Raw genomic sequence first — 72089 nt, forward strand, 5'->3', positions numbered from 1 at the left:
GATGAGCAGAGAACAGACTCAATGACTGCAGTGTAAAACTGGATCAGCAGCTCCTGAGGCAGGTTGTACTTCCTGAGCTGGCGCAGGAAGAACATCCGCTGCTGGGCCTTTTTGGTGACTGATCTAATGTTTGGCTCCCACTTCAGGTTCTGGGAGATTGTGGAACCCAGAAACCTGAAGGATTCCACGACAGACACAGTGCAGTTCAGTATGGTGAGGGGGGGCAGTGATGGGGGGCTCCTCCTGAAGTCCACTATCATCTCAACAGTTTTGAGCAAGTTCAACTCCAGGTTGTAGCGACTGCACCACAGGGCGAGCTGTTCAACTTCCCTCCGGTATGCAGACTCATCTCCATCTCGGATGAGGCCGATTGTAGTGTCGTCTGCAAATTTCAGGAGCTGAACAGACGGGTCTCCTGAGGTGCAGTCTTTGTGTACAGGGAAAAGAGCAGCGGGGAGAGCACACATCCCTGGGGAGCACCAGCGCTGACTGACCTGGTGCTGGATGTTATTTCTCCCAGCCTTACATGCTGCTTCCTGTCTGCCAGGAAGTTCGTTATCCACTGACAGGTGGAGGCGGGCACAGTGAGCTGGGTGAGTTTGGTGAGGAGGGCTTCCGGCATGATGGTGTTGAACGCCGAGCTGAAGTCCACAAACAGCATCCTAGCATACGTCCCTGGGGAGTCGAGTGTAGGATGTAGTGCAGTCCCATGTTTACTGCATCTTCAACTGACCTATTAGCCCGGTAGGCGAACTGGAGAGGGTCCAGCAGGGGGCCTGTGATGACCTTCAGGTGGGACAACACCAGTCTCTCAAAGGACTTCATGACCACAGACGTCAGAGCTATCGGCCTGTAGTCATTCAGGCCAGTGATGGAGGGTTTCTTGGGAACCGGAATGATGGTGGAGCGTTTGAAGCAGGATGGGACTACACTCAGCTCCAGAGATCTGTTGAAGATCCGTGTGAAGATGGGGGCCAGCTGGTCAGCGCAGACTTACAGACAGGAGGGTGACACACCGTCTGGGCCTGGAGCCTTCCTGATCTTCTGTTTCTGAAAGAGCTGACACACATCTTCTTCACTGACCGTCAGTGCCAGGGTGGAGTTAGGAGGGAGGGGGGAGGTGATGGCAGGGGGTGCAGTTAGTTGGATAAAGTCTGATTTAGAGCGGGGTGTGGATGTAGGGTGATCAAACCTGCAATAAAACTCATTCAGATCGTCAGCTAGTTGAGGGTTCTCTGCAGTGTGGGGGGACGGTTTTCTGTAGTTGGTGATGTCCTGCAGGCCTCTCCACACTGACGCAGGATCGTTGGATGAGAACCTGTTTTTAAGCTTTTCAGAGTAGCTCCTCTTTGCTGCCCTGATGTCAGTGTGTTCCTGGCCTGGTTGTATAGGATCCTTTCCCCACTCCTGTAGGCCTCCTCTTTGGCCTTCCGAAGCTGTCTGAGCTTTGCTGTAAACCACGGTTTATTATTGCTGAAGGTGCGGAAAGTTTTGGTGGGTACACACATGTCCTCACAAAAACTGATGTAAGATGTCACAGTGTCAGTAAGTTCGTCCAGGTCTATAGATGTAGCCTCAAAAACACTCCAGTCAGTGCAGTCAAAGCAGGCCTGTAGCTCCAGTTTTGACTCGTTGGTCCATTTTCTCACTGTCTTGACTACAGGCTTTGCAGATTTTAATTTCTGCCTGTAGGTTGGGAGCAGATGGACCAGGCAGTGATCAGAGAGTCCCAAAGCTGCACGGGGAACAGAGTGATATGTGTCCTTTAAAACTGTGTAGCAGTGGTCCAGTGTGTTTTTGTCTCTGGTCGGGCACTTCATCTGCTGCCTATATTTTGGCAGTTCGTTGCTGAGGTTTGCTTTGTTAAAATCCCCATGGATAATGACAAGGGAGTCTGGATATTTTCTCTCCATGGTGATTATCTGGTAAGCCAGGTGCTGTAGCGCCTCGCTAACGCAGGCCTGAGGTGGAATGTAGACACCGACCAGAATGAAGGAGGAAAACTCACGCGGTGAATAAAACGGTCTGCAGTTGATGGAAATAGTCTCTAGGTGTGGAGTGCATATTATCCTTAATACTGTGACATCTGTACACCAACCTTCGTTAATGTAGAAGCAGATTCCGCCTCCCCTAATTTCCCCCGTTAATTGTTTTACACGGTCTGCACGGTGGAGTTGGAAGCCCGGCAGGTGTAGAATGCTGTCAGGGGTGGACTCACCAAGCCAGGTTTCAGTAAAACACAGGGCAGCAGAACGTGAAAAATCCTTATTAATCCTATTTAAGAGCAGCTGTTCATCCATTTTGTTGGGCAGAGAGCGGACATTCGCCAGATGTAACGATGGAAGCGGTGTACGGAACCCCCGCTCTCGCAGTTTAACCAGCGCTCCAGCGCGCTTCCCTCGCCTGCGTCTCATCCAAACTCCACAGGGTGCTGCTGCTCCTCCGACCAGAATCTCTGGAAAGGATTCCGGATGTATAAAGACAGGTGAAAAAGTTCGTGGAATGGACTGTCGGATATTCAATAGGTCTTCCCTGGTGAAAGTGATAGAAGACGGAGTAATGAAAACCGCATTTGTTGTCATCTCCATGGCAACACCCGAAACCGGCACCACTGCAGCCATTGACAGTGCTCCTCCGACCAAAACAATCTTTTAAAACAAAAGTTTGTAAGTGTGTGAACACCGGAAAAATGTTTGTAAAGTGGACTAGCGAGCATACAGTAGTTCTTCCCTGATTAAAGTGTCAGGAACGGGAAAACTGAAGACACAATTTAAACAAAACAGAAAAATTACAAGAGAGCGATACACCGAGGCTGCCATCCGAGGCGCCGTCTACAGGGGCGGCCTTTCCTACAGGCGGGTTAGGTGGCCGCCTAGAGCGCCATCTAGAGGGGGAGCGCCAAATAATGCGCCCGAAAAAAAAAAAAAAACACCATTTTAATTTTTTTCCCGGACGCATAAGTTGGCGCTCCTTCTACAGTGGGGAAAATAAGTATTTGAACCCCTGCCGACTTAGCAAGTTTGGCCACTTGCAAAGAAATGTGTGATCTAGAATTTTAATGGTAGGTGTACTTTAACAGTGAGAAACAGAATATCAACAAAAAATCCAGAAAAATGCATTTTATAAGATTTATGACTTTATTTGCATTTGATGCAAAAAATAAGTATTTGAACCCCCAAGCAAACAGCAAGAATTCTGACTCCCAATGGCCAGTTATGTGCCCAAAAAGCACACAGATTAGTCCTCATTAGGTCTAACAAGGTATACCTGATCTCAACTGGTGACCTGTATAAAAGAAACCTGTCCAAAGAATCATACTTCGCACCTTCAACCTCACCACCATGGGCAAGACCAAAGAGCTGTCCAAGGACGTCAGAGATAAGATTGTACACCTGCACAAGGCTGGAATGGGCTACAAAACCACCGGCAAGCAGCTTGGTGAGAAGCAGATAACTATTGGTGCGATTATTCATAAATGGAAGCAACACCAAACAACTGTCACCCGCTCTAGGTCTGGGGCTCCATGCAAGATATCCCCTCGTGCGGAATCAGTGATCATTCGAAAGGTGCAGAATAACCCCAGAACTACACAGGGGGAGCTTGTAAATGATCTCAAGGCAGCTGGGACCTGAGTCACCAAGAAAACCATTGGCAACACACCACGCCGTCATTTTTTAAGTACTGCAGCACTCGCAAGGTCCCCCTGCTCAAGGAAGCGCATGTACAGGGCCATCTGAAGTTTACCATTGCACACTTGAATGATTCTAGGGAGGATTGGGAGACAGAATGTGGTCAGATGATACCAAAATCAAGCTCTTTGGCATCAACTCGACTTGCCGTGTTTGACAGGGGGGGAATGCTGAATATGACCCCAAGAGTACATCATACCCACCATCAAACATGGAGGTGGAAACATTATGATTTGGGGCTGTTTCTCTGCCGAGGGTACAGGACGACTCCACCGCATCAAGGGGACTATGGATGGGGCCATGTAACGTGGAATATTGGGCTTGAACCTCATTCCCTCCCATTGAAAACACAACCTTAAAGATTTGGAGAGGATCTGGAAAGACTAAAATCCCTCCTGAGATGTTTGTAAACCTGGTGACCAACTACAAGAAACGTCTGACGTCTGTGCTTGCCAATAAGGGTTATTCCACCAAGTACTAAGTCATTTTTGTCAGTCACTTTTGGGGGTTCAAATACTTATTTTTTGCATCAAATGCAAATAAAGTCATAAATGTTATAAAATGCATTTTTCTGGATTTTTTTGTTGATATTCTGTTTCTCACTGTTAATATACACCTACCATTACAATTATAGATCACACATTTATTTGCAAGTGGCCAAACTTGTGAAATCGCAAGGGGTTCAAATACTTATTTTCCCCACTGTATATCTCCAACCAATATTTTGACATAAAAAAAAAAAATCTAACATTAGGGTAAACCGAGCCAAAACTCGAAAACAGAGGGCTATGTTCTTCATTGGTGTTGTTACATCATTCTAGCATAGCGAAACATTTGATGCGAATGTGTGTGTATCTTCTGAAGAGGCTTAACCCCATCCGTGTGCATGACTAGACGGTCCGGATCGCATAACTCATCGATATATCTCTTTACCATCGGGAAGACAGTTGAAAGTAATGATATTACAACCTTGCAAGGTGCAGGGAAGTCCACTTATGATGTACAATACACATTAAGGGTTGCTACAATATGTTATCATGAAAACACTAATGAACACAGTATTTCAGAGATCAAACTGATTTTGGAGAAACAGTGTATAATGAGCAGATAGACAACACGTGGGAAAACATTAATACAACTTCTTCAGGGGGTTATCAAACATTATTGTGAATGACGAACATGTACATGGATTTATGGGAACAGTCGCTCAACAGGTCCTCGTCTGTTGCAACTAATTACAAATCAAACTTCTTCCAACAATATCACATAGGCCTATGCGCAAAGTAACGTAGCCTATTCTTTTAACGACATTGAAGCGAGGAAATACATTTCGCCACAAAGCTAAATTTAACAAATAATGATAATACTGACTGTAACAGGCCGGCATAGTCGCCCCATAATGCCGTGCGGCGGGCGCATATACTTTTCTATGTGTGATAATGCACTAACGATGTACCTGTTCCTTACTGTTCTTATTGCATGTCGTTGTTCTGTGTTGGGACTGAGTTTATACAGGTGTGTGACGGTAACACAGTCTATTTGCTGCGATCGTTGTTGTGTTTATGTGAAATAATTGCAGTCTTACAAGGCAAAATAGCGTTTGAGAGGGGGGGGGGGGCCAGGAGTGAAGCTCGCCTAGAGCGCCAAATGTGCTAGGGCCGCCCCTGGCCGTCTATGACGTATAAGTATGGGTGTGAGAGTGAGAATGAGTGTGGATGTGAGAATGAGTGTCGGTGTGTCTGTGAATGATTGTGGGTGTGAGTGTGAAATGAGTGTGAGTGTGTGAATAAGTCTGAGTGTGAGAATGAGTGTGGGTGTGAGTGTGTGTGTGAATGATTGTGGGTGTGAGCGTGAAATGAGTGTCAGTGTGAGAATGAGTGTGGGTGTGTGTGTAGGAATGAGTGTGGGTGTGAGTGTGAGTGTGAGATTGAGTATGAGTATGAGTAGGTTTAGACTATAGGATAACATTTTCTAAAAAAGGCCACGGATTGTGGTAAGGTAGAAAGTTGCCCATCCTGTGGCATATGTCTCAAACACTCACTCCACACTGGGTGCTCTCTCCCCTGTGCACCCAGAATAATTCTGTTCTCGAGCGCTGTTGTTAATGACATCCAGGGACATCCGGGTGTCTTCTGTGCAGGCAGAGCAAAATAATCACTTCACCTCGGGCAGGCTTAAGCTGATGACGCACCAGGATGTAGGTTTTTGATGTTGGCCAAATGTTAGGTAATTGGCAAAATTATATTTCATGAAATCATGCAATACTCATCATTCAGCTGATTACAAATATATGATTTAAGAATTGCAAATGAATGCTACTGAGTCTTAAAAAAAAGGAATTATTCACCTTTTTTTTTTTGCTTTTTCAGCAAGCCAAATAGTGACTGCTGTGGGTCAGACTGCTGTTCTGCTTGAGTTAACACCAAGGTATGCCGTTTATAACCTCACTTATTATACAGCTCTTCAGAATGTTCTAAAAAGTACCGTTGATTTGAATGGGCCATCCCAACATTCTTCCATACATTAATTCCTGTTAACAGACCGCTGCCAAAAGATAGTGACCGCTGTCCTTGGCAACGGGTTTTGTGCTTCTAATTCATTCTATTGTCTGTCGGTCATTCGCCAAAAATAAATCCCTTCAGGACGAAACAACACCCTCCGCTGCGCGTCAGGGTGTTGTTCGCCCTGTCGGGATTTATTTTTGGCAAATGACCTCTGGACAATACATTATCCCTTACTTATTACACGGCTCTTCTTAATGCTGTAGAATGCTCTATTCACTTGAATGGGGCTTCCCAACGTTCTGCGGTCAGTTATTAACCGATAGCTGACCGTTGCTATGCAATAATGACCGCTGTCAAGGAAAGTGGCCTTTTTGCCTCTGATTCACGTCTTTCGTAGCACTCCGCAAGTAGTCCGGTAACTTGTCAATGGAGGTTCAGCGGACGGTTAACAGCTGTGTTCTAAAGAATGTTTGTTAAATGTTTGAAGTTCAACGTCTTTGACGAACTATTTCTCTGCTTTCTCTGCTTTTTAATACTAATGGTAACAAATACATTGTAAAGAAAACACACTGTGTGAAGTAATTTTTTCGTGTTGGCAAGTAGCCGTATAATAAGCGGGATAATGTATAGAACGCCAGTCATTGTCAAGAAAATAAGCCCCTTCAGGGTGAAGCAACACCCCTCCGCTTCGGGGTGCTGTTCGCCCTGTCAGGGCTTATTTTCCCGACAATGACCTGCATTCTATACATTATCCCTTACTTGTATTAATCTGATGCCCCTGCTTTTTTTCATACATTACACATAGTAAAGTGAGTGCCTCGCAATTGATTTACCTGTCAAATGGGCGAGACATAAACCACAGGATCAGCTCCCAGTAGGCTTTGAATAACAGCTACAGGTAAAAGCTTTCCAAAGTTGCCTTACAAACCGCACAGCAGAAGTGCAGCACAGAATTCCTGAATCAGAAGAAGACAAAGAGAGAGAGAGAGAGAGAGAGAGAGAGAGAGAGAGAGAGAGAAAGAGAGAGAGAGTGAGAAGGACAAAGCGAGGCATTAAGCCAAGGAGAGAACCCTCTGCTGTGCCTGCAACGCTGTTAAAACAATGCCCAGGGATTCTGAGCCAATAACCACAGCAGCAATAGAAACAGTAAAACAAAAAAAATGCAGAGAACTGGACAGGGCAAAGGTGAGCAACAACCAATACCACAGGTGTTAATTAAACTGTCCTTCAAGATAAAATATAAATGCCTATGGCTATCAATCCTTAATGACAGTGAATAAAATATAACAACTTGTCTCACCTCTGAACTGAATATCAATTGGCTTCATCTGATAAAATAAGTAGACTTCATCTGACATTCAGCCATGCAATTTGAGGATCATTCCACGACGAATTCATTTTTAGTGGTGTCATAGGTGTTCCTTGTTAAGCAGCTATGAATTCCCTTGAAGTGTAGTTTCACGAGTTTCTGGGTATTTTAAAAGTCACGCAAGAGCGTCAGGTCTGAATAATGAGGGTAAACATCTTGAGTGTAATTCACAAAGGGTTTTTAACCTAAATTGAAGGGTGGTGTTTTGCCATAGCAGGGTTTTCCTTCTGCAGATTGTCCATCCTCTCACTTACAGGCACTAAGATTGAAATCATTACAAGCTCTTCAGGGACTTAATAAAATGTTAATTTGTTGAGCATGAATCGTGCCGATACCAACACTGCAGAATCCTTCTTCCTGATTACTTTTTAATTATACAAGGTGATATCATTAGTCTTGTATCCTGGCAACTATCAACCTTGGTCACTGTGAAATGCTTGCCTGGCCTTGTAAGCATAAGTGTTTCTGAATTACCTAATCTTATCATGCCATCATGAGTCATGATTAAATTACAGGGATCAAATCCAGGAATGCTGAGAGAGAAACAGTGAATGGGATGCAAGAACGCCACATAAACCCTGAAAATGAAATTAAATGATAGCCAGTGCAATAAAGGTCTGCATGTTATCTGATTCACAGGAATTAAACATATGTTTTAGTTTCTGTTTTTTTGAAGATGTATAACAACAGCACGTTTAAATCAATTCTATGGAGCCATATAGTCATCAAAAGCAATGAAACAATGTCCCATGTGAAATCTGTAGTCTTTCAGTTGTCTGTGTGGTAAGCATTTCACGTTGTGACAAGGGATCCGTCTAAACCTGTCACAGCAGGTTGGCATATTACAAGGTCGATTGTGCTTCGAGCAGAGGATTCTGATTCTTCATGGCCCCTGCCCTTGGAATGGACAGGCACCATTACTTCTCTTCAGTTCTATTATGGTTTTTCCATGTAGTACTATATGTAGGCCTCTCTATTGAAACTGGCCGTGGGGAGTGGTTTTACAGTTTCACAGCTGTGATGTGTGAGAAACTGACTCATTCATTGTGAAAAGTCTGTGGATCTGTAGTTAGTCTTTTTCCCTATGGTTTTACACAATTATACATATCCTTATTTTAGCTCACTGGATTGGCCATGATATCTCAATCAAGAGGTTTCTATGTGTGTTTTGTGTCTTTTATTAATGTATTAAACTACAACAATCTCAAACCATGTTTACTGTGAAAGGTGAAATATGGCAGATTTGGCCTCTCTGGTATGTAGAAGCAGTGGTTGTATGGTGTGTGGTACAGTGTGTGGTACGGTGTGTGGTGTGGTGTGTGGTGTGCTATGTAAAAGCCGTGGTAGTATGGTGTGTGGTATGGTATGTGGATCCAGTGATGGCAGGCCCGGGGTGGGTAATCGGGAGAATCGGGAGCTTTCCCGGTGGGCCGCTTCACTTCTGGGCCGGTCGAGAATTAAATTTTTTGACATTTGTCACGTTCGTTCATCTTCTCTTAAAGTAGGCTAAACACGTTTCACATTCTGACACCGCAGCCTCTGCATGGGTTGTACCATGCGAGGAAGTTCTCCCCTCCCAAATTGGTTGGGTCCACAGCCCGTCTTTTCCAAAAAGTTTTCTCATTAGACTGCTGCTGGGCCGGCCCAAACGCAACGATACGAGGCAGGCAGGGAGGATAGATGGGAAGAAAAGGCCAGGAGGGGCAGAAAAAGCCAGTTTGAAATAAAGAAAGGCATTGGAGGAGGATGCTGCCAAATGTGCCAAGTTTACCGATTTATTTTCAAGAGGTAAAAACACAAGTGGCAAATGGTAAAGAGAGACATAGGCCTAATGATTAGCAACGTAAATATTCGGCTAGCATTGTAGCGTTGGTTAATATCGTTGTAGCGTTGTAAACCTATTCGCAAGCAAAATATTACATTTCATTGAAATATTAGCCTTTTTATATCACCCAATATATGGTAAAATGACTCCTGCTGAAAATGATGAGCACGAAATGTGCAATGAGGAGGCCATGACTACAGGGACAGGTAGAGAGGTTAACCAAATAAACAATATGAATTAAAGTTATTTAATGTAAGAAAGAGCAGTATATGACAGTGCTTGATGAAAGAAAAGAATGCCAGGGGAGATTTTAGATGATGAACCAGTTGTCTCATCTGACGTTGCTTTTGAAGTGAATGTCCATAATGTTATTCTGGACACTGTGGCAGGTAGCATGGATAGGAGGTTTTTAGCCAAAGCAAAACTTGCCTCAGATTTAGCTTGTCTTGACCCTAAAAACATTCCTGAAATAAAGATAGATGGGCTCCCTAACTCAGCACTCCAGGAAATCAGCAAATGTCTGCTTGCGTTTGATTACAGAGCTACTGTTAGCATATTACAAACTGAGCTGTCTAGCCTGGCATACCAGTGGGAGAGACTGAAAAAGTCCTCTCTTGAAGGTTGTACTGTCAGGGCATGTAGGCTAGTGAGATGGCACAGGAAGGTCAGGAGGAAAGTGGCGGACTATATGGAAGAACTAGAGATGGAGCTTGAAAGCAGGACCTTGAAAGCAGTGCCCATTTAATACTCTCACTGTACAACCTCCTCACAGATGCTTATCATGTCATTAGGTGAGCATATAAGTTTGGTTTGACTTTGTCCATCACACAGGTTGCATGTGAGAGAAGCTTTCCAAACCCTAACATTTGTGAAAAATAGGCTTCGAAGCTCATTGAGTCAGGAGAACTTGGAGGATTTCATGTTAATGTGCACAGAAAAGGAAATCCTCATGTCTAGAAGCAGTGACACAGTTATATAAAGTGGCTGAAACCAGTGCAATGCTTAGGCGGTTACTGATGCTGTAGATGCTGTTGGTGCTATTCCCAATGTAACTGTTTACTGTACTGTGAGTTGAACTGTAAACATTAGATCAATATCCTCGTTGTTGAAGAGTGGGATAGGTTTCAAATGCTTTATTTATTTATTTCTGCTTTTGTTAATTATCAACCTATCCTTATGGAATAGCGGAATATTTTTTGTTGACTTCTCAGTTGAAGTGGATTATTATTTAACCTTTACATTATTTGTTGAACCATGGTATTCATTTAAAAAAAATCAGAATAGTAAGAGCTGAACTGTTGCTTCATTTATCCAATTTCCGCTACCATGGAAAAAGTGGGCCAGTCATGGGCCTGAAATTCCCGGGCTGAAAAGTGGCCCCACTCCGGCCCTGAGTGATGGTATGGTGTGTGGTGTGCTATTTAGAAGCAGTGGGGATAGGGTGTGTGGTCGTGTGATGTTTGGTGAATAAAGATTTAGTATCAGTGTCGGTGCTAATGAATGAAAATGGTCTGTTGTCAGACTACTGTCAGTTACAGGAGGAGTGTTCTAAGAACATGCATTTGTCTGTGTGTGTGTGTCTGTATATGTTTATATGTGTGTGTGTGTGTGTGTGTGTGTGTGTGTGTGTGTGTGTGTGTGTGTGTGTGTTTGTGTGTGTGTAAGTGTGTGTATGTTTATATATACATGTGTGTGTATGTGTGTGCATGTTTATATATACTGTATATGTGTGTGTGTGTGTGTGTGTGTGTGTGTGTGTGTGTGTGTGTGTGTGTGTGTGTGTGTGTGTGTGTGTGTGTGTGTGTGTGTGTGTGTGTGTGTATTGGGGGCTAGTGGTGGGGGTCTTGTCAATCAGGCTCTGCTTATACTTGACAGACATACTGTATATATATATATGTTTGTGTATGTGTCTGCATGTTTATATGTGTGTGTGTGTGTGTGTGTGTGTGTGTGTGTGTGTGTGTGTGTGTGTGTGTGTGTGTGTGTGTGTGTGTGTGGACCGAGCCTTGGTTGCTGGGCAGAGGACAAAAAACCAGACTTGACTTACTGAACCAAACAGAACAATGAACATACAGTATATACACCTGGCGGCCAGCACCATTTCCACCCCCAGGGGTAGACACAAAAACCAAACGATACAACAATGACAAAACAGACCCTGACACATAAACATAGCACTTCTGCACTATCAAACAAAGAAACAACCATGTAATAAATAAATACATAATGTCTCACAGGTTTGTAAAATCATCTTCAATCATCAGTCAAATGATATTACCTAGACCATTTGTAGTGTGTCCCCCTGCCAGTCTCAGCAATTAGCGGTGTCCATGAGGTGGATCCAATCAGGGGCGGCCTTTCCTACAGGCGGTATAGGCGGCCGCCTAGAGCGCCATCTAGAGGGGGAGCGCCAAATAATGCGCCTGAAAAAAAGGAAAAAAACACACAATTATAATTCTTTTTATCCCCCGGGCGTATATTTTGGCGCTCCTTCTATATCTCCAACCAATATTTTGACATTAAAAAATAAATCTAACACCTCCTTGGTTTCGTCAGAACATGCTAGTACAGTAAGGCGTTTGGTTAGTGTGTGTGTGTGTTCAAGAAACTTTGAAGAACGAATTAGTGAAGAGGCAAAAGCCATCCGGGGTGCAATTTAGGAAGAAAAGAAAGGAAGAAGAAGAGAAACGTGCTAAGGAGAAAGGTAAATCCTGTTCTTAGCCTAGAATGAATTCCAGCTAAGAAAATGTTCATGAATGCGTGAATTGCCGCGGGCACTTTAGTGGAGTAAAGAAGAAAAGATGTACAGTATGCCTATCGTATCATTGAAAGTTTTCCTACTCCCTGTCACATAGTTCATTAGGCTAATGATTTTAAAGAGGCGGGTATTTAAAAAATTATATGTCCATTTATTCTACATTATACAAAAAATACATGATTAAAATAGGGGCGCACATATAAAGCCAATAGGCAGTGCAACAACGCTACAAAAATCTTACTCGTTGCACCCATTAAGGAAGACAAACACGGCAAGTTGTCAACAAGTGAGGTATACTGGTGAAAATCCAAGTGTTAGTATTGTCATTTAAGCGAATGAATTGAATGTAATCTTGCTAGTAAGCAAACGCTAGCTAGCCAGTGACTTGTTACGTTCCTTACTATAGCCATTCAGTCGAAACATCAGTTCAAGTTCAGCTGTAGACCTACCACAATTTGCGTAATTTTCGATGTGTCATGAAATAATGATTTGATTAGCCATGACAACGTTAGTTTGGTGGAGCGAGCTAGCCAGTTTAATAAGACATGATTTTACTAATCAAGAGATATGCATCTTAGAATGAAAAAAGAATGTCAGGCTTTGTTTGTTGAAAGTTTGTTTTGATTCTATAGTGTATAGGCTTTAAATGAGTGAATAATATGTGCCACAAGTGACCCAGACCTTCTCAGATTAATAATTGCCAGCCATCAACAGAACAGAAGACTAAGAAAACATTATTTGCAGGCGATTGGGAAGATGACGTGTGTGTGTCCATAAACGTTGATACAGGGTTGAAGAGTATGAACAGGGGGGCGTGGACGGAGCGTAGTTCAGCACAGGCGAGACATTTTCTCAGTGATTTAGTTTTTGAATACATTTGTGTTCATTGTTGCGATCGTTGTTGTGTTTATGTGAAAGAAATGCAGTCTCACAGGGCAAAATTGCGTTTGAAAGTTGCAATCCGTTTTCGTGGGGGGAAAACAAATATTGGGGGGGGGGGGGGGGGGGGGGGGGCAGGAGTGAGGCTCGCCTAGAGCGCCAAATGTGCTAGGGCCGCCCCTGGATCCACTTGTAATCAGTGGTATGAGTGTTTGTGTGTGTGTGTGTGTGTGCAAACCCTGTCTGTTGGGTGCTCTTGTGGTTGCAAAGATAGGGCAGGAGTGTGCGGTTCATGTGCGGTCGCACCACGACTGTCACAGTGTGTGTGTGTGTGTGTGTGTGTGTGTGTGTGTGTGTGTGTGTGTGTGTGTGTGTGTGTGTGTGTGTGTGTGTGTGTGTGTGTGTGTGTGTATGTGTGTGTGTGTGTATGTGTGTGTGGGTGTGTAGGTGTGTATGTTTGTGTGTGTGTGTGTTTATGTGTGTGTGTATGTGTGTGTGTGTTCTCATTTCCTCCATGTCAGGTGAGAGGGATTGTACACTGTGGTTCAGACAGGTGCAGAGGAATTTGGCTGATGGATGCTGTTTGAGCTGGAGAGAGGGACCTTCTTTTTATTCCACTAAGCACTTTCTATCAGGGCTCTCCTCTCAAGCAGTGATAGACTGGAAAGCTCTGGCTCGGTACAATGGCATCAACTGTCAGGTCTCCGGGTGTGAAACTTCAAAGGAAAGCTTCTAGCAGTTTAACATCACAGACATATAGAGTTCTTCTTCAGCGGAGCTTCATGCATTCCAGCAACACCCACCTCTCTCTGTCTGCTCCCCCTTTCTACCCTGCCTGTAATCAATTCCTTGCAAATGCCAGCTTTTGTGGTGCGCACGAGAACGAGAACACCATTCAAAAATGTATGAGAGAATAGGTGATGTACAGTGTCGTATCTGTAGGCTGAAAACCAGGCGAAGTTGCACATCTTTTGATTGGAGCCTTCTCTGCTCTGTGCGTGCTTGAGGATATGAGACAATGCGTCCTGTTTTGATGGCTAAAATGGCTGCCGGAAACTGCCTATTTTGCCCAGGCGGGTTGCTTTAGACAACGGCGATAAATTAAACTTTCCGCTGAGGCATGGATTTTGGGTACAGGGTGTAGCGACATTTTCTTCTTCTGACAGGGGACATTTGCATGCACCAATCACAAACCATCACTGCCCAAGCCTGATTTATCTATCTGACAAAAAAATAGCATGTTCCCTTTATTGGAAGAGTGGCACATTATGCCTGCATATTTCTGTAGAAGCCAGGAAGCAGGAGCCAACCTGTGTAATGGCAGGCATGCAAACTTGTCGCTTTTCGGCGAAATTCGCCGTTTTCCCACCGAAATATGCCATTTACGTGAATCGTGTAGATCCGAGGAGGTTTTTTTTAGGGGGGGGGGGGGGGGGGGTTTCCGGCGTGCAGCGTTTGGCTGCGGGAAAAAAGTCTAATATAATTTTTTTTTATATTAAAAACTCGTTATCATCACCATTACTTTCGAGTTTATGAGTTCGTCTGCCAATTATATGAAAAGCACAACTCTCAGGCTGTCAAAAGAACATAATTAGCCAATCAGAAGTAGATTAGGGCGGGTCTTGGGAAAATGTGCTTTCACCACCGACTTTTCTGTATCGCTCTGCCTACGTAGATGCCAAAGTAGAGATACTGTCACACCGAAGCAGAGTAAGTTTAAGAATCCTTGGGAAAATGCCCCCCTAGTTGATGAAGGATTGAAAAAGAAATGGCGCTGGGCATGGATAGAAGAGAAGGACGGTAAGCCTTTTGGTAGCCGGTGTAAGAAGTTAACAGAAGCAGGTGCTCTCTTGTTGTGCTTAAGAAAGCTATGTATGCAACTAGCGGGAAAACTTCCACTTATGAGTTAGACCCCGCTCGTAGAGCAGCTGTTCGTGCTATCGAACACACAATGCTTTTACCGGGGGCAACAACCACATCTGATGTACCGGCATCAATAACTGACCGTTTATGTGCCCTGAAAATATGCGTGTGTACGTTCATCGCAGAACACAATCCAGGCAAGCTCGCCCAACCCCTGGTGAATTTATGCCAAAAAATTGCTGAAGACAAAATTGCTTTGACTAAACTGTCAATATCCAATCAGCATGCCAGCTATTTTAACACACACGGCATGACACCAGAGTTTAAAAGCAAAAACGCAACACTTGCCAGGCAGGAACATGAATATAGCCAATGCCTCAGCAATTAGGCTACTGTATGCTAGAATAAAAGATGTATATTTTATTATACGATTATTTCTTCTGAACAAAGTAATTATGGAAATGTTGCAATATAAAACTACATTCTACAACTCTTTAACGGTTTAAAGTGAATCACTGTCCTTTTTCATATATCCTCAATAAAATGGTTGCAAACCAAACTTCTTTCACTGACTGAATTTCACATACCCTTATAACATGTCACCTTGTGATTGTGAAAACTTGATATCAAAAGAAATCGTAAATGCGACATGTGTTAGTACCATATTGTAGTGAGGTGGAGTATTGCTGACCCTCTTGGGATTGCAGTTTCAAAAGTCCCACCATAATCTGCCATCATTCATTTCTAAATGTTTTTTTGTTTGATTGTTTTTTTGACCCTGTAAATGTGTCCTCGCCACAGGACGACCCCCCCCCCCCCCCCCCCCCCCCCCCCCCCCCCCCACCTCGCACTCACCCACATAGAAAAAAAAGTTCAGGCTCAGGATTTTTTTTTGCTTTAACCCCAGCGTGAAGAAGCGGCAATTTTTCCTCTCACGCAACCTTCTCACCTTTTTCACCCCTGACCAGTTTGCATGCCTGGTAATGGGTTGATGCAACGTATCTATCTCAGATGTCCTTAGAAGTTAACATATATCTTGGCAGGCTTTTAAAAGAGAATAAAATGTTTCTTAAAAGGTTATACCCCTTGAAAGACTTGAGCGTCTAAGAAGAGGTTTTGTCATTTGTTTGGATTAAATGCTCGGACAACAGTAAATGAATGTCATCCAAGGTGTAAATACATAATAAATGGCATTTCTTGTTATTTCTATATACATATTGTAGTCTAATAAGCCTAAGGCACAAAATATCTCTTTCCTTGGCCGCAACATACAGAAAGAGCATTCAGGCTGGTCAAGGTGTTCAAATTCATAAATGTAAACATAGCTCATTATTGTTACGCATTATTCCCAATTCATATCCCATAGCAACAGTATATCTACATACACAGTTACCAGTAGCCTTGGTTTATGCAAATTAATACCTTTATATGTCCACTCTCTCCCGTTTGTGTCAATGCTCAGCTAAATAGGTTTTCACTCACTTCATTGGTTCTGCTGGGTTCTTGACTGCACCAAATGACCAAAAGTTTGTTCCTCAGAATAATTCTAAGTAAAGAAAAAGCTATGTAAAGGATTACATTTCAGCGTAATTAATGTTGAATACGTCAGTTTCCTGAGATGTACCTAATATGACATAGCAGTAAAAAGCTTAAAATCCTGATGCACTCAGAAGTACACAAGACAATCTCAGAAATCCATGAACACTTTACATCTTTTCCAAACCTCATGATAGAACCAGTAAAATTCATCTAGAGCTTTTGTGATTTCCCAAGATGGAGCCCTCCACCATGTTGTAGGGTAATGAAGCTCCCTGACATGTGATTGCCTGACAATGCAGCATAAGATTATTCGGTTATGTCGTCACACTGATGAGCATAAATCAGGATATGCTGATATACACTGTGCTCCAATTACAGTGCACTACTGCAGCAAATACGACCTGAAACCTTTGTGTGAATGTGCTGGAGTGATCAAAATGGGTCCCGGAAAGGAGGGCCTGCACTGAAATTCACAACTGGTGAATACAAAACGTTTTAGCGGGTTGTCTTCTGGAACCCAGGAGGATGAACATGATGTAATCAGGACTTTTCAGTACCTAGGCGATATGAACCTTCTAATTTTAATGTAATGTATTTATGTGGCTTTAATGTGTGCAGTGGAAATTACGAACAGCAGGGATTTCCACATTTCTGTACAAATAGCTTTTCTATATGAGGGTTAATGAATTCAATTTAATATTATGTTACCGCGCAGAAGTGACAAAGACACCTGGTCCACTGGGAAACTCATATCACAACAACACACACACAAACAACAACACACACACAAAACAAAACAAAACAAAGCAATTAAAGTCTGATTGCATGCAGAAGATTTGATGTGCGTTTACCCCTTGTACAACAAAAAGAAAACACATTAAATCCCTCAATCCATCTTCACAATCATATGCTTAATTACTTTGGACCCATCATGCATGTCTGCACATTTCAAATTAGTTTGATTCTTTTTTTCAAACTCACTTTTAACTCTTTAAATACATGGAAAACTTAAGAAACTTAGAAAATTGCATATCTTTTCATGTGTGTAACAAATATGAATGTGCTATTACGCATTAATAAGCAGTGTGTTATATTGTACTTAAGGATGTAAGTAAGCAACCAAGCACTACAGCATGTTATCATGGAAAATGATCATATTATTTGAAGACCCTCCCTAATCTCTACTAATGTGGTAGGTTCTCACCATTATGAAGTTGCTCTGTGCCTTGTGTCAACATTCGCTCTCTTTAAACTCTCCAAGTCCTTCTGCATCTCCTTACATAAAAGAAAGAGATGTGCATACAGTGTGTTCACATTACAAATTATTTTTGAATTTATAATGAAATAGTAACAGACACATTGCCAAATTCAGATGTGAACTTGGGGTAAAAAATGTCAGAACACAGATTTTAAGTTTGACTATGTAGGCTAATGAACAATGTACAACAAGTGCTACGGTCAGGGATGGATTAACGAACAGGCCAAGGGGCCCATGAGCTCAGGGGCCCATGAGCCAGAGCCTCTGCGTGAAGTTCTTGTGATGTATCTCTATTTGGGGTTGAAAAAGGTGTATTTTGTTTATTTGCTAATGGCTTTAATTGAGTGTACCTGTGCTGTGTTAGAAAATATGCATGTGCGCCAGGGGCTTAACTATAGACAATGCAGCCAGCGCGGACGGTTAGTAGGCAACGCAAACCCTGCTTTCTAAAGTTTTTCAAACATATGGATGCCATTGTGTTGCAAGTTTAATGCGACAGTGATGAAAGATGATTCTTATTGGACTCTCTAAGATCCCTTATGCTATATATTCCCTCAAAATGGCAAACCTGTCTTTGTCATGGTTTTCATAATTTTTAGGGGGAAATCGCCAGTAGCAATCTATAACACAATTATATGCTTATCGTACATTCACTATAGAAACTATTAAAAAGCCGATTCAATTAAATGAATAATTTCTTATTCAATTTGTTATTTTTGTCATATACAGATATGCAATGATGATTGCTGGGTAATATGTATATCTTGTTTGCCAATGTCAAGTCTTTATTTGATCATGTGACGAGACGATACGATATAGCTAGTTTAGGTGCAGACCTACAAGCACAGTACACTCGCCGAACAACGCCTTTTAAACATTAAAAGTGGTGATGCATGATTTGCTCTTTCAATGGACAGGATAGCCAGCCCCTTCAGCCTCTCCTGCCCCATGCTACTCAGGTAGGTCTTAATCAGTTTCAATTTGGAAAAGAATCACTTGGCTGTTGCCCTGTCACATGTAATGTCAGAAACAATAGCAGGGCAGTGCACCGAAGGTGGATGTTATGTAGTAAACTTTGATCTGTTTACTTTCCCAATACAATAGCCAAAGTATCTCATTTGAGCGTTAAATCCAACACTTTGTTGGTAAAATATGTACACTTAATGGTGTTTGTGTGTGCGTGTTTTGCGAGTGCGCAATTATTATTTTTTTCCGTGAGGGGGGGCCTTTAACAAATCCAGAGCCAGGGGCCCTTGGTTTCTTAATCCGTCCATGGCTACGGTGGCAGGTTGACCCAGAATAATTTCAGAAAGCCCAATCCCACACCACAGGAAGCAAAGATACAAACTAACTGTAAACAGATTCAAGCATGTGGATTATTCCGTTTTCATGTTTTAACATTTTAACACCGTAACGCCTTTTGTCCACGAAAAAACACGAATGTATTATGTCCACAAAATATATTCTAAACATATTGTTTCGTGTACAGAAAACAAAATGGATTATTCATGTTGTGCACTGAATTGACTGTTGTACATATTATTTTGTGGACAAAAGGCTGAATACACTTCACATTTTGTATACAGAATAAACTACAAAAGTATTTCTGTTGACATAATACATTTCCTACACCAACCTTTATACTTCATACCACGTATGCTCCAGTCCTTTGTCATTGTTCCTCTCTATGTTCCCTGGTGTCAATTATTTGTGTCAGCAACCATTTTTGCAGATGTAAAGGTAAGGTATGTCACAGGGTGGCGGCACATGTATAAATATAGCAACACTTTTGACCGTTTACCTTTCGATTTTTCTCTGTTAAAAGGTTGATGGCTAGTTCTGTTTGTGCTTGCAACCTAGCAACAAAATACAAAATAATTCATACAGATCATACTTACACCACTACCGGTTGTATGGAACCGGTGCCATATTGGTACCGTTTCTCGGTACCCAACCCTACAAGGAAGTTACCTTCAAGATCAATAGACACTTGAAAGAAGCATGGAACGCACCATCAGCTGACCAAGATCTGTGCTCTGTCTTCTCCATGGCTGAGGTTAAAGCAGCCATTGCCACACTCAAACAAAACAAAGCTCCAGGACCAGACTCCCTACACCCAGAATTCTTCCAACACCTCCCAGAATTGACCTTACTATGGCTGAAGAACATTTTCAATACGTGTCTCAGGACAGTGAAGATCCCAAAGATCTGGCGCACCGCCAAAATATTTGCCATACTCAAACCAAACAAACCTGCTGAAGATCCAAAAAGCTACCGACCAATTAGCCTACTATGCATCAGCTTCAAACTCCTTGGAAGACTGATCCTCAACCGCATCTATGACACCGTTGATGAGAACCTCCCTAAGGAACAAGCCGGTTTCAGAAAAGGCTACTCTACCACTGACCAAGTTGCCCAACTTACTGAGGATATCACAACTGCATGTCAATGCAAAGAAAAGGCTGGCACAGTATTTGTAGACCTGAGTGCTGCATATGACACCATATGGCATCGTGGCCTTGCCTTAAAGCTGCTACAAACAATACCAAGCAAACACTTGGTTAAACTTATCATGCAGATGATGACAAACAGAAGCTTCACACTGCACATCGACCATCAAAAAAACAAAAAGAAAATGCTAAAGAATGGTGTGCCCCAGGGATCTGTTCTAGCTCCAAACTGCTTCAACATCTATACCTCTGATTTACCAACAACAAGCAGCAAAAATACACCTATGCAGACGACATCGCACTCCTAACTACCGGAACTTTCTTTAGCTCACTAAGTGACACCTTAACTGATGATCTTACTAATCTGAACAAATACTTTGTCAACTGGCGACTGAAAATGAATGAAACCAAAACCGTCAGCAGCAACTTCCATCTTGCCAACCGTCTAGCCAACATCCAACTAGAAGTCAAATGTGCAGGAAATATCAGTCCATTTGAAAAGTCACCAAAATACTTGGGTGTTACTCTGGATAGAAGCCTCACCTATAAACAACACCTCCAGCAAGCCAGAGCCAAGGTGGAAGCAAGAAACTGCCTCATTCACCGTTTCCCTGTACTCCGAACTGCTACTCTAGCACTGGCCTACTCAACAGCAGAATACTGTGCACCTATTTGGTGCAAATCCACTCATACCACTAAGCTTGACATAGCTCTCAACAACAGCATGCGGATGGTTACAGGATGTATAAGATCTGCACCAACCTCATACCTACCAATCCTCAGCGGAATCCCACCACCAGCAATCCGCCGTGAAGCAGCCTGCCTTAACCTTGCACAGAGAGCTCAACACAGAGCCAGCCACCTACTCGATCATGACATCAACTCAAACGACCCACCACCACGCCTACCGTCGAGGGAACCAATCTCTGCAAAACTTCTGGGTCTGCTGCATGTAGCAAATGGTCAGCCACCTGAGTCCTGGACCATCACACAATGGACCAAACAGTGGGGCTCAGCCAACACCAAGCTACATGGCTACATCGAAACACCGTCCACAGGCCTGCAGGACACAACCTCAACAGAAAATCCTGGGTACTACTCAACAGATGCCGGACAGGACATGGACGCTTCAGAGCCAACATGCACAGGATGAACCTTTGTGATACCCCTGACTGGCATGGCTAGAGGGCACAAGCTTAGTTATTTAACAGTATTGAGATGTATTTTGTGACATATGAATATATTCAGCCTTCAAAATTATCAGTTTCTCTGGTTTTACTATTTATTGTAATATTATTATATGTGTATTTAACATTTTAGTGTTATTCTATAACCTATTGACAACATTCCTACCACATTTCAAACACAATTATTGTCATTTAGAGCATTTATTTGCAGAAAAATGACAATTGGTCTAAATAGCAAAAAAAATGCAGTGTTTTCAGATCTTGAATAATGCAAAGAGAACAAGTTCTTATTCATTTTTAAACAACACAATGCTAATGTTTTAACTTCAATATTTGCTGGACTAACCTTGATTTACAAATCTGACCAATTGTCATTTTTCTACAAATAAATTATCTAAATGACAATATTTGTATTTGAAATTTGGTAGGAATGTTGTCAGTAGTTTATAGAATAAAAAAAATGATCATTTTGAAGTGGTCTCTTAATTTTTTCGCGGCTGTATATAGACTATATTTTCTTCTGCTCCTGCATATCAAATCAAACTTTATTCATATGGCGCATTCCATACCACGAGGTAACACAATGTGCTTCACAGAAAGACAGCAGACTGACAGCCATTCACAACCACATGCTACTTGTTGCTACTCCCCGGTATTAGAAAGGCCAAGGCTATTGTGATGTTTTTGTCAAGGAACCACATTGCTTCACTTTGCAAGGTTGGATCAACTTCATCACACAGCATTTGGCTCTGAAATGAAGTTGATAATCATTAAGTGGATTATCATGAGATTGAGAGATTGATTGGGCAGGCTATAGGCTGTTTGTTTATTTTACAATATGGCAACCCGGAATGCCCGAAGGCGGCTGTGATACTTCTCAGTTAGGAGACAACAACTGTTCCATTTTCATCCCATTGGCGCAGCATGTTATGCGTTTTCATCCTTTATTACAATATCTTTGTCTAGTTGAATGGAAGAATATTCAAGTTTTTTTCTCGTAAAGTGTTTTTACCCGTAATTGTACGACTGTAATCTCAGAAAGTTTCAGGGTTTTTTTTTCCTCACAAATTTCTGATTTCTTAATCTCATATTCTCAAATCTCAAAATTCTTAGATTTTCCTGGAATATTACCCCCCTCCCCCATAATTAAAAATAATAATAATAATACAATGGCCCTGATACACTGTGGTAACCATTTTTGGAATTGAATCCTTCATATTATTTTACTTTATCCATGGTGAGCAGTGGCTTTAAAGTAATATAATTACTCAGTTTGAGTTCACGGTCAACATAATTATGGCAACCTAGCCTACCAAGAATCACAAAACTAAATGAGTCTTGACCTGGCTGCTATAAGACTAGCGTTTCTCTGACTGAATAAAGCATTCTACCTTGCAATTATTTAAAAATCTGAACAGTGAGCTTAAAATGAATTATATTCCTTTCACATTTCCCACCCGTTACAACAGCAGTGTGTTAAACTTCTACAAAGTGTGGTCCTACGGCTACAAGAGACAAGACCAGGGACAATGTCAGGAGAGAAAAATCTCACTGAGTCTAATTATGCACACACACACATGTTCCAGTGGAGGCCCCCAGAAAGTTCATGTGGCTGATAACCTTTTCCAGAGTTGAGTCACATTCCTTTCTGCCTATCGTTGATTTGGCTGATGTTGTTCAGGTCGGAAGACCTTCCTACTGATAAAACCATTATCAAGCTCTACGGATTAGATAGAGATCACAACTTTAATTACCCAATTGATTTGACAAAATCAGTTGTGATGTGCAGCACATATCTACCAGGAGATTTTGTGGTTTTAATTTACACACACAGAGGATGACATTGCATCGTTACCACGAGGCCGGATGCTGCTGTCATTTGGCTTCAGGCAGGAGAAAGAACCTGTCTGACCCTAATGCTGACCGTCGTGTTTACGCATCTTTGTGTAATGAGATGATAATCCAGTTCCAATTCTCCAGTGCATTACCCTCTGAGCCATTAGATGGCAAAGAAAAGAAAAATGTGACACACAGTGCAAAATCTCCTCCAGTCTCATCAAGCTAACTGTGCTGTTCTTGTAAAACAAGACTCTCAGGTTCTCGCCACAGGCAACGTTCAATATACCAACGTCTCACTTTGATAAACATATTACTTTTATTTAACAAGTATCAACATGGACAAGATGGCAAAATAAGGCACAAAACCAGCCAAATCAATTGGCTCAGACAAGGCGGTTAACTATTTTGCACTCCTCTAACGTACGTCTTCTCCCTTTATGTAGCCAAACATTAGAATGCATTGGGAGCTGTCCAAACCAGCGAAGACTGTCAGAGATTATTTAAATGAGATAAATAACATCACATTTGCAGCTTCCATCATGTGGTCGACTGCTAATTTGTCTCTCTGGCCTGAGCTGTATAGATAACAAAGTGGTGTGAGCTGCTTAAAATGTATTAGTTGCGCTACAGACGACAGTCAGCTCTCTACCTGCGGCTCGCACGGCATCGTTTGCTAATTTACCTGACAGACACCATCGATAAGATCGTCGCTGGCTGTCAAGTGCCTGGCAAAGCGAAGCCCTTTTGTCTCGTCATGAGAGAGTAAGAGAAAAGGGGGCACAGTGTCTTTTCCAGAGAAGATTTGATTTAAATACATGAGGATGGCTGTATTTCATTAAATAAAGGAAAGCAGCCAGGTTGCTACTGGTTAGATAATGCACAGTTCATTGAGAGAGAAAATGCTCCTGGCAATAGAGACACCAGTTGATCACCTCTCTATAAGGAATTCAAGAGTATGACCTTTAGCATTCATTAATTACAGGTATTGATCAGACGTCCTTAAATGTCATTACATTTTTGCAGAGGGATTTGTGTCAGTGATGTTGAATCTTACGCAGGCCTACATCTTTTGAAGTATACACACAGCCCAAATTAAAAACAATAAAAACATACTGAAGAATTCAAGTCTTCCAGACTTTGACAGACATTCTATTCAGACTTGTAACAAATTAACCTCTCTTCAAATTCAAGTGTGAGGAAGAGCTGCAGCCATTTAACCCTTCACTTCAAGCCATCACTTCAGGTTCAAGGACATGTCATTCTACCTGTTGACATGCTGTACAAACCACAAAGACAAATATGGAAAACGCTGATTGTACTGAATGTCTGTATGCAAAGCTTAATTGATCACTAAAATAAAGATATTTAATCCCAAAGGTGCCATTTTCTTGCAGTCGTATTGTGATTGTATCGATTGTGCCTTTAAAAATAATCCTGTTAATTATACAGAATTCATCAAAGAATGTGATGGCTACTACAGAGCTGCAGCCATACGGGTGCAGCAGAGACATCACTGCTAACACAATAGCAATACATAGTTAATGCAATGGTTAATCAATACAATAGATAATCAAAGCAATGTAGATAAACATGGTAGAATTCTGGATAACCTAACCCTATGCAAGGAAATCTCCTTTGTACAAGCCAAGCAATTTTACCCTATGTTTGAAAATAAATTCCACTGCTGTAGAAAAAACTCCCTATACTTAATAATAGTTAAACCAAACTTACAGCTCAAAACGTACATCAAGGAATTGTTATACTTTGAGGTTTTCCAAAGAGTAAGGTAAGATTTCTCCATATATTGAACAACACACCATTGGACGGATGAAAATGGCCAAACTCCAAACTCTCCTAAACTGAAAGAAAAGTGCTGCTCTCATCATACTGCCCGTTTATCCCTATCTTCTACGCTTTCATGACAAAAGGTTCATCCTCGGATGGCTGGACAGAGAAAGTTTGTCTGTTTATGAGTTTCCAGGGCAAACGTAGTGGAAACATGGCTCCACAGGGACGAATGCACCCCTTGACTAGGAGTGATCAAGCCTTACAGCACCTGAGCATGTCCGAGAGCAACAAGCGAACAACACAGCACCAATCACTGTAACTTCTTTTCCTACTAGGCATCAGTCTGTGTGAGAGTGTGTGTGTGTGTGTGTGTGCACATGTGTGAGTGTGTGTGTGTTTGTGTATTTGTTTGTGTGAGTGTGTGTTCACTTGTCTGTCTGTCAGTGTGTGTCTATGTGCAGGACGTGTGCTACTAGCTGTGCGTCCGCTGTCTGAAGCCAGAGGAACATGGCCTCCCCTCAAACTCTACGCCTAGTTTACACGTTACTACCGCTGCTTGCCCAGTGAAGCGCGGTGGTTCCTTCCCTCCCTCTGGTGCCCCTCTCCTCCATCTTTGTGTGTCCAACACAGGCATGCAGCTCCGCAAGGGTCAGTCCCTGCAGTGGCCCTACCCGGCTCGTTGCTCATTACGGCTTAAACCAGTGTGTTCATGCCTGTCCGCTCTCCACACTCTACCTTAGAAATTACTGCAGTTATATTCAGGGTGCAGGGGCAGTGGACAGTGCCTACTGTTACACTGTTGTATCCTTATAAAGCAGAGGCTGTCACATAAGGAAACGAGGCTGATTTTACTCCAATGCCAGTGCAGTAGTCCCATCTGAAATGACCATAAAAAAGTGTTGTATTTTGATTGTCAGTATCTGCACAACTGAAGGACTAAAGCCCTACTCTGAAGGACAGGAGCCAGTTCAGGATTCACTTGAAGGCATGATGGGTGGATTTGCATAACTGCGACCGATAACACCAGCATCTCTGACTAAACTATACCCTCTCATGGGTCGATTATGGTAGGATGTATATAGCATATGGGTAGATGGCATAGTATTTGCGAGATGTGGCTATTAAATAATGAGGCAAGAATAACAGGTTTTCTTTATTTATAGGTTTTATCATTGAATTACAGCAATAGTCTCATTATTTTATAGCCACATTTCGCACAGACACACACATCGAATGCGACAGACAGACAGATTCATCCATGGCCTACCTTGTCAGGGAGAAATGATTCATGTTTTGCACAACCACACAAAAAGATTAGCACTTTCACTGATTGCTCAGTGAAAAGACTCCTAACTCACAGCTTTTACCTGTAAGAAGATAATTAGCTTCTACAGAGCTCAACTGGATGTACGTATTCTCCCAGTTACATTTGTTCCTCTTGCTGTAGGTAGGTTTTGGAGTTGGAATTGTGAGCGTCATCTAAGCAGGGCATGTTTGAAGAATAACTTTAAGCTTATTTTGTCGTATTTTTCATTTCCCAAACTGTTCTATTTGTTTGTGCCTCATAATGAGCATCAGGGAACACTTTGATTTTACTCTCCTCACAAACTCTGAAATGTAAGGCCACAGAAAAAAAGGATTTCCAGTGTTTTTTCAAATCACTTCTGCTATCTGCAATCTTCCAAGGTGTGAGGTGGTGCAGGAAGCATATACAAAAGGCATGTCAGCATGAAAACATGGCTACACTGTTACAGTTATGCTATAAAGTCTTTAAGAAACGTTTATTGAATTTGCCAAATGATTTCAGTCTAATGTCCAAACATGAAACATGTGAACAAAAATGTCTTGACAAAATTTGGGTCAAACTAAATGTGTATTGACTAAATAAAAAAAGGACTCAACACATTCAACACATTCATCACATCTACATTCCTGGGACCTCCGAGTCTTTCCACTCACCAGACTTTGACAGAAATTCTATTCAAAATTCCCAAATTCAGTAACACTGAAGTGTGTGAGGAAGAGCTGCAGCCATTTTACCCTTCACTTCAAGCCATCACTTCAGGTTCAAGGACATGTCATTCTACCTGATGACATGCTGTACAAACCACAAAGACAAATATGGAAAACTCATTGTACTGAATAAAAAATTTCTTGACATAATATGGGTGAAACTAAATTTGTATTAAGTCATATGCATGTTGTTTTATGTGGAATCATGAGGGCGTGGTCACCAAATAAATTGTTCTGTCACATGAAGTTGGAACTTTGGGGACCCCACAATATTGCAATGGTCCTGTTCTGTTTAAGTTAAGATACTGATAACATATGATTATGAAAGTGTTTCTGTTGAAATAGTTTTGCTATTTGATCCATGTTAAATAAAGGTAGAGCAGAACATCGTATCCTAAAGCAGCCAGTGTTGGGTGGAAAGAAGGTCTGTGTCATCCTGTGAGATTCCATAAGTTTAGAAGACCAACAAAAATCAAACCAATTGAAGAAAGAGAAACGAATGTTAATATGCATGTATTTCAACAGGGGAGGACAGCATGACTGATGATAAATGTAGTGTAGTGTGCAGGAGTGTTGAGTGTGTGTGTGTGTGTGTGTGTGTGTGTGTGTGTGTGTGTGTGTGTGTGTGTGTGTGTGTGTGTGTGTGTGTGTGTGTGTGTGTGTGTTACGACCCTGGCGGGTCTAGGCCCCGCCCTATGAGTGTCATGCCTGTTCTCTTTCCCTGCTTTTCTCCACCTCTCTGTCTCTGCAGTAGGTGATTGCTGACAGGTGTGTTCCTGATCAGCTTGGAAGATTGATGACAGGTGTGTTCCTGATCAGCTGGGCAGATGATTGAGGACAGGTGGTTTCCTGATTAGCTGTGAAGTTGGATCTCTGTCTTTTCGTTTGTTAACCCCTAAACTGGCTTTGCACGACACTTTGGTTTACTCTTCACAATACTGCACCACACTTTTGCATTCCTTATCACTGCATGAAATGTGGGATTTACGACAGTCTTCGTCTTCTCTGATGAGTCCAATTTTCAGCTTTGCCCATCACATGGTCGTCTGATGGTTAGACTGAGACCTGGAGAGGCCTACAAGCCACAGAGTCTTGCACCTACTGTGAAATTGGACTCATCAGAGAAGACGAACTTAGGGACCTCCAGTCAGCTTTGGTTCAATCCTTATGGTCTTTTACAAACCTCAGCCAGGCAAAGTACAACGTTGTCCCGGAAGAAAAACTTGCTTCCTTTTGCTCTGACAATGTTCCCCAACTCTGAGAAGTGTTTTTTCCAGCAGGGTAATGCTCCATGCCACACAGCCAGGCCAGTAAAGGTGTGGATGGAGTACCACCAGATCAGGACCCCGTCATTGCCAGCCCAATTTCGAGACCTGAATCCCATTAAAAAAACTCTGAAATGTGATCAAGAGGAAGATGGATGGTCACAAGCCATGAAAAGAAGCCGAGCTGCTTGAATTCTTGCGCCAGGAGTAGCATAAAGTCACCCGACGGCAATGTGAAAGACTGGTGGAGAGCATGCCAAGACACATGAAAGTTGTGATTTTAAATCAAGGTTATTCCACCAAATATTGATTTCTGAACTCTTCCTAAGTTAAAGCATTAGTATTGTGTAGTTTAAAAATGAATATGAGCTTGTTTTCTTTGCATTATTCGAGATCTGAAGACACTGCATCTTTTTTGCTATTTTGACCAATTGTCATTTTTCTGCAAATAAATGATCTAAACGACAATATTTTTATTTGAAATTTGGTAGGAATGTTGCCAGTAGGTTATAGAATAAAACAAAAATGTACATTTTACTTTAACACATACCAATAAATAGTAAAACCAGAGAAACTGATAATTTTGAAGTGGTCTCTTAATTTTTTCCGCGGCTGTATATCTGGAAACCACTTACAGATTCCGATTAGCTAAATTTGCATCTGGATGGAAAGGTGTTATCTTTCCCCATCCCACCCATGCTAAGCCATTTCTAGCATAACCTGAGATCTACCGTGGAAAACAGAAGGCAGGCAATTTTTTTATCAGTTCTCACCACACAACGACGTCTCATCTTTGCTCCTTGAATGTCGATATGTAATGGTATGGTGTTATTGAAACTTACTACGTGTAAAAAAGACTAGAAATTGAACGTTTATTATTCGAGTCTAAAGTTTCTAATGTTGCCTCGGGCGCCTTTAAGTGAACATAATTAAAACTTCACATAAGTCCACTAAACTGTTAGACACAGCACCATTAGGTACACAGTACCACTAACCCGAAGAGCGCAGGTTCGAAACTCGCGAAGCTCGCGTAAGATTTCAAAATCTACCTGAAATGACACAGGTTAGATATTCACGAGTGGCAAACATGTCCCAAGTTGCGGAATGACTATCTCAATATCAGAGTAAGCCCGACTCTGAAATATACATGCCAAAAGTGAATCTCAAGAACATTACAGAGAGGAAGCTCCGGAATATGAGTGGAACAGCCTCGAAAGTACATTGCAACCCTCGAACTCTGAAAATGAAAGGCAAAGCAAGAATCGTGATAACCCCGAAATCAAAACCCCAAAGACAGAACTCTGAAAACGGAAGGCAAATCAAGAAATGTGATAACCCCGGAGCAAAACCCTAAAGACAGAATATTAATTAAATTATTATCGAGTACATTTTAATTTCATTTTTATGGGGCAATAGCTGTAAATAGGAGGGGATACGTTTTGTCAGTTGAAAGCTGACCAATAGACATAATCTCATTCCGTCTCATCACAAGACGTTTTAATTCAATTCCTTGTCGTTTTGAACCAATGGCTGCAGCAGGGTGTGTGTGTCTAGACTGCTGACAGTCAATATGCTAATAAGAGCATTTCGCACCTCTGTCAGCGGGAGGTGAGAATGCTAAACACATCGCCCCCCCTCCCCTCGTCGGCCTGTTTCCGGGAAATTCCGGTCGTATGCGGCAGACGAACATTTCGGGGGAATGTCCACGATCAACCAGGAATGGTGAGCATTCGCGGCTGTATCACAGCGTGTACGGGCCCGATAATCTTGGTTTTCGTGCAGTGTATACTTTGAAGTAACCTTATCCTTTTAATAAATTATTTATTCTTATAAAACCAGCGTGGCCTCCCCTTTATGTGTATGTGTGTGTGTGTGAGTGTGTGTATCTGTGTGTGTGTGTGTGTGAGTGTGTATGTTTCTGTGCGTGTACGCGTGTGTCTAGAGTCAATGATAAAAGATTTAAGGGCAAGCTCAATCTCCAGAGAGGGAGAACTGCAGGTCTTCTACAGGCCCCACCTATCCCCATCTATGGGCATCATCTCCCCAGTGCTGCCCACAGCCCTTGGATGGCCGCTGCACAGGCAAAAGGGTGTGCAGTGTGACGTAACAGCACTAATATGCTGGAGCTCGATAGGGCCAGGGCTGACTTTTGGTCTTATCAATTCTTACAAACTAAAACACATTTTTCATCGTCCCATTAGGACTAATAAGTCTTAGTCTAATTCCAAATAGACTAATTCCGGCTAAAATGTAGCAACTTGCGACTATATTTAGTTTCAGAGTTTCCCTTCATACTGTCGAGTTTCGCCATGAGCCACCTTGCAGATCAACCCCCTCCTATGTCAGTCAGACTGTGCAGCTGGCACGGTACATTTTTCAAAATACCATTTTAAGGAGCTAGCTTACTGCACTGTAAACCTGAACAAGTTCAGAGTACTTAAAACTTTTGATGTGACCGATTACATAATACAATTTGAGTACATATATATATTTTTTTGTAAGTAAACCTAACTTAAAAATTATACATCTGCTATACTTATTTATTTTGTCATAATTTTCATAATTTTTAAGTGCTCTAAAAATCGTCCAGGATTTTGCCTAGTAGGATATTTGTGTTTCTCTGGGTCTTTCACAAACTAGTTATTACGCCCTTACAAGTTTTTGAAAGGGTATCTCCCTTAAGTTCCAACTTCTTGCGCAAGCTCTTACTGTAGAGAGAACTGCCATTGGTCGACTGCCTTCCCAGTGTTGCCAGATGTACATTTACATCTGTGATTTAGCAGATGCTTTTATCCGAAACGATTTTGCATTTATAGATCAGGAGCAGTTTAGGGGTTCACACTTATACACATGGTAAGGAGGAGTGGGGAATCGAACTAGCAACCTTCCAACCTCTAGATTACTAAACGACTCCTCTACCTTTAGTCTGCTGTCTCAGTCTCTCATCACAAGATCTTTGCAATGGTGTTCTCAACGACGTTGATGATGTCAGATACTAAAAAGATATGAGTTATTAGGCAATGTACACTCAAACAAATACATTCCAATACAATTAAAACGTCTTCACTTGGTCAGACTAAATACCAGGTTTTAAGTACTGAATACATAATGTTAATAAGTTAGTAGAACTGTTTGGGTTTACAGTGTGTTGCATTACAATAGATAACAAGCACAAGTTCAAGTTAAACTGTCAAGCTAGCCAGTGTGGTTTGAGCAGAGTATTAGAGCAACTCCAAGGTTGGCTACAACTAGCTACACCATGGCTTGGTAATGCAAGTTTGGTAATTTCCTAGCTAGCTATAAAATCATTAATGTCTGTGTATACAGTATTTTAATATTGTAATTATTTGTAATTAATTATCAGTGCAGATAATACCTATTTTATGTACAGTCTCTCAAAGCATGGGCCTTTTATTTAACATCTATACATTATTTTTGATTCAAATCTATGTACTGTATGTCTGTAACAATGTTTTCTTGCAATGTTTTACATGTGAGAGGCGGGGTCAGAAGCACATGGGAATCAAAACAAAAACACGCATGGTTATACAAAACACAAACAAAACAAATGGAAAAACAAAAACAAAATCTAATGTGCACAAGAGAAACAGACAGAAACCCAAGAACACATGCACAGGTAGGACTCCACTCAACATTAATAATTGACTAGACGTGTCCATGTGTATTAGTTGTGTATAACATTGTGAATAATTAAGAATCACAACAGCAAGTATCATCAAAACAGTCAAACTCTACTTAATAATGTATTGTTTAAAAAAGCTCAAATCAATTATGAACTAATTGATTACGCTTCAGTCAAGTACATCTAAAAATAAATTACTTACAAAAATAACTTAAACACAGAGCTGATTTCTATTTTTCTATTAGTAACAGGATGATGCTATGCTGTGTAACTTATTGTTTCCTAAAATAGTTCAAAGCAGTCATTAACTTCATTTGTACGTCTATTTTTTCTTCAAGATTCAAAACAAAGATGTGTATTAATGTAGGTCACTGGAAACAATTCGTTTACATGGAGATACATTATCCTTAAATTAAATAGCATTTCTTTTTAGATGTATAATCCCTCAAAGGTCAATTTAAAGATTATCTTCTCCTTTCTCTTTCTTTCTGAGAGAGACAGCAAATTCATGATCAACTCAGATTTTCCTGTTCACATTTCATTTTCTGGTTATTTGTTCACAGTGAAAGAAAAGAATAATAAATAACAGAATAATGGAAATGATGAACCTAATGTCATTTCAACAACTACAACATTTACTGTCTGCACACTTCTTCAGGTTCCTCCAGATTAGGAATTACATCAAGACTCATACCACACTACGGGCATATGCCCAAACACAACACACTGGACAGTCTTCGACGCCTTATACCAGGAAGCAGGTGCACAGTTTCCATTCTATATGATATGCTAAGAGCCATGAAGTGGTGCCCACTGACAAGTTGAAAAACTATTGGGAGCAGGAACTTAACATGGAAATTTCAACCGCTTGGGAGGGAATTACGGATAGAATCCACAGTAGCTCTATTAACTCCAGGCATTCCCTAATTCAATTTAGGTAGTCCACAGACTGCATTTCTCCAAAGCCAGGCTCCATGGCATTTACCCCAACATTTCTCCTTTATGCGATAAATGTAAACAACATACTGGTACTCTTACTCATCAGTTTTGGTCTTGTTCCAAGCTAACATCCTTCAGGGGCCGTATTCACAAAGCCTTTTATCTTACCACTAGGAGTGCTCCTAACTCGCACTAAAACCTTTTACGTAGGAGTAATTTCTTAAAAGTGATTCACAACGGCTCTGAGACCTACTCATACTAAGGATAATACCAACTCCTAAGCTTAAGATAAAAACTCCGTTGCTATGGATGACGTCGCTTCTCATGCACGAGTTTAGAAGGGGTGAGGACGGTGATTGGTTGTTGACAGGCTCTCTCATTAAAAACTCATTCGTGACGTCCCTCTAACAATCCCACTATATCAACTGAAAATAAGAGAATAACCTAGGCTTCACATTAAGTCATATTAAATAGTTATGGACAGTGCAGTTAGCAGAATGCACACGCATGATGACAAGTTTGTGCATCCAACGGGAATGACACTTTGCACGTTAAGAGAAATAAAAAACGATCAATATAAAATATGGCAATTGCATGTAATCAAGGCAGTAATAATTAAAGCACCCAGCAAAGTGTTAGGCTATTATATTTCCAGCCCTTGACCACTTCAAATATCAGCACATACGGCCCTTCAAGCGAAACGAACGTGAAACGTATAGCGAAAGCCTACTGGTCCCAGGACCAATAGCCACCGTCACCCCAGCGGCATCCAGCTGGTAAGTTCTTAAAAAACTGCTGCAGACCGCTCTCCGTTGAAATGCACGAGTCGAAAACGTCCTCATCTTTTGATGGGGCAATTATTGTAATGTGTGGACATTCACTGGACATTCCTGCGATCGCCATGGAATTTACTTTGATCTTGTGTAATTGGCGATTGTCCAAAGGGCAAAGGCAACTGGATAAACTGTTGGATGATGTGGGGTCTACAGTGCGTTGATAGTTTGATGAATTAAACGGCTGACTGATTCCCAGTGTCGTCATTTGCGTTTTCCGCGAAGCCAAATAGGCTATATTTATGTTTCCAAACATTTCACTTCGGGACACATCGTTGTTTAAAGGCGTCATTGCATCCCGCGCTAATTCTACGACAATATTAATACCTTCACGGTTTAAGCAATGTCTTTTATCAATTCCAAGTCGGCTGCAGCCATCTTACGATTTTTTGTGAATAGGTCTTAGTGACTTAGGAGTCCTCATGAGGAGTTTTAAGCTGTCCTAGACTTAGGTGCTACTTTTAGGGATAAAATATTTTGTGAATTGCTCTTAGTAAAAAAAATTAGGAGTCCTACATTTAAGACTGACACGCCCATTATTTTTAGGAGTTTCTCCTAAATTCGCCACTTATGAGCTACTTTTAGCCCTAAGATTCTTTGTGAATACGGCCCCTGGTCTCTTATATTTGACTACATTTCAAAGGCCTTCCGAAAAACTATTACACCAGACCCACTCCTTGCCATCTTTGGTTCAGTGGTGTATGACCCCAACATTACAAGCTATGAAGGGCAAGCCACTTCCCTCTGTACTCTGCTGGGTAGGCGCCTCATTTTGCAACAGTGGAAGTCAGACGCTGGCCCCCCATTCCAACAGTGGCTTAGAGAGTTGGGCAATGTATTGCAAATGGAAAGACTCCGCTATACAATTAACAACAAACATAGACACTTTCAAAAAACATGGCAACCTCTGCTGGTCAAGTGGGCAGCCGCCAGCGAGAAAAACCAGGCCCAACAAGCAACTTCTAGCACTTGAGTCAACAACTTTTGTTTTCCTGAACTAGTCTTGTGCATAATATTGTCTGTCAAGATTTCATTTTCCCCCATATGCTGGCCTTTATTTCTTTACTTTGTATTACTTAAAATTATATATATATATTTTTAATGACTTGTTTTCTTTTCTTTATTTATTTTTATTTTTAATTTGAATAATAATTCATATTTAAGACAAGACAGGGCAAGCAAACAAGACAACACAACACAACTGACTGGGAGCCAGTGAAGGTTTCGGAGGACCGGGGTAATGTGTTCATAACGGCGGGTGGAGGTGAGTAGACGAGCGGCAGAGTTCTGGACATATTGAAGTTTATTGAGGACAGAGGTTGGGGAGCCGTAAAGGATGCTGGTGCAGTCGTCCAGTCTGGAGGTTATGAGGGCATGAATGAGAGTTTGGGTGGTGGCAAAGGACAGGGAGGGTCGGAGGCAAGCAATGTTCTTGAGGTGGAAGAAGGCAGTTTTGGTGATGTGATTGGTGTGGGGTAAGAAAGAGAGGGTGGGATTTAGGATGACACCAAGGTTTCGGACCTGTGTGGAGGGGGTGATGATCGAGCCGTCAATGTTGAAGGAGAAAGACTGGGCTGAGTGGGTGAGGTGTTTAGGGCCGATTATAAGTATTTCTGATTTGTTGCAGTTGAGTTTGAGGAAATTTTTTTTGCATCCATGATTTTATGTCAGCTAGACAGATGGTGAGAGTGGAGTGAGTGACTGGGGTGATGGCCTTTGAAGAGAGGTAAAGCTGGGTGTCATCAGCATAATTGTGGAAATCAAGTCCGTGGCGGCGTCTGATTTGGCCAAGGGGAAGGATGTAAATGATGAAGAGGAGGGGACCGAGCACGGAACCCTGGGGGACACCGTGTGTAACAGGGGAGGTGGAGGATTTGCAGTCATGAGGGTTGTGGGTTGGAGCGGGGGCTGATTGGGGAGGTTGGGGATTTTTGGCTTTTGTTGTTTATGTTGTTGTAAAATCTCAGAAAACGTGTAGGATAACGCTATTACCTTTGTAATTTAATTTTCTGTATAACCCTAATGTGCCCTTCATTCAATAAATATATATACTTATTACAAAAAAAATGGAAATAATGGGGGGAGGACAATTTCCCCACCGGTCATGTTTCAACATTTAAATCAAAATCCTGAAGTGGTGGGAGAGGCTTCTCTGTGGTCGATTCCCCTGTAATTGTACTGTTTCCTTTTTCAATGGAAAAACCTTCCCCTGTTTGTGAGCAATCAAATTCAATTCATACCATGGGTGACTTTCTCCAAGCTAGCCCTGTCTGAATATCTCTAAGCATCAGCACTAGCATGGCGTATATTCAGTAAGCGTATCTTGGAGAGCAGAGATCTAGTCACAGAAAAGCAGTGGAGCAGATGTGGTGTTAAATAAAAACACTGTATGTGCGCTTCAGCCAAAACCACAGGGGAGAGCTGGCTAGGTCTCAACACAGCGTTTCTCTTTCAGTTTACTCAATTTATTTATGCCCATATGTACAACAGACACAACCTGACCAACCTATTCCGATGAGACTGCTTAAATAAAGCTTACATGAAAGATGTACCACAGATTTCTTTATTACGCCATGTCAAACTTCAACGCAGACGCATATTGAGAGTAGGCATATACAGGCTGCACAGAAAATAATGCAAACTTGCCAATTTAAAGACACATTTAGAATAAACTGTGCCTCAGAAGCATAATTATTCAGAAGCGTTCATGAGATAAGGAAATAGAAAACGTGGTTGGACTAATGCATGGCAGATGGGCGAAGCAAAACACAAGACATAACACATCTACCATATTTTGCTGGTTTCTAAGAATAGCTAATTAACAAATGCATAAGAATATAGTACTTTTAACAACACTAACACCATGATGTTTTTCAATGGTCTTGCAAAGGTTTATGGAATATATTTCACAAGGAAGCAGTGACAGCAAGGTCCTCCAGGGACCCCGTGTGATAATTTGCCTTCCTGGTTGTGAATATACTTAATTCCTTTTTCTCACCTTGTTGGATTAATTGAATGCTGTAACAAATAATGGAAGTTCAAAATAACATCATGTTTTAAAGAGAAATGAGACTTTGTGTAATTCCAATGTAATGTTGTTTGAATGCATGAAGATGGAGTGCAGGTAGGCATGACAATGTTAATGTAGTAAATGTGAGTAAAGATTAAATCATCAACAGCTGTCTCGTTTATGAAAATGTCAAGCCCACTGTTTTTTATTTTCATAAAACATCAACACTTTTAGTTCTGTGTCACTGAAAAATCACTACTAAGATATTCATGATGAACATTGGAGTTCATTTGTGTGAAAGCTCTTTGCCTAACCTGGCATAAAACACATCCATTGGCCTTGAAACTCCTTGCAGAGATGTGGACCCACTAACACTTTCCATGTTATGTTGTGTTGAATTTGTGCCTTGTCAGTAATTACTCATTTCATTAAATATATGCCTATTCAATGAGAGGGGATTAAGTAATGTAATATATTGGGTGATTGACCAGATTATATATTTCCCAGTACTACACAGTACAATCCCATGTTTAATCTTGCTGATTTGCCTTGATGGCAAATACTGATTAACTTCTGTTTTATGAAGCAAGCCATGAGGCACCATTATTTACTGCTGTCGAAATTGCCTGAAATTACTTTCAGCTGATCACCCGGCTACAGCTTGCTTAGCTGCAGCCTTGTTCGTCGTTGATATGAGGGCTAATTCATCCGCGTTTCACGAGCGCTGGGCAGTGGATGCAGCTCACACAGAGGCTGATGCATGCCCCGTGGCAGCCACCCGAGCAGAAGGCCAGCCTCCACAATTTATGAGGTCATGAGAGATAATTAGAATGGCAGCATTACTTTACAGCCTTGATCTAATAACACCACGACCATTCAATACAAACACAACAGCAGGCAGAAGGGAGAAGTTTCGATCCCCACAATTTATGTCGCTGCGCACTCAAGGCTTGACTGCACAGCTTTACAACCTGACTGTACTTACATAAAGAACAGAGAAATCCCTGTTTGTGGTCCTGTTTCTTGTTTAAGACGTAAATTCCGGTATTATAGGACGTGCTTATAAGATGAATGGCTTGACATTTGGTCTATGTCTTCAGTTGTTGTTTTTGTGTGAACAAGTGATTAACAATGAGTGGTCTTAAATTTGTGTGAATATTAAACCAAATCCCTTTCATTCACACTGTATTTTTTTATAGTTTAAAGATGCCCATGGCAAAATCTAAGGGAAATTTTTTGAAAACAGAAAAAGTGAATTTGATTACTATGTAAAGTAGCAGTAATCAGCACACTTGAAGGTGTCATAGACCTGGGAAAATAGAGCTCATCTGTGTGCTATGGAAGGGAGTAGGGTTTGAATTAATTAAAATCTAAGGCAATAATATTACACTAAATCTGAATGAGTGAAAACTCTCAAAGAAGTCTGTTAGCAGCATTTTAGTGAAATCAAAAAAAATATGCTTTAATATATTAGGACATGCTGTAAAAATGATATCAATTATTTTGGTCACTTTACATAATTTCTTGCCCTTAAAAAAAAGTTTTTTTGTGAAAGACTTTTATGTGAAAATGTTGCCTCACTCTTTCTGAGTAGTTCCAGGATATCATTTTGACAGTGTATCATGTTATTAATTATCTCCAGAAAAAAAACTGAATGTATTGTTTGTGAGTTGAATTATTATAATAGAAGAATAGGCAACACAGACTCTCTTGAATTCAAATAGTTGTGTCTTTCTCACGGGCGTCTGAATTTGGTGCACTCTGGTATATGAAGATGGTCTCACTAAAGTGGTCTATTTCAGGATGAAGAACCTTTGCACACTAAATGCTTTTCAATACAGATTAGAGACTTCTCCTCCTGCTTCCCCTCTCAGATAAAAAAAATTCAAGGAGCAACCGCAACCTGCACATAGCCCCTTCATGCCACAGAGATTCATTTACTCATTAGCCACATTAGGGTGTTAGCGCTTTCTCTTTGATGGCAGGCTTAATTAGTGAACTGAGACGGGCCATCTTAAATCCTCCACCAGTTGGATATTCAGAGGCTTGGCTTGTTTAAGCTTTAATTTATTCCCCTGTGAATGAGGTGAGAAAAAAGAATCACTCTTCTGAAGTTCAAGGTGTTAGCAAAGGCTCTTTTGGGCATCTTAGCAGAATGTCATTAGAAAACTCTTCATTTCAGTGTTTGTGAATCATGTGGTGAGTTCCGAGTTATATGAACTCATGTTTGCTAATAATGATTTGTATCAAGAAGATGGGACTCTATGACAGAACCTTGCTTAAAAGACCTTGGTCTCAAATATATATTGATTTCAAATGCATTTCCTAATTAAGGGTGTGTAGAAATGTTGTGGATTTTACTGGCACCAGTTTTTAATGTTGTGAAATAAATATATTGTAGCATGCAAAGGGGGTTGTGCGCTTCCACAGTTCCGTGCCGGTGCCCTGGTGTATTTTTCTTGTGTTTTAGCTTATGTGTCACCCTTGGAACTACCTTGTCTTGGCCTACAGAAGACAAAAGAACATATACCTTTGCTTGATGTCCTTCCAGCTGATTACTGTTGGCAAACATTTGTGGGAGACAATTGGAGTTTTCTGTAGGACACAACAATATTTTTGCAGAGAATATCCAAACGAAAAGGTTGTTGTCTAACAGTAAACTGAAGTGTTGAAGTTACCGTGAACCGTAAATATAATAGTTATAAATACAACAGATATACTGTTGATGCTAAATTATCTATATATGTGTGGCATATTCTTGTTATAAACTTAGTTCCAGATAAATCCTGTCTAGGACATCACTGATGCCATTATTTGATGGTCAAATGAACCATTATAAATGTATTCCTGTCCTGCCAAAGCATTCCCACATTGAGGTTCCACGTTGATTAACATTCAAATGGGCAGCCAGGCCCTTCCTGTCTGCAGACCTTCACACCTTTTATATGTAGGTAGACACCATACTACTACTACTACTACTACCACCATATTACCCTCCCTAACATGCCCCACCTTACACCTTGAACCACACTACCAGTGTATTTGACCTTACTATAACTGACTATGCTACCCTTAGTATTATGCAGAAGACTTTTTCTGTGGAGACACCAACGGCTCCATGTGGTGAGAGGACAGAGCGAGGAGTGATGCTGGGAGATTAAGGAAATGTAACACCACTAAGGTGTATGTTCAGGTTCCAAAGGAATACATGAGTGAAGGAGACTGTGTACCACAATAAATATGTCTTTAATAAGTTCCTAATTGAGTAAAATGGTATTTCTACACAAGACAGAATAAATATGACTAGGCGAATGCCTGTAATTGATAATGACGGAATGCTATACACTGATAATCCAAAAGAGAAAAGAAGTACATTTAAGGGCGCTACGGCTCCTAGTAGCGGGCATTGCACAGCACACAAAAGTTGTAAGAGTTAGAGAGGATAAGAACTTCCCTCTATGATAGCCCCCAGCTACGGCTGACCGAAAGAATAAAAGGAAAGAAAGTAAAACTCGCCAAGACACAAACAAGTAAATGGAAGGTGGTTTTACAAGGATAGCAACACTATACAGGCTACCTCAATACGAATACTTGTCATATAATAAATAACTATGGGAAAAACAGTGATTACAGTGTTCCTCATAAAAAGTCCCACATGCGATGTTAAGACGCCACTCTGTGTTCCGAATGCGTCGTAGATGTGAAACTGCTCGTCTGTTAGAGGCAACACTTCTCCAAACTCCTACTGGCGTTATAGTCCAACAAACAAGCGTATTGTTCTCATTGCTCACCGCCGACAGAGACAAACCAAACCTGCTGCGCTTGCCGCGTGAATCACATTTAAAAAGTAGGAAGTGCGTGTCTGTGAGCTACCGTGTAACGTCACGTCACGTGAGCCAGGCACAATCAGGCAGCTGTCGGTACTATGGCTAAGGGCAACGCCTTCCACCTGTCACAGAAACATTGCTCCCTTTGAAGACAAAGGAACGCAAGGCCAATGCAGAAGAGACAATACACTATGGACAATACTTCCTGATCATGCCTCCTTTTTTCTCTCCATCCTAGCATGTTGTGTGTGCTTCAAATCTGTTGCATAGAACACTCAGAATAAACCGACGCCCTACCCATCACACAGGCATTCAGTTGAGTCCTTTTCTAAATCATGCAACCCCAACCAACTTCAGAGCTAAAATAGAGTTCTCTTATAATTAAGTATAACAGTGGTGTTTTCCCATGAAATCTGTTGAAACAAGGCGATCTTTCACTATCTATAATTGCCTTCAGCGAACAATGCATGATTTAAAGGCCCACTTGCAGAAACGAGCATGTGAGTTAAATTCACACACCTGAAAACAGTAATGTGAGATGCTGCACCTCTGCTCAGTCAGTTGATAATATGTAGCCTATAATATTACTATTTTGGTGTTGTAGCCTAGGGAGGGAGTATGGTGTATACTTTACATAGAACTAGTAACAGAGAATTAGGATGATAATTATGCAGACTAAAGAGCTGGATATGAGCCAGTGTCCTAGCTGCAGGCTTCAGGTCGATTGGCCGAATGGGTGGTAGCCTTCAGATCCCCAGATATGTAAAGGCCTGTGTGATAGGGTCAGCCTCCCGAGACGCTTACAGGCTCACACCCACCTGGGACAGAGCTGGGTTAATGACCACGCAACTTCCGCCGGGATAAAATACTATGCGGTCTCACTAATTGTTTCACACGTTGCCGTCGGTGGTGGGAGTAGGAAGCTAGCTGCAGGAATCTCATGTCGGAACTTCACGTTTGGCATTGATCGGTAAGCTGTTGCTTGCAACATTAGGCTTTCTATCGCTTGTTTGCTAGGCAGCCCGAGATGCTCGGGATGCAATTACTGTGGTTAGCTACCGTGATTGACTCGCTGCCTCTGGCCTGTTGTTATTTGTATGCTATGCTATCTGTTGCTGTTAGCTTATTTATGCTGCCTTGTTTCCACTGCTCCTGTAGTGACGCGGGTCTTCCCTCAATGCCCATTTCCTTCCGGGTTTACCGTGTTGTATTGCCGCCAAGGCCAAGGTAGGCAGAGCGCCACGGTCATGTTTCATATTGTATCTTGTAGGTGGTTAACGGGCAACTTCCCTACTGAAAGGAATGTTCGTAAATTCTAAATGTCTATTTTTCTAATTACAGTAATGATCCATGTATTTATATTTGATCAGGGAAATGTGCAATATCTTGGTACCACTTTACAATAAGGGTCGCTTTATAAAGGTTTATAAATGGTTTATAAATGAGGTAGTAAACCCTTATAAACGAGTTATAACTAGTGTTTTCATTAATCTATGCAAATAGTAAACCCTTATAAACGAGTTATAACTAGTCTTTTCATTAATCTATGCGGGCTCACTATTTGGCAAGATCACCATCTTTCTATACCAACCGATTGTCCATCCCTTAACTGGCTACTGGAGTTGGCAGCCTATAGAGCCAAATCGCGAGCCCGCATAGATTAATAAAAACATGAGTTATAACTCGTTTATAATATTTTACTAAGAATTTATAAAGGGTTTACAACCTCGTTTATAACCTAATTATGAACCATTGATAAACCCAAATAGTGAGCCCGCAAAGATTCATGAAAACATGAGTTATAACTAATTTATAATGGTTCACTAAGGATAGCCAGTTAAGGGATGGACAATGGGTCGGCAGCCTATAGAAAGCCAAATCGCGAGCCCGCATAGATTAATGAAAACATGAGTTATAACTCATTTATAATATTTTACTAAGGATTTATAAAGGGTTTACAACCTCGTTTATAACCTAATTACGAACCATTTATAAACCCAAATAGTGAGCCCGCATAGATTAATGAAAACATGAGTTATAACTAATTTATAATGGTTCACTAAGGATAGCCAGTTAAGGGATGGACAATGGGTTGGCAGCCTATAGAGAGCCAAATCGCGAGCCCGCATAGATTAATGAAAACATGAGTTATAACTCGTTTATAATATTTTACTAAGGATTTATAAAGGGTTTACAACCTCGTTTATAACCTAATTACGAACCATTTATAAACCCAAATAGTGAGCCCGCATAGATTAATGAAAACATGAGTTATAACTCATTTATAATGGTTCACTAAGGATAGCCAGTTAAGGGATGGACAATGGGTTGGCAGCCTATAGAAAGCCAAATCGCGAGCCCGCATAGATTAATGAAAACATGAGTTATAACTCATTTATAATGGTTTACTAAGGATAGCCAGTTAAGGGATGGACAATCGGTTGGTATAGAAAGATGGTGATCTTGCCAAATAGTGAGCCCGCATAGATTAATCAAAACACTAGTTATAACTCGTTTATAAGGGTTTACTATTTGCATAGATTAATAAAAACACTAGTTATAACTCGTTTATAAGGGTTTACTACCTCATTTTTAAACCATTTATAAACCTTTATAAAGGGACCCTTATTGTAAAGTGGTACCAATATCTTTTCTAACTATTGACAGTGATGCATGTATTTATATCGTATCGGGAACAATGTGCAATATCTTAAATTATTGACGTAATGATTCATATATTTATAAGGGGGAATGTGCAATATCTTTGGTTAGATCACAGCAACAATGTTCTTAAACTTAATGTCTATTAAAGTAGTGATGAATGTATATTGTCTCAGGGAAATGTGCAATTTCTGTGTTTTCTGATTTCTGATTTTCTGTTTGTAGACCACAGCAGTACTTGCCCATGAGTCTGGCCACTGTTTTCCTTGGTTTATTTCTTTTATTGGTTTTGTGTATTGAGCTAGCTTGAGCCACGTGTCCCGTCTTTATTGCTTTTCTCCCTATCTGTTTATTGTTACCCATTCTCGTTGGCCCACGGGCCTGACCCAGATTAAGTATCATTGGGTGGACTCATGCTTCTGTCCTGCCCTTAAGTTGCTGTGTCGGCACCCCCCTAGTGGTTGAGTGTGTTGAGTGTGACATGACCTGTATAGGATTGCTCTGAGTGTGATTTATCTTAGCCTCACAACCTTGTGCACTTTGCAGTGGTATACCAGTGTGTATATGAGTGTATTTATAATCACGTATGGCTTGATATAAGTGAGAGATATTCAAACCGCGTCAGTGTAGCTACTCTGGGTTGGTCCTCTGGGCCTATGTTATGTGTTTCTTTTTATGTCTATATATTGTCATGTTGCCCTGTATTCCAGCCAAGCACAAACAGACCTGAATATTAAATAAAAATATTCATTGCTTATAACAGCCTCTGTTTATATCCATTTAATTGGGTAACCTACTAAGAACTTGGTGGCTTGGGCACTAGCCCATGGTCACACCTGTAAAAGTGTTTTATCTGGAAAACAGACAGCATTGGTAAGTTAGATGACCTAGGGCTTTGAGGGAAATGATTCATGGATGAAATTGAGGTATCCGAAGTCACAATGATTCATCCCTCATTGAAACACGCAGGTGTGCCAGTCCACGTGCTACACTATGCCATTAACCACGCAAGTTTAAACTGCTAAGTAGCATTGTTCAGATTTACATAGTATGATGTTGGTCCAACAGTTTTGGGAAACAGTCGTACTTCAGATGTTAGCTTGTTATGTTGGAATCTGCTCCTGATGGATCAGTTGCTTTTAAACTGGCTAACAATCCCCTAGTACGTATGTGCATGGAAATCCTTTTGTGGTTACGTTAGCCTGTCAGGCTGTAACACTCTCCAAGCTTTATTTGGTGTACATGCTTCGCTGGCCCTCTCTGTTCTATGGGTTGGTCAGTCAAGCTAATGTCTTACCCTGACCAGTCTCAGCGGACACAAGGTGTACACAAGGTGTGATGGAGAGGTGTCAGAGCTATTTATGCAGTTGAAAACAAACTAACATGGTACAATGCATTGTTATTGCTAACAGGAAATGCACCCCAACTCAGTGAGCTCACTAACCACAAATGGTAACGCAAGAGTCATGGATGCCCTAATAATGTTGTAGCTACTGTTGTAGTGTCAGGGTCTTATTTCATATAGATTGTAGAATCCAAGGAAGTCCACCAAATGTATTATTACCCAGTTATCTAGTTAGCTAGTTGTTTAATCCGTCATATGTCTACCCTGCCTCATGTCTCTCACCAAGGATTAATATTTGTAACTAGAATAGGTCAGTTAAATTATAATTTTTGGTGTAAGGTGTCTGGATTAGCTTTCTATGGAATGTTTATATTGCACCAGACCCAAAGTGAAACAGTGAGGTCACGCTTGAACACAGAGTAAAATACAACTGTCCAACAGTCCCTGAAACACATGTCATGCGAGAAGCAGACATTTGTACTGTTGCCAACACATGAGTTATGAACAGACGCTCATCAGGTTTGAAATGACATAGCTTCAATGACATTGATCAACCTTCTGATTTCAAACAGATATTATGATGCTTAGGGAATAAACACTAATTTATTATAACTAGTTTATTTAGTGTTCAGCAAAGGTAGCATTACATCTTATCACATGTCATGTCAGATTCAGGGTGCCCACTCTGACAAGGTACGTGATATCACTCTGATAGAAACACAATGCACAAATGTCACCATTTCAATTATTTTGTGCAGGCGCCCTGTGCTTCCCCTGGCATGATGCCACCCTGGCCCGCTGTCTATGCCACCCATACCTAGATCCTCCACTATTATGACATCTGGCATACCAGCAATACTCTCAAAAAAATCACAAAGAAAGACACAGTGCATAGTTTTGCCCTTGTTTGCTATCAAGTTCAGCAGCAGCAATGAACAATTAACTGATTCAAATGGCTTCTTAATGTTGATTTGTCTTTCCTTTTCCATTTCCTACCACTTTCACGGACTAGGAACCAATGTGTATTTTCAATCTCTGAAAACTTTTATTCTCCATTAATCCTAACTTACTCTCACATAATTCTTTGTTTTGGTTTTACACAGAGGAGAAGTTATCTTTCTTCATCCTTCCATTGTCTTTCCTTCCCAAGTTAAAAATGTGTTGCCAGGTAAGTGTGTTCAGTGAGAAAGATTTGTCTATCCTTCTGTATGCATTCCGTTGTTGAAAATATCGTTATCATGTAACCATGGCCACAATCAGAAGAGCTGCTCATCACTGTCCCTACCAGGGTAATAGCCATGCTCACCAGAAATAGGCCTGAAGGGTTGAATTTGAGTCAATAATTTATAAGTATAGCTGCAAGCAGCAATGTGGGGGCCAAGCAGATAATCTGGGCGTAGTTGCAATGGCAACTTAGACGTCATCATATTAAAGGCATGGTTGCATGCACATGAAGAGTAATGACCAAACACAAGTTTTTCCTTCTAATTGTGCCCCTGAGTGGTCAAATGGAGCAATTGTTTCTGGACTCCCTCAGGACGTCAGTGTACAAAGTTTAGATGTACAGTAGATGCATTAAAGTGTGCGTCTTAGCCATCTCATTTTCAGTTTCACTGATTGGCCCCCGATGAGCACTCCTCTCAAATTCAATGTTTTCTCTGTTTCCATATCCCCTGTAATCATTGTCATCTCAGTATCCAATTTCGATGTGGTTCTTTAAAATAAAAAGCAGTCATGGGAGAGTGTTGTCAGACACTGTTTGTGAAAAATGCTCATAGGCATACAGCAGACACAGGAACACATTGTTTTTGCAGAAAACGCATTGTGATTGGAGGTATTTCTTTTTTGTGTACTCATGTGTGATAGTTATATATATATATTTTTTTGAGATTGTAATATGGTAAGTTATGCAGACACCATCACCTAAAGTCAGTTTTCTGAGGACATTTGGAAAATTGGGAACCTTAATGTAAAACATCGGCATTTCAACAAAACTACACTAAGATCATAATTTCTGGTTGAATTATTTCACACTGTCATTCAATTTCATTTACCGTAAATCCTCAAATTGTGGCCGGGGCTTTTATTTACTTAGGCTGCACAGCGCACCGGCCTTTATTTGGGGCAGGCTTGTATTAGGGGCAGGCCTTTATTTCTTACTTATCTTCTGTTATAAAATTGTATTATTGAAATCAAATAATGGACATAATCACAGTAGGCTAATATCATTCATTGCATATGCATTCAACACTTCCTGCACATCGGGTATCACTTTATGTGCAGTGTCAATGTAACAATACACATCAAAGTTATGGTCTCCACTGTCAGTCATGGAGGAAAAGATTTCCAAAGCTTTGTTTTTTTAATCATTTTTCCAGACACTTTATTATGCTTCTCGTGGACTGAAAAAAATCCATTTTACGAGTCTGGTTTCCACATCCAGGCTTACTTTCTTTCTACCTCCACCTGCTAGTCAAGCTCTGGTCTTTTTGGCTGCATTCAATTCATTATTTTGCTTCTTCTATCGAATTTGTCTCGGGTCAATGTCAAACTGCTTTGCTGCTTTTTCTCCCGAATGTTCCTCAGCGTAGACCTTCTCTTTGAATTTAATATCAAAGTTTCACCTTAGTGCCATAGTCTACTGCTTTATGATCCCTTCTGGGAAAAGTTACCTAGCCAACTAAAACGTTACAGATAAACAACAGTAGGCTACGATACGTGCATTTAGGCTAAACAATTACAAATTGCCAGACGCGGCTTCATGAACAATGCCTAGTAGTCCTACGTGTGAAAATGTTCTTTTTTAACAGCCAATGAAATTAGCCAACAACATTTAACATAAGGATAACATGTTTTTATGAAATGCATTCAATTAAATTGTGATGTCTACTTTGTGCCGATGGAATGATGCTGGTAGGACTACCCGTGTAGCCTGGCCATTACCAGCCTGTGACTCCATTTCATTCCGTCTTTCAGTCTGGGCCAACCCAATGCATTTTGGTTTCCGAGATCGGCGGGTGCTTATCTTGAGGTTTAAAATCATTGGAGTTCCCTTAACCAATCAGCAACGTTTAGTAAGCATTCGGTAGAGTAAACTCTTCCCAAAGCCAGTTGGGAGAAGAGCTACGACGTCCTTTCCCATCATAAAACTTACAAGAAAATACTCTTGTTCTCCTTTTAATTTTCTGATGTTCTCGAGAGTTGAGACAACTTTTCCGATAGCTTTTCGTGTCTTTTCCTCCAAGGCGAGTTTTGCGTCACAGCTCTGAACTGTTCGCTGATTGGTCCTGCAAAATTTTGAGTTCTGAAGACGATTGTCAATGGGGTTGGGCCAGACTGAGTATGAGCTTGAAATCAATTCAGGCGGAAATACGTAGGCTGGTGTCACCAGGCTACTACCCGTGGACTACCCGTATGCCCTGGGGTAAAAAATGGACTACCTGTATGCCCTGAATAGTGTCAAAAACCACAGACCACAATTCTCTTACCTCCGCTATTCAGGCACCAGGCTGTGAGACTCTGGCCTATCATGGGTGACAAGAATACTGTGTCTGAGACAGGCTCTGTCATGGAGAGGCAGGGGCCAAGGGGGCGTATCTGGAAGCACTATCTTTGATTGCAAACCCAGACTGGAAGACATGGCTCAGCAGCTGAGCTATGTGTGATATGGCCAGTAGTGGGGAGGGGGGTTGAGGAAATCCAGTCATCGAGCTAAAAGAGAGGTCCGATTCCCTGGTGACGAAGCGGTTCTAGTGAGGCATCCAGACACCTAGAAAAAGTGTGCAGTGTTAATACATGTGCAAAGGCAGCTTAAATAGCGATCAGCAGAGCTCTTGACAGTGGATAAAGCTTTGTGATACTCTTGCCACAGCGGGGACTAGGAATCGAACCCGGGTCTCCAGAGTGAGAAGCTCAATCTGAAACCTATCCAACGTATCTAGCTGTGGGAAGACATGCCAGTCGCACCTCATTCAGGAAAACACTTTGTAGTGATTGAGAGCCCTCTCCGCCATGTGTCACATAGGAAAACCTACTGACATCCCCCAAGGGAGACACACATTGAAGCGCTGTGAAACACAGTGTCCCGGACAGGTGGTGTGTGATGAGCTACCATACATACAGTCATCCAGTAAAGGGGAGTGAGCTGCCTGTGTCAGACGTCTCCACAGGGGACGAGAGGAGTTGAGGAGACAAGAGGACTGTGTCTGAACAGTCAGTGGCAGACTGGTGTGACACAGAGCTCTAGTAGTGTTTTGTGTTGCAGCAGTCAGATCATCTCCCTCACAGCTGCACCGAACAGACTAAGAGGATCATTGAGGTGTGGGCCTTGAAGGTGAAAAACACTGGTGGCTTAAATCTCAATATATTTCAATACTGACGGGCCCAATAGCTGAAACACAAATGTTTGTTGTTTTGGCGGATTGAGGCCTCAGGTCATTAGCCCCGGCTGGCCCGAATAGCCCTGGCTCACACTGGCTCAAAAGTGGAATCATGGCTTCTAAGAGCCTCCATCTATGAAGTCGCTGGAGTCCCGGCTTTCGCTGAGCTCTGCCAGCAGCATTGCATAAGGTGTAATGGAGGGCACGGCAGGAGCGACACAATCCCGGCAGTTGGGTCTGCCTGCAAGCTGATGCGGAGGGAGGGGAACAGCCAGAGGCATCTCAAGGTTGGCCTAGGTCGGCTCACATGGCAGGCAGTGACTCTGTGGTGGTGGAGAACTCTGAAGCATCGCCAAAGGGAGAGAGAGCTCCTCGCCCTCGGGTCGACCAACCAAGCTGGCCGACACACCATATATGTCAGGGCCAGGGGAGACTGGAGGATCATCTGTTTCCAAATATGAACATATGCTTTTCCTAATTTTTCTTTAAGGTGCCATGGTTTATTTTTTGTTATCCAAAACAACTTTCAATTTCTGAGTTTTTGGGGACACAAGGAGTGCTGTCTAATCCTTAACATGAAGCAATTTCCAGTGCCGTCATACTATGTCGTCACCGCGATTAAATGTCTGACAAAAATTTACTTTTTTCCGTAAATGTATCCCACTAGCTTACCCTGAAATATATATATATATATATATATATATATATATATATATATATACAGTAAAAGCAACTCACTTGCTTCACACACTCATTCGCTCACTCACCCACACACGCCTCACTTACCCACATACCTCACTCAACCAACCCTCAATTAAAGTTGCTTTGTTACCATGACAGTTAGGATCCGGTGTTACCAAAGTCAGTATTCAGTAACACCAAGTGTTCAGAAGTCAAAGCCAGAATTGCAAAATTACAACTATAACAAACACCTTTATCCAAAATGACTTACCACATCGTCTTGCATTGCCCAGGAATTGAACCCAGGTCAGCTACTTGTTATACAACAATACTAACCATTGTACCACTGATCACACATGGTAAATTTGCCACATTCAAAAGTGGTATTTGCAGTTTAAACCAACAGATCAAAAGAGTTTGTTCTTGGTGTCAGGACAACAGCTTGCCTTGAAATATTTGTGGAATATGGGGAATTTTAAGGGTGGATAAGATGTGCTGAAGATATTTCTCAAGATTCAAGGCAAGGGAAAATGTTGCGGTACTGTAAATGTGAAGTTCATAAAAATGTCACCACGGATCAGCATTAGGGCTGCAGGACACTTCTAGTCGTAGTCTCATTTGTAGTTGTTTCACTTACAGCACTGAAAAAAAAATGTGTGCTATAGTATACCACAGAAAATGTAGCATGGAGCTGTCTTGAGGCATATGGCTGAATTTCATATTTACCGTATTTAGTTTTACATTGCAAATGTGCAAAAATAGAGGATACAGCAACACATAATATTCGTTTTGCAATGCTTCAAGTTGACTATGTTTTTTAGGTCATTGTACAGTGAGTGGTACAGTAGATTAATGGGAGAGACCATATACTATAGTTATGGCAGCATGAGTCACTTTTGGGTGTACAGTTTTACTTTCTCCATATTTTATTACATTACAGACTTTTTACACGGTGCGAAAACGCAGATATTTTCATGCGGTTTGGCCTTTCATTTACACAAAAACTGAGGTTTTATCACGGAAAACGATCATTCCTAAAAACTCCGGCCAGTGGAGATTTCTGAAAACTCCGTTTTTGTGTTTGCGTGTGCACTGGGTCAAACGGAGTTTTAGTTTCTCAAACGTCAAAGTATGCGAAAAAAAATGCATCACGTCAGGTGAGCGTCCTATGTTTACAGTTAGTTTGCTAGCTGATCATGTATGCTGTTAAGGTAGTGCTTATTTATACGAATGCAAACGCAGGATTGCATTCTTTCAACCCTATAACTGAATCTCTCAACCCTTCCCCAGTGTGTGACTTTTGGCTTTAACAATGGTATCCCCTGCACCTCCAACAGTGGACAACGAGTTTTACATTCCATCTTCTCTACCTGTTGTAGTAGCCCAGATAAACGTAAAGGATCCACTTAAATATCTAGGACTCAAAGCCAATTTAATGGATTAGCCTACTTATGCAAACCTACAGGTTTGGCATAGTTATGATGGCGTTTTAGGGGGTATGTGCGGGTTCATGTAAACAGAAACTTGTTTGAAAACGACCTTGTGTGTACGACGTTATTTTTGAAAATGGAGGGGCAGAAATATTCGTTTCTGTAAATACCCGGGTATGTGTAAATGTGGTCTTATACTACAATAGATTTAATTAATTGTTTGCCTCAAACATCTTCAAAAGGGAAAACAGGTTTTTAGAAAATATGTAATTTTATTTTTATTTTTGGTTGCTGCACCTTTGGCAGCGATTACAGCAGCCTTAAAGGCATCTTGGGGAAGAAGCTACGAGCTTGGCACGCTTGTTTCTGGACATTTTTGCCCATTCCTCTTGGCATATCCTTGTAAGCTCCGTCAGGTTGGATTGGGAGCGTCGGTACACAGCCATTTTAAGTTCTTTCTACAGAGGTTCAATTGGATGCAGGTCTGGGCTCTGGCTGGGCCTCTCAAGGACATGCACAGACTTTCTCCGAATCCACTCCTTTGTTGTTTTGGCTGTGTGCTTCGGATAGTTGTCATGTTGGAAGGTAAACCTTCACCCCAGTCTTAGGTTAAGAGCGTTTTTCTTCAAGGATCTTGGTGTACTTAGCTGCATTTATCTTTCCCTCTATCAGGACTAGTCGTCGGTTCCCGCTGCTGATAAACATCCCCACGTCATGATGCTGCCACTGCCATGCTTCATTGTAGGGATGGTATTAGCCATGTGATGAGCAGTGCCTGTTTGCTTCCAGATATGCGCTTGATATTCAGGCCAAAAAGTTCAATTTTGGCTTCATCAGACCAGAGAATCTTGTTTCTCATGGTTTGAGAGTCCTCTAGGTGCCTTTTGGCAAACTTTATCATTATTGGCGACTTTTCGCTACCCTAGAATAATAAGGTTCTATCTGACATTTTTGTCAAAATTGAGTTATTTACATATTCCTATTCTGGCACAATTTATGAACATTATTTAAGGTGTTTAATTTTTTTTAAATACATTTTGAGTGTTTAATTCTGAAAACAAAAAGGTTCTATCTACAAAGTTATTCTCAGACTTGGTGTTATTGTCAGGACTTTGGGCGACGATTCCCGTAATTTGGCACATTGACGGCATCTAGTGGCCAAAAGGACATTTTACTTTATGTTTGTGTTCACATGTGCCTTTGTTTCTCGTTATGTGCCCTCACCTGTTCCCAATTGTGTGCCCTCACCTGTTTCCCATTGTGTGCCCTCCTCTAACTATGTGCCCTCACCTTTAAATACCTGGTTAGTTTCCCTGCTCTGTCTCTGGTCGTTGTATTGTCTTTGTTCCCCATGGTTGAGAGAAGTGCTCTCAAGCGCCATAGTTTTGTCGTGCGCTCAAGCGCCATAGTTTTGTCGTGCTCTCAAGCACATTGTTTTATAGTGCTCTCAAGCACATTAGTAGTATTTAGTTTATGGCCTTTTGCCCTGTTCTTGATTTTCTGCGTTTTTGTAGTTTCTCCTGTCGAGGAATCTTTTGTGTTTTTGAAAATAAAAAGAAGCTAAGCTCAAAACGACATCCTGCAACTGGGTCCTGTCTGTAGCCCACTGGGTTAAGCGCTGGTTCCCCAAATCCAGCAACTCAGGTCTCATCCCTGAGAAGAGCCCCTGACAGAACGACCAGAGCAGCATGGACCCAGCAGGTGTTCAACAGCGAAGAGCTCGCCAGAAGAGAGTTCTCACTCGCCGGCAAGATGCCGCAAAGGAGGGTCCTGAATGCTCCAGTTTCGAGGCATTTCGGGCATTGATGCTGCAGGCTTTCGACCTGGACAGCTCTGAAGCCTCCAGTCAGAGGATCGTCCAGAGCCAGGAGAATCCGAGGCTGCAGCAGAAGCACCAGACTCAGTTCGCCATTGCCTCTGCTCTGGAGGGAGAGGCAGCTTCTACTCCAGCTCAGATGATGACAGCCGCTGTTCCCACAGCAACCGCTGTCGCCAGTGTCTCTCCAGCACCTCCTGGAACCCCCTCACCAGTGCCAGCACCCCGGCGTTTCCCTGTGCCAGCACCCCGGCGTTTCCCTGTGCCAGCACCCCGGCGTTTCCCTGTGCCAGTGCCTGTCCCTCGCCGGGCTCCAGTTCCAGCACCCCGGCGTACCCCTGCTCCACAGAGTACTGCAGTTCCTCTGGATATCTGGTCCCTTCCGGTCCCCAACCTCCCTGCTCCTATGGTTCCGGTGGTCGCCAGCCCGGAGGTCGCAAGCCCAGAAGCCCCCAGCCTGAGTGAACCAGGGCCCCCAGCTGCTGCCGTTCCAGAGGCACCCAGCCTGGATGCAGCAGCCCTGGAGACCCCTAGCCTGAGTGAACCAGGCTCCCCAGCTGCTGCAGTTCCAGAGGCACCCAGCCTGGATGCAGCAGTCCTGGAGACCCCTAGCCTGAGTGAACCAGGCTCCCCAGCTGCTGCAGTTCCAGAGGCACCCAGCCTGGATGCAGCAGTCCTGGAGACCCCTAGCCTGAGTGAACCAGGCTCCCCAGCTGCTGCAGTTCCAGAGGCACCCAGCCTGGATGCAGCAGTCCTGGAGACCCCTAGCCTGAGTGAACCAGGCTCCCCAGCTGCTGCAGTTCCAGAGGCACCCAGCCTGGATGCAGCAGTCCTGGAGACCCCTAGCCTGAGTGAACCAGGCTCCCCAGCTGCTGCAGTTCCAGAGGCACCCAGCCTGGATGCAGCAGTCCTGGAGACCGCCAGCCCCGGCGAAGAAGGCAGCCCCGATGCCGCCAGCCCCAGCTACTCGGGTTCAATCCCCGAGAAAAGCCCTGACAGAGTGTGCATGTGTGTGTGCGTGTGTGCGTGTGTGTGTGTGGCTGTGTCTGTGTGCATCTTTTTCTGTGTCTTACAGTTGTGTGTACGTGTATGTATGCACGTGTGTGTGTGTGTGAGTGTTAAAGTGTGTGCTTCTGTGAATATGTGCCTGGTCGAACCTGGCAGCCCGACTGCTGCCAGCCCGAGCGAACCAGGCAGCCCGAATGCTGCCATCCCGAGCGAACCAGGCAGCCCGAATGCTGCCATCCCGAGCGAACCAGGCAGCCCGAATGCTGCCAGCCCGAGCGAACCAGGCAGCCCGAATGCTGCCATTCCGAGCGAACTAGGCAGCCCGAATGCTGCCATCCCGAGCGAACCAGGCAGCTCGAATGCTGCCACCCCGAGCGAACCAGGCAGCCTTGCCCCCGTCTCCTCTGTCCTAGGTTCCACTGTCCCAGTATCCAGTGCTGCCAGCTCCAGTGAACCTGGCTGTCCCGGTGCCGAGTCAACCCCAGCCACTGGTCCTGCAACCCCAGCCACCGCAGGTGCTACAACCCTGACCTCATCCTCTGACGGGGTCTTCCAGTTCCTGGCCAAGGAGAGGCATCTTGGTCTCCTCAGCTCCATCAAGGCTTCCAGTCGCCTGCCAGACCGTTTGCCTCGTCCTGGTCGTCCACCCGACAAGACTCTGCCTCGCTGTGGCCTTCCGCCCAGCCGGCCACCAGACACACTGCCTCGATGTGGACGCCCGCACGGCCGCCCACCAGACACTTTGCCCTTGCTTGGCCGCCCGCCCGGCCGCCCACCAGACACTCTGACCCTGCTGAGTCCCCGCCGTCCTGGCTCCTTACCCTGGACCCCCTCCACCCACCCGGTATGGACTTTTTGAGTTTTCTTTGGGTCGTCTGGAAGCCGACCCTTAGAGGGGGGGTTCTGTCAGGACTTTGGGCGACGATTCCCGTAATTTGGCACATTGACGGCATCTAGTGGCCAAAAGGACATTTTACTTTATGTTTGTGTTCACATGTGCCTTTGTTTCTCGTTATGTGCCCTCACCTGTTCCCAATTGTGTGCCCTCACCTGTTTCCCATTGTGTGCCCTCCTCTAACTATGTGCCCTCACCTTTAAATACCTGGTTAGTTTCCCTGCTCTGTCTCTGGTCGTTGTATTGTCTTTGTTCCCCATGGTTGAGAGAAGTGCTCTCAAGCGCCATAGTTTTGTCGTGCGCTCAAGCGCCATAGTTTTGTCGTGCTCTCAAGCACATTGTTTTATAGTGCTCTCAAGCACATTAGTAGTATTTAGTTTATGGCCTTTTGCCCTGTTCTTGATTTTCTGCGTTTTTGTAGTTTCTCCTGTCGAGGAATCTTTTGTGTTTTTGAAAATAAAAAGAAGCTAAGCTCAAAACGACATCCTGCAACTGGGTCCTGTCTGTAGCCCACTGGGTTAAGCGCTGGTTCCCCAAATCCAGCAACTCAGGTCTCATCCCTGAGAAGAGCCCCTGACAGTTATAAGGTTCTATGTGTGGCCCAATCATCGTTTGGAAAATTCATAGAAGGACCAATCAAATACAGTCTTTTTATTGTGTCACGAGGCTGTCTTTTCCCCTCCATTAGGCTATTTAGAACTAAGCTGGAAAAATGTCTGGCAAAGATAAAGCCACATTTAATCGCAATTTAAGGGTTAGTGATTTCCTGGAGGATCTAACAAATAACAGGTGAGTTATCCTCTTAAAAACACTTTTGTTTTAATTCTAGTTGAGGAAATTGTCATTCCTGTGCAGTATTAGCTGAGGTCATAATCACTAGCTACCAAATAGGATAGCGCTAGCTAGCAGTAACTAGTCTTAGAACATGATAATCAAGTTGGAAATGATTTTGATAAGGAATTAATTTGATATAACTGAGTTGAATTATAGGCTTTCGATTTTGCTGAGGTCAACTTTTAGAATTAGGTCATGTTAGTTAATGCTAGCTAGTGTAACCGATAGTGTTAGCGAGCGCTAGCTAACGCTGGCTAGCAGTAACAAGTCTTAGAACATGATACTTACTAATCAAGTTGGAAATGATGTTTGGTAAGAAAATTATTGGATATGACTCAATTTCCATGTATAGTTGTATTATAGGTTTTTCGATTTTTCTGAGGTCAAGTTTTACGATTAGGGCATGTTAGCTAATTCTAGCTAACGTTAGCTAGCGCTAGGCTTACCATAATACAAATCTGACGTTTGGCAAGGCATTGTTTGTATGTGACTGTATTTTTTCCCCTAATAGTGTTTTTACGTGTTTGTACAGGAAAATGCCAGGCAGGGAGAAAGGAAAAAAAGAGATCACCTGCAGGAGGGACTGGAGCTAACCGTGTGAATGTGTGTGTGTGTGTGTGTGTGTGTGTGTGTGTGTGTGCGCAATTGTGCGTGCGTACGTTGTGTGTGTGTGTGTGAGTGTGTTTGGGGGGCATTAGATAAATATTACCATTGATTGTGAATCTGGGAGGTGGTGAACTGATAATGGAGGAATACATCAAGTGGGCCTAAAATGCTTAACATTTTATACTTGATTCACCCACAGGCTTGTGACGTTGAGCCAGCTGCTGGGCCAGCTAAAGATGGACTGAGGGCAAAATTTGCAACCATGGATCATCTTAAGAGCTGGGGACTACAGAGGACATTTCTGGGACTGTAAAGGAGGATTTGGTTGGGGCAGACTTTCTGGTTGGGATTGTGGAGGAACTGTAGTTGGGACTGTAGAGGAGGAGCTTGTAGCTTCAGAGGAATCGGGCATGGAAGGAGAGGAGCTAGGGCGCACACTTTTTGACTTTTAAGTAACAATCTCAAGAATGAGACGGGAGAGTAAAATTCAGAAAGTGCCATGGCCTTCTCAATTTGGCTATTCATATTGTTTACCTCCTGTAAAGCAGAATGACCAGGGGTAGAATATTTCATTTTGTCTGATAAGATTCACATCGATCACACCAATCTGATTCATATGATGCATAATTGTATTGTATTTAAATTGTTTAAAAAATATTTGATAAACTATTAATAAAGATATGTAAATATTCATTTCAGACCATGCATTCTTTTTAATTATTCATTTACATGCAACTTATTGTTATCTTGAATAAGAAAGATAAAAGCAATGAAAGAAAAAATTACTCATTGGAAAAATGTTGTATCATAGCAGTAAGCGCATTAATGCATGAAGATTTAACATATGAAATACACTTTTTATTATATATATTGAACATTCAAGCAGTATGTATAGGTACATTGTTAATATTCTTTTATAATCATTGTTCCTCTTTCTGTTTTTGAAGATAGAACCTTATAATTCCAAGGCGGCTGTTCGTTTTTAGAGCTATAAGGTTCTATCTACAATTGACCTGTTTCAAAATTCCTAATTTACAAATTATCTAAAATTTTGATATCTCAGATGTAGAATACATGTATGGTGTAGGTAACTTTGGTGTTGAAAAGAAATTTGCCCCATTTGTCAATTTTGGTATATGCAATGCTAAAACTTTAAACCTCAATATCTCAAAACTGACCTGAACGCAGATAGAACCTTATTATTCTGAGGTAGCGTTTTGGGTGAAGACATAAAATTAACTCAATCTATTGTAGAATAAGATAAGATAAACTTGTATTAGTCCCGTTAGGGAAATTCAGGTGTCTTAGCAGCAAGAAGAGGACAACAGGAATGGGAATCAAAACATACACATAAAAAAAAATAATAAAAGTCCACCTTCCTCCTCGCTCTATCCTCGCCAATTGCCTCCAGACCATCCAGACCATCCAGTTAGTAGTTGGGGGCTCTTCCTCCCGCTCGCCAGTAGTCCACCAAGTCAAGAGCTCCTTGGTCTCTCCGACGCGGAGCTGGAGGGGATCGGTGCCACACCGCCCCATAAAACTCAGAGCTGTGCACTGCGCTGTCGTCCCTGATGCAGCCAGTGGCGGTTCTACACGGAGGCCTGGGGTGGCCCGTGCCCCCGTAGACATGTCCCTGGCCACCCCTGCGGCCACCCCTGCGGCCACCCCTGGCTGACCAAATAAAAAAATATATGAATTTATTATGATTTTACACCCGAGCGCCAAAAGCGGTACTAATGCGACGCAACGTTCTACATGGGTAAAATAAAGCGGCGCACCAACTCACTGTAGTTTGTTTGCCATGTGTGGTGCTTGTTGGAGAGAGGAGCTACGATTGAAATGTTTAGCTCGCTCTCTTTCATTAATGGATCGCTGGTTCTTAAGAGGAGCTGGTAGTCTGCCTGTGCCATAGTGATCATATACAACTGTCTACCGGCTGAGCTGTTGATTTTCTGCCACATGAAGGCAGGGAAGAAGGACAAATAACCACAGCGCTATTTTCAAGAACCAAAAGATGGAAATATCCTATGCCTGTTGACTTTCCCAGATCTTATGTGTATTCAAACTGTCATAGACGAACTGAACAAATTTGATTTCATGACGACAAGAATTCGTGTGGGTCATACAGTCTTTCACGATCCCTTTATTAATTCCAGGATAAAAAATAGTCAGTTTTTGTGACATAGTCGCTGTTATCTGCTTTAGATTCCTGCGCTAGCAAGAAGCCTTTGATTGCTTACTGGTGTAGCTAGCTCTCGCGGCTGAGTTTTCAAAGTTGACTTCAATGTTGTAATTGAATGTATCCCATGATCAGGATGTTTTCACTGCTTTCAACACTGCAACCTACAACAGTTAGCAATACAAGCAAAGGCTTCTTGCTAGCGCAGGAATCTTAGATCAGCAGTAGGCTAGCTAGCAGCTACACAATAACATTTAATGATATGAGGGGCAGATAACATCGCCTGTCATGAGAACTGACTCTTTTTCCTGGAATAAATTAAGTGATCCTGGGTCAAATGCCTCAATCACCACTAGTATTTAATCAAAACAGGTTTAATGGGTACCGTTACTTCGGTTCGTCATTAAATGGCAGTCTTCACCATACAAAGACATAGCTTCTTAACGGAGTTTTGGTAAACTGTTGTCGTGAATATGAGATTGCTGCTGTCAAATCAGGACCAATCAGAGAAGAGCCCGTCCTGCTTTGGTTCCCGCCCACACAGTGTCAACAGTTGAATTGATGCTCTGTATTTGCACCCTGTACTGTATTTTTCATTTTCATTTTTTATGGCCCTACCTCTCTTGCACCTGAACTCATTGTTATAATGTTAAGTTAAGTAATAAATGTGTATATATTTTTAAAGTAATTCAAGTTTATAATCTTTAAATATCATTTGTTGTGGTTTTTTTATGTGCCCCCCTGGTTAAACCCTGGCCCCTCCTTGGCCCCCCTAGTAGAAATGGTCTAGAACCGCCACTGGATGCAGCCGACGATAGATGAACAATGGAGTTCCTTGGGGTCCGCCGGTCCTGCTCACCAGCACATTAGACTGGCCGGCCCACAGTTCCAGGCACTTTGGTCAGCCGGCGAGGCAGTCCACGATCAAGACCCCCAGGCCATGGTCCACCCGCAGGAGAGACGCCAAGACAGGCCACCACTCAAGGTGGCACCGTGGCAATCAAACAAGTTATTCTAAAATAATGCAGGTTGTGTCTGTAGTTCTGGCCGGTCTAAAAAAAATGACGTCCGCCTTGCCAAGCAACAATGAAAACTCCCAATACCTCCTTTTTATTTATTGTTTGCTTGTTTGTTTTAGCAGAAGAGCACCTAAAACAGGCTGCGCAAACAGACTGCCACTCACTGCGCCATGGCAACCAATTTAGTGAAGACTTGGCAACCAATTTTGTGAAGACTTTCCACATTGACTGTATGTATGAAGTATGAACTGTTTTGGTGGTTGTAATGCATTCTAAAACTGATTGTTCAAATCCTTGATTGTGATTGGCTAAAAGCCGTTGTAAAATCCAGCATTACCTTACAATTTGTCCTCATAACATTCTATGATAACATTCCTTATCTCCCTCTGGAACGAAATACTGTTTTCTGATTGGCTAATGGGGTGTACATTAAGTTCGTATAACCGGACACCTTGGACGTAGTCCCAGTAGAAACGTTAAATCGCCGTTCCATATCAATGCTCTTGAATGGTTACCATTGACAACCATTGTAACGTTTATTTTTTGACAGCTAGGATAATTTGAACCAAGATGGCGGCGTGTTGGGACAAGTTAGTGGGCAATGTTTTATGTCAATTAAGCTATCTACACGACTTTTTATATGTCTAAATTGACTCGGTTAGTTGTTTATGTTCTACACGAATGTTGCAGAGTATTGTAATTCTTAACTGAAAGTCTCGAATATTATTTGTAGGCGGCTGTTAGCGCTTAGAAAAAAAAAACATTGAAACAGATGGTAGCTCACACGGCTAACTAGCCGGCTCGATTGTGAGCCTTCGACCAAAATTACTAAACTTGACCTCCCTGTTGCTCTGTCCAACTTCACCATCAACGGAAACGTGGAGTTCAACTGCAAATAGTAAAACCTTATGAACAATACCTGTGTCCGTGTGTGTCCGTTTACTTTACAGAGGTGAGCTCATGAGTGTCACTTTGCAGCAACGCCCGGGGAAACTAAAGGTCCAGTTCCACGCACTACTTTCTCACTACTTTCTCTAACGGGAGCACTAGGCTTCAAATCAAGAATTCATCAGGTTATTATGCATATTAAATTTCCTAAAGATAAAGGAAATTCTAAATAATAATAATAATAAAAAAAACATTTTTGGATGTTGTAAACGGGAGATAAGCGGGATAACGGCCTCCGAGCTGTCCAGTTCTACGAAGTTAATGGACGCTCCGCGTCGTGGTGTTCTTTGCCCCGCAGCGTCCATTAACTTCGTAGAACTGGACAGCTCGTCGGCCGTTATCCCTTACATATTACTGCCCAGTGAATGGCAATGCAAGGCTGTGTATTCATATAGCGCATTTCATACCCAGTGTTGCATCTGGCTGTTGCGTTGCTTCAAGGGTTGCGTGGCAACGATTTATTCAGGACCTATATTTTTTAGTGGCGGAAGAATGACGGTTGAAGAATGACGGCGCAAACCACGGCGTCTTGGGGCTTATTGCTTAAAATGATAACAGTTACAGACAGTATGAATTGCAGAGCATGCCGGCAGATTCTGATTGATTCAAATGTGTCAGCACCATTGTTTGCACCAAACTGACTAACTAATGTGCTGAGGTGTGTGTCTGTAAAGTCCACTGTGTGAAGAGTGGCATGTCTTTAGTGATGTAAACATGACAGCTAATCCTGAAATTGCAATCTAGGTAATAAGGTAACAGTATATCACCACAAGGATGTATTTGCTTGAAAAAAGGTGGTGATTTAGCCTGGGTTGGAAATGCTTGTGAAAATACAGTATTACAGTGCATTGTCTTGTTAGTCTGCTTGTTTGTTTAAAACTTGTTTTTGTATATTTTGTTTAAGACAATAGTTGGGGGAGGGGCATCATTTTCTGTAATACCATATTTCCCCAGTGCAATCTATATTTGCTGTAAACAATCAGCATTTTAATTACTTTCATGTGGTACTCCCACTCCGCAACACGATTACAAACCAGGCATCAAACTATTTAAAACAACTATATCATACCATATCAACCATGTATTTAGGCATGTCATTTTAGCAGTCAAAAGAATGCCCCTCAAACACATGGAACATATAGCCATGGATGTTTCATTGCATCTCTTCTCACGATGAAGTCCTATATATTATGTACCAGTTATCTATTATCTATTACCCAAAGCACAAGCCATCAAATTAAAAAAGCCCTACGATTACAAGAGTCTTATTTCTTGTTGTAAATTGGAGACACACATCCATCAGTCCTTTTGTTAACTTTTCACCACCTTTTAAGTGGAGCACTTGATTCTTAATTGAGGCAACTGAATATGAATTATATGATCAAATAGAAGCCTTAAAGTTGAGTGTGAGTGTGAGTGTGTGTGTGTGTGTGTGTGTGTGTGTGTGTGTGTCTGTGTCTGTCTGTGTCTGTGTCTGTGTGTGTCTGTGTGTGTCTGTGTGTGTGGGTGAGTGTAAGTGTGTATGTACATGAATACAGACGCTTATTTATTAGTGTTATTATATTTTACCAGTAGACGGGACCTGTTTATTATACCATAATAAATTGACAGCAATGCGTCTACATAAATGATAATGAGGAGTTATGCAGCAACTTGCCATTTTCATGCGAAGGCTCTGAATTATAGTCTTTACACAGATTGCCGTGATAGACATTAACAATTATTGGATAGGGGTGTAGGCAGAGCGACTGGGAAAGGGGTATGTGATGAACAGCATTTGATTATAATGTAATTTAGCCGAAAAGGCCTCGAAGGTGAAGAGTATTTATGCTGTAGTGGCTTTCTTCACAGGGTCTATTATTTATTTAGTTGGGAGCCTGCTAAACACACATTTATAATTCTGACAGTTTCTGCATCCATTTTCAAGAACCATTCAGACCATTCTTTCTCCTTTATCCCAATGAGTATTGATTGTTTATTGAAATTGCATCAATACATATGTAAAAAAAAAAAAGAGATGTTCCTTACCTGGTATCATGAAGAGAGATTTAAATTCCATGACTCAGAATCGACCACTTAATTTCACTGTATTGATCATGTTTGTGATTAGGAGTCCCTGGTTAATTAAATGATGTACACAGAATGATGATAGGTTTCTTCTAAGTTGTTTGATTTGCTGTGACAAGGTTACATAGTCAACCACTGTAGTATGATGAAGGAATTGCACTAAACAATCTTTAAAATGTGCTTTTGACCATGCAATTCACACTCCTTGGAGGCAAATTGGTTGATCTACCCATGACCCTCTCCTTCCACTGCCTAGAGACAGAAGAACACAGTGGCTGCTTGCTCGGGGAGATTGGTGGAGTTCATGTAAGCTGTGACTGAAATGTGCACAATAAAGAATTTAAATGAAAGGATTTCATAAAAGACTTTCAGTTTGCTAAATATTAAACTGTACTGAAACCTTTTTATTCAATGTTGCTTGACGGTTGATTGACTGAATACCTGTTCTTCTGTATTAATTGCAAATACACACAGCACCCATTTAGTCACTTTTCCTCCAAATGTGAGCTTGTCTGCAAGTTACTTTTTTTAAATATGAGATGAGAGATGTGGTGAAATTTTGGAAATAATACAAATGTTCTTTGTGAGAATAATATAATCATGATGAACAGATGCCAAAATGTGTACCTCTATTCAAAAGGGGTTCCAGTCTTGTGCTCCCACATCAGTGTGCTGCTTACATCTTTACAAACAAATAAGGCACACACTATGAAACTGATTGCCAGTTAAATCGTCACTCAGGACTGCCACAAAATAACAAATAATGATCACACTATTAGGCTTTGTAATATTGAATAATAATGATTTGTTTGGAACTCTATGGAATAAAAAATATATATATTTTCAGGTCATTATAAAGAGACTGCACAGAATGATAACTGCACAGACTGCACAGTACACAACTTTGTTCTGAACAGTCTTGTTAAAAGATTTCATCATTAGTTCCAAAACAAGAGTTGTTTTACAAGTAATACGCAACTTGTCATTATCCCATGATTATCAGTAGTTTTAACTGAAGAATTTCAAGTCAAATACAAAAACCAAACTGGATAATCTAGCAGCTTCTACTAGGTATTATGTCTGTAAAACCTTTAAATAAGACTTTTGAAAAAATGAGTTTTCCTTTTTTTGGTGCAGTGATCTTTTTACGCTCCACAAAGGCAGAGTGTCAGTCTAACCAGAGGTACTAGCCCAGTATTGAATCCCATTTGCATGACAGAGTTCCCCAGAGGCTGTTTTGCCATGTTTTCCCAGGTGTGCTGTGCTGAACTCCTGCAACTGATGATGGGGATGATTGTGATGATGAACATTTTCAACAATAATCAAGGTTGACATACTGTTCATAATGACTTTGGGATTTTTAGATTGTGATAAGTTTTCGTGCTCCAGTGTCCAGTGATACATCATTGTTGTAATACCATTATCGGTAACTGTAATAGCAACTTAGAACACTGCAGATATCATGAACCAATATGACAGTATATGGCATCTGCAATAACATGTTTATAACAAGGTCTCTAATGAGTGCTCAAGTTAAGTCTCACCAATTTATGAAATGTATGCAATATGGTTGTATGACAAAAAAATCTTGTAGCAGTTGTACATGTGTTGTTCAATCCTTTTGAGGAAGAAATGACAATGGCTTGTTTTTGCAAGTAAATGACCATATACAGTACATAATTGTGGATGGTGATGTCTGCATGCACAATGCTTAAAAGCTTTACAAAATGCAGTAAACAAGTGATGCCAAAGAAGGGGAAACACCAGGCTGGAAGGTTTATACTTGTCCGACCATTATGAGCCAGTAGAATGCATTAAAGTGGGAAATATTGTGCAAAATGCATTTAATCTGATTCCATAAAATGATTAAATGATCTCCAAAATGACCAAGCAGTATAAGCTACTGACACAATGTAATGGCACACAAGGCAGTTATATGAAAGGTAAATGAATGAACAGTTAATCAATAAAATATACAGTAAGCTTAAATGTTACACATATCAGTCAAATTGAAACCCAATTTAATAAGTACAACTGTAAATAATAACAATTGAATAAAGAGGTTGGATGCCAATTAGACCAAATACACTTAAATTAAGAATGGCAGTTGAAAAAGAAATTCAACCCAAACCTGAATGAGTGAGCAAATGAATGAAAAGAGATGAGAAGGGCAGAGATAGAGGAAGGAAAAGGGAGAGAATGAGAGTTTGAGTGAGAACAAAAGAAGAGCAAAAAAAGAAGAGCCAGAGAGGAGAGAACAGCCAGAGAGGCTGAGCCAGAGAGCCAGAGAGGAGAGACAGAGAGAAGAGAACAGCCAGAGAGGAGAGAAACAGCCAGAGAGGAGAGACAGAGAGAAGAGACGAGCCAGAGAGGAGAGAAGAGCCAAGAGAGAAGAGCCAAGAGAGAAGAGCCAGAGAGGAGAGCCTGAGAGGAGAGTCAGAAAGCAAGAGAAAAGAGAAGAGACAGAATGTTACAAGATGTCTGGTTTTACCCCTCAAACCCATTCTATGCATCTGCCACAAACCAATCCCTTTAAGGCCACATTCTGCCCCTGATGCCCTAAGATATCAATCTCTCCCTCTGAATTTCTCATTTCCAAGGGGGCTTAGTTAAACAAAGAACTAAATTGAAACTCTATGCAGGTACCTCATATAGCAATGAAATCATATCCAGACTTCTGCCCATGTTGTAAAGATCAAGACCCCCCCCCAAAAAAATGTATAAAATATAAATCTTATTACCCACCTCTTCTCTCAAAGTATAACATTTAAAAAACTATATTTACTTCTACCAACAGCTATTCCAACTGAAGCAGGCAGGTGTTCAGTTTCTGCTATTTTCTCACAAAAATACCACACTCACAGCCAACTTTTGGACACATCATGTAAATGGATTTGAGCCAGTAGTGATGGAGAGGCAGCTCCATGCTTGCGTGTGTGTAATGAATCTCTGAACACTCATAATGGTTCTCAGGTGTGCTGATGACAGTCTAATGACATTCTTGATGCGCTCGCAGATGCCTGAGCTGTCTGCGGTGACAACGATGGCTGAGTCTTTGGCTTTCTGAACAACACACATTTTCTTTGCTTGCTTATTTCTCATCTTCAATTTCCCTCAGGGAGACTAAACAAATGTGTGTGTCACGCAATGTGTTAGGACAGAGATGGGGGATTATTAAATATTAAACATATGCTTTGATAGGAATAGTTTGACGCAGGCATCTTGCAGGGTAGAGTGTCCATCAATCATAGCTGTTGCGTGGGCATTTAGATACGATACAAAAAGGACACTAATCAGTGACAGACGGAACAAGGTCCTGTTATTGTGACACTTGGAAACTGATGCCTGCTTTGTTTGTGCAGTAACTTAAAAAAAATACTTTTATCGGACCGTTCTATTCACAGAGAAATTTTAGAGACCTGGGGCCTGATTTACTAACAGGATTGCGCCCATTTCAGGCGTAAAATTGCGCTCGTAAACATAAAACGGTATTTACAAAGAAGGCACATTTGAGTAGAAGCGCATTTTTACGCTTTGTGGCTGTGTGCCGCAACGAGATGGGAGGGTATAAGGAACGTGGCATGTAGCAGAAATATATGGGAGGGGAGAAGTTTAGTGCGCCTGATGATGTATTGCGTGGTATTTACTAAAACTGCCTGGCGAGTGCGCGTCTCTAATTTGCGGGATAATTCTCCGCCTCATAAAAGCACGTCTTAACCAGAAGCGCATTTCCATTGAGTCTGAAAATGTTGATATGGCAGCAGTTATAAGAGCAAGGGGAAGACAGAGACAGAGAACAAAAAGGATTTTTTTCAACTCGTATAACACTTTTTCAGTTAAGCGAACCACAAATCATTAGACGGTACAGGTTAACCAGCCACGCAATGCTTCAATTACTGAACCAGATCAGAGACGACATCGAACCCTCCAACCGGTGATCACATTCCATTCCATCAGTTGTTAAACTCCGGACAACATTGCAAATATTGGCATCCGGATCATTTCAAACAGTTATAGCATCAGCAGTTGGTATATCTCAGCCTTCACTCAGTCAAATATTCACCCAGGTACTCAACGCATTGCTACGGCGCACTGGTCAATGCATTTCCGCACTGCCATAGCTGAAATTAGAGACATCAAACAGGACTTTTTTTTTAATTACAAACTTTCCGAACGTAATTGGAGCCATTGATTGCACCCACATCCAAACAGTCCTACCTTCAATCCGAGAACACATTTACCGAAACAGAAAGCTCACATATTCAATGAATGTCCAGGTCATATGTGATGCCAACATGACCATTACTAACGTGGTAGCCAAATACCCTGGATCTATCCATGACAGTTTTATCTTCCGGAATAGTGCCATCTATCCAAGATTGAGCAAAGGGGATTTTGGAGAGGCCTGGCTACTTGGTAAATGTATTTGTTTCAGTGGGGATATATTGTAGGGAACCCATGTCCCTTGTAGAAATTATTTATCTCGCCATGTACACATCTATATTCTTATAATAGACAGTTTATGCATTAATGCCACCAATAGCATATTCTTTAAAATCGTGTTCTTTTAAACATCTCGCTGTAGGTGATGGCGGGCAGAACAACAATATAACATTGCGCACATTGAATCAGGTTTAGTGATTGAGCGAACGTGAACCAATATATCTATCTCCTCTTCGCTTTCCACCACGGAAAATGTGGAAAAACAGCGTGTGTTATTGTGCGCCTTGGCAAAGGCGCAGATTAAGCTGCGGTCGCAATGTTAGTAAATCAGGCCCTAAAGGGCGGAGTAAGCACAGAGTGCCCAGTGCGGATCTTGTTTGATAAATACCATGGAAAATGCGGAAAAACAGCGTGCGGTATTGTGCGCCTTGGTAAAGGCGCAGATTAAGCTGCAGTCGCAATGTTAGTAAATCAGGCCCTTGGTGTCCAACCTTATAAAACATTGAATGCTAAAAGCAATACATCACCTTGTCAAAATCACACAGTTCATCCTCACTTTAAAATATGTATTTGTGTGATGCATGGGAACCCTTGATACATGAAACTGGATTAAATCCATCTGCAGGTAAATGCACTTTCTTTTGTCATGAGATCGATGCCTAAACATTCTCCAATGAGGACTGTGGCTGTATTAATCATGAAAATATTGAAATATGAGTATCAACACGCTCACATGTGCCCCTACCATCTTCTAACAGAACTTTAGGAAGTATGGTGACAGAAGTGCAGTAGAGCCCACTGACAGTGTTTCTTTAACAACTGTTTGGTTGCTTCATGATGTTCTGAAAACAAAGGGGGGGCAGGGGGGGACAGGATCCCACGTCTCCTCATACTTCTATATTTCTCCTCATGTATTCATAGATTTCCTCTTCTGCCATGTAATTTGGCTAGGTGATGCTGACTCACCCCCAACCCCCTCCACTATCACCTCCTGTTTTTCTTCTCAGTAGGAATGGGGTACGGGGAGTTTGCTTAGTCGTGTTGCACGATCCCCATCTCGGTACAGCGCCATCCAGCAAGGCATGTAACGCTTTCAGTTGCGACTGTGGATCCAAACGCACGACAAGACAGAGGTATGTGCAATACAATTCTTTTACTGAGATTTGTACACGTAACGGCAGTCCATAAACAAGTACACAATCAGAGTTCGTAGTTATAACAGTCCAGGGTCGGTACACAGGCAGGCAGTAGATGTTGAGGCACAGTATCCAGACAGGGGAAAGGCAGAGGCGTGATCCGTTGAACGTACGGTAGAGTTCGGTACACGGGTAGTCAGTCCAAGATGAGGCAGGGTATCCAGAAAGGGGAAAGGCAGAGGCGTAATCTTTTAAGCAATCCAAGGTCGGCAACAAGAGAACAATGAACACTGAAAAACGCTGGAACTCTAGAGACATTAAAGAAACTAAGACAAACTGGTAACGAGAGTAGGGACACACAGACTATATACACACAAGGTGATGAGGGACAGGTGACAACAATCATGACTGGACAGGTGACAACAATCATGACGAGACAGACAATCAACAGGGCAGAGCACACACAAGGGTAGGGCGTGACGTGAAACGAGAGGAGAGATGAGTTAACAAACACAACACAGAACATAGATAATGACAACACTGGGAACATACACTATCTAACAGGGCGAGACTTGACAAGGCACATTATAAGGTGTTTCTGGTCACCGGGCAGAGACCTTGCCAAACATGCTTTGCCTCCAAATCCTGCTTATTCAAAACCTGAATCCGCTAACATACTGTATCTTAATGCAGTATTCAGAGAAAATTAATGAATTCCTGTCGGTCAATCACTGGATTGCTGGTCTTGACACAATGACAACATGTTGCAATGCATGGCGGCTGAGATAAATTGTACATCTGCTAGAAAAATCCAATGTGCCTTAAAGATGAAGAGGCATAAATAAAAGACACCTTTGAAGATAACCTACCAGTGGTTTTGGGTTTGAAGTGGAGGTGAATTCAACTATCCCATTTTCACTGTGATTAAAAACCCGGATCATCAATGTTGCTTTTTGCCCTGCAGTGAAAAAGAGTGCAATCTCATCAGTGTTTGATGTTTCTCTCTATGTCTAGAGAGCCCTGCTGCCTGCTGTCTCTCTGGATACGGCTAGAGAGGGGGGCGAGGAATAATGTTTGTGAAACAGATGCATACGTATGCACCGTGTGTGATGTGGATTCATGCTACCTTTTTAACTATGTCCACCCCACAGATTATTAAGGGGTTCATGAGATGTTTCCTATTTTTGTCAGAAGGGAACTGAAATGCTTTTTTTAAGGGTAAATGTTTTAATTTCCTTGTGCTATTCGTTGGGGATTTCTCACAGCCACCAGACCTCTCACTGTCTCATGAAAGTATTCATACCTAACAACTGAGCCTAAGTATTATAAAGCAACATGCATGCATATGTGCTCATAAAAATGAAACATACACAGAATGTCAAGATGTGTTGACCATAATACTCATGATGTCTTTGGTCCTTTCTGAATAGGTATGCTAAAAGGATGATTGCGTCTGTATATGCGCAAACAGGTCAAGTGGACAATTGCATCAGCAGTTTTTGTCCTGCTGTGCCTTCCCTGCACAACTTTGGCTTTTTGAGGAGGAGCCAGACCCAACAAAGCTATAATTAAAATGTATCAAACAGTTAAGGTTTCCATTTCATCAGAACACTTCGAAGGATTTTCCTTCGCTTCAGTTAAGTACTACATATGACAAAGCTTGACAGTTGACAGCAAGGTTATAAGTTAGCATACTACGAACACTTCCGCATTTTGTCAAAATAATGTAATGATGTAGCTAGTGAAAGATCGTGGAACTGGGTGGAAACACCAACTGAAAGATCGGCATGTTCCGACGGATTTCATGTGAAAACACCACTGTTAGCCAGATGAAGGTAGGATGTCGGTTTATCCAGCATATTCAATGCAACAGGCGGTTGTCAGAAGATGATGGTTGGAAGGGTAGACCATCGGTATACCCGGAATTCATTCTAATCAATGATTGTTGTTGAACATTTTTGACTCACAGCGTTTATGAGATGCAGTAGCTGAACAGGTGAGCTCCGGCTGTTTTGAAAATCCACTAAAATTTAATATAGGCCATATTCAAAGCATCCAGGGCTCACAATTAAGTAACTAATTAAACGCTTCTTTATATTTCTGGGGCAGTTTACTTTATCTGAAAATACTAGACTATACATATGTATATTAAGTACACTAAAGTACCACTGAGGTAGAAATGTACTTGTTATCAGTTCATTTGTAATATATATTTTTTGCTTTTATATGAAGCACAAAAAACACTAGTGTGCTAAAAAATGTACTTGCTGATATGAAAGTAAATCTTTAGTACATTAACTGAGAACTTGGCTAACAGCTAATTGAAACCTTACCTAATGAGCCTTTTAGCCTTATACATACAATATGGCTTGAGCATACAGGCTTTAAAATATTCTACCTTATCAGTGTCTATTACACTAGCCAACTTTGTTCTTGTATTTTGAAAGATATTGCAACACTGAGATAAATGTTATTCATGAAGATTAATCATAATCTGCATTAGATAATTGTGATGTAATAACTACTATAGTAGATCTAAATTGTAAAACTGGCTGTGTTTTGCAAAAGCATTTTTGTGCTATAATTGTTTGTTATTTTGAACACTTTCTGTCCCTTACCAAGGTCATAGTACAACAATGCTTTTTGGGAAATGTAAAACCTAAAAACAGTGGTTGCAGCAGCACAGTATTGGGGTAATGGAGAGCCACAAGTCAGCATGGTCTAAAAGATTGAATGCCTCCCTGAATGTTTCTCTTTTTGCCTGTGATGAGCAGGTACAGGTAAGGAAGCCCCACAGGGCCAAAAAAAGTGTATCCAGCATGAGCAACCACCCCCCACACACCCTTTATCTCGTTTTTCTCACCACCGCATTTCACAGTTTATGAATTTTAATAACATTCAATCAGACAATCTCAGCAGTGTTTTCTATCTCCTAAAGTAATGGGCCTAAGCCACCAGAGAGTTCACACTGTGCGTATTTATAGAGAGGTAAAAACCATGGGGATCTCCACACGCTTCCTCACACACAATTGGATGCAGAGGTTTGTGGTGGTTTTGTGCATCTTTCTGCAACCTTGGTGTACTGGTAAAGCAGTTCACCACTAAGCTCTAGTAATGCTATAAAAATATGTTACATGACCACATTGCACAAAGCATGGCCACATACCTATTACATCTACACAAAGCATTTATAAATCTATAAAGCTGATATTTTATGCTGAGGTCCTTAAATAGATAATACAATGTTCTTCAGTATTGGCCGAGTGTATTGTGCCGAGTGTAACACATTATGTGCTACGACAGGCCTTCATTTGTTTTAAACCATGTAACCATGAAAAACACAAACCTGTTAGTATTGTGTCTACTGTCAATAAAATGTTGACAGTTGGCCTTTCAAGGTTCTGGTGACATTCATATTTTATGAGAATGTTTAAGGTTGAATATTGGGTTGGGTTGGAATTGGGTTTAATGGATTGAATGTTGCCTGCTGAATAATGAAGACGGTATTTTAAGAACCAATTTTATTTTAACTGTATTTTAGGAAGGTGAATATTTGTGTTTTTAATTTCCAATGCTGGAATTTAGTTTTCAATCGAAATATACAACCCCAATGGATTGCAGTGCAGAAAAATTCAAGCATTGTTATCGCTGTTTTTTTTTCAGTCTGTGTCAAATTGCAGTGCCAAAAATGTAAGCATCATAAATGCTGTGGGATTTTTTTCAATGAGTGTGAAATTGCAATGCAGAAATATTCAAGCATTGTGATTGTGATATGTTTTTGTTTTCCAGTCCATGTAATTCAACATACCATTTTGCATTGAGGACATCTAGCACAGTAATACTTCCATACAAGTGTGTCTTTCCTTTTGACTGTTAATTTAGTCACATGACCCAATACATTGAGTTGACATGTGGCCTTGGGGCAGATTCTCTCTTCTAGCTCCAGACCCAAGTTCTTTAACGCATGCAATTTTCCAAAAAACGCACACTGGACATAGCAAACTCAAATAACATGAGTTTTTATGAAACCACTCTGACAAACAAACAATGGAAGGAAGAGCACTTGACATTCCCAAAACTTGAGTACCCCAAACTAGTGAAGAACGGATTCAAAATAACCATCTGCATGTTTTCACATGCAACACACACATACTCTCACACACA

This window comes from Sprattus sprattus (genome assembly GCF_963457725.1).
Source record: "Sprattus sprattus genome assembly, chromosome: 4".
Lineage (NCBI taxonomy): Eukaryota > Metazoa > Chordata > Actinopteri > Clupeiformes > Clupeidae > Sprattus > Sprattus sprattus.